Genomic DNA, 54,300 nt, shown 5'->3' on the forward strand with positions numbered 1-54,300 from the left:
TTTTTGTGTGGATGTCTCATCCACTCCAAAACAATAAACTCAAATAAACTTGGAATTTCTCTTAGAATGGTATGCTCTGTATTACAGTTTAAGTGATGTTGAAAAAGAAAAAAGAAGAAGAATGAAAATAAATGAATTGAATTGAAATGAATATCCTGGTATCTCGCAAAAATTTAAAAGCCCACATCTCATCTTCACCAGTACTATACCATCGCTTTAAAGTAGGTTATCAAACCCAGAAATTGGGCCACCTGAAATCTTTCTCAAGATTCTTCTTCTGATTTTGATCTGCTATCATGAATATATTTAAGCAGTTCGTCTATCTTGTTCTCTATGCGATCAAATCGATCCTTTATGCCAGACAACTCATTGGCCTGCTTTGCAAGCTCGTAGGACTGTTTTGCCAGTTCGCCGGACTGCTTCGCCAGCTCATCGGATTGCTTTGTTAGTTCGTCAGACTGCTTCGCCAGTTCGTTGGACTGCTTTGTCAGTTCGTCGGAATGCTTTCCAAGTTCGTCGGACTGCTTTGTCAGTTCGTCAGACTGCTTCGCCAGCTCATCGGAATGCTTTGTTAGTTCGTCGGACTGCTTCGTCAGTTCGTTGGACTGCTTTGTTAGTTCGTCGGAATGCTTTCCAAGTTCGTTGGACTGCTTTGTCAGTACGTCGGACTGCTTCGCCAGTTCGTTGGACTGCTTTGTCAGTTCGTCGAAATGCTTTCCAAGTTCGTTGGACTGCTTTGTCAGTTCGTCAGACTGCTTCGCCAGCTCATCGGAGTGCTTTGTCAGTTCGTCGGACTGCTTCGTCAGTTCGTTTGACTGCTTTGTCAGTTCGTCGGAATGCTTTCCAAGTTCGTTGGACTGCTTTGTCAGTACGTCGGACTGCTTCGCCAGTTCGTTGGACTGCTTTGTCAGTTCGTCAGACTGTTTTTCCTGCTTGTCGGCTTGCTTGGCGAGTTCGTCAGCCTGTTTCACCAGCTCATCGTTCACAGTACCGCCAATGGTTTCTACTTTGCTATCGATCTGCTTCAGACGATATTTCATGTCGGGGAGGAGCTGATCGGTCGTAGCTGTAGCTCTAGGTCGTAGCTCGCCCTAGGATACAAATGTCAACGCAAAAAAAAAATGGCTTTATTCAATTCAATTCAATCTTATTTTCATTTCCATTAAATAAACAGGGGAAATTTTGATATATACAATGCATGAAGAGAACATATTTGTAATAATTTCAAAAACGTACATTAATTAAATACATGTGATCATGAGTCACAACATAATATTGCATTTATAAGGTATATACATATGCATAGTACATACAAGGATAGGAATGGAAATGGAGAGTCCTACCAAAAAACCAAGCTTGTACGATATGGGACCCTCGGAAATACATAAGAAAACGAATAATGACTTCATGAAACTATTTTGGATTATGTCAACTTTTTCTTTTCTTTTCTTTGTGATGATGGAAATAAATAAACTATTGAATTGAATAAACTACAAACAAATATATTAAACAAAATCAAAGGAACCAATGTCAATTTACATAAAATGAAATAACAGGAAGGAACGAAAAAAAAAGGAAAAAAGAAAAAAAATTAAACTGTAACACACTCCATGTACAGTCGCCGCAACACAATTCACACCTCTTTCCAATACTCCATGTTCATCTGGCATATGTTTTAATCTTAACAATTATCTTGATAACAATATTGAGTGAAAAAAAGGGTCAGGTACAGAATGTTTATTTCTTATTTCATATGTTGCTGTTTTTGTTGTTGTTGTTGCTGCTGCTGCTGCTGCTGTTGTTGTTGGCAAATGCAACCAGCATAACATTTTTCAAGCAATATGATATGTGTTTCTGTTTCCTAATTTTCGATGGATTAAAAAACAAAATCAGATTCATGTTAGTGTTATAAACAGCCGTAAAATTTTGTAGTTGGGCTCATATGAGTTAGCTTTAAAGTATGGAGTACGATGGATTGAACTACCTAACAATACAAGAAGTCCATTTGAAATTTAGGAAAAAACTTGTGGGAGTTCTTGAAAGTTAGAGTTGGACTTGAAGTCTCATGACGGTGATATCCTTCGCAAGCCAATGTTCAAATGGTATGAGGTACTACATGTATGTAATAATGTCAACTTAGCAAAGACTCAATGAAACTTGCGCAAGATTTTTTTTTTCCTGAATTGTTTTCCTTAATACAATGCATATTTATGCATAAGTATTACTAAGAACAACGTTTGCCTCTTTCACATGAACGTGCTCCATAACTGTAATAATTTAGCAATATTGGCTTTGCAAACTGGGATTTTTGGTTGGTAAATCCAATGATACAACGACTTTTGCAATGTTTGAACGTAGTCCACAGACCAATGACAGTTTTAGCTCGACTCACTCGTGCTTGGTCATGTTGGTTCTTAATGCAGATCTTGGAAGCCCGACACAATACATTTTTGTCACCGGTGAGGGCGCGGTACCACTTCTGCAAAAAGAAACGTTTGCGCCGTCTGACGGCAGACCGCCAAAAAACTAACGGAAGAGTCTCCAGGATTTCCATCACAAATTCCACCTGTTGACGGCACCAGCGAAGTTATAAATGAATATGTTGTGATTTCCCACCTCCCTGGATCTAGGGCACTTTCGTGCACGTGGAATGTCTCCTGTAAGGTGTACCTACTCGCAGTGAAAACACTTTTTTTTCTTTAAAATAATGTTTATTCATATTTCAAACAACAGAGATAACATAAAAAATTGCATTTACATGCATAAATTAGAGAGAAATTCAAACATAATCAAATAAATCATTTGGAAGATTAAACAAAGGTTTGCACAACGTGTTTTGTTTACTTCAAGTCTTTTTCGTAATTTTGACCGAAACATAATTATATCGCAATCTACGTTCTCTATTATCAACCCCTTTGTAATTACATAGTACTATCAATTTGTGAATACACCAAAAAGCTATATTCATAAAATCATCTACATCCTCTTCTTCATTGCTCATTAACAAAAATGCAATATTAATGCCAACAGAAACATGAGAAACTTGCTGAATTAACCAAGAAGTATCATTCCAGAATCTTCTGTTCAGTTAACATGTAATAAAAGCATGTGTTATATCCTCAGCTAACTGACAAACATCACACTTATGAATTATTGCTTATTTCCATTTGAGGAAATTCGTCTTCACTGGTAATAAATTATAGAACACTTTAAAATTAAATTCTTTCAACTTATTGCTGCTGCTCTCAACAAAAAGGCATGTCGAATACGCTGGTTCATCACCACTTCGATGTCCGACGTTTATTTATTCTTGCCACTCGACCTCTTCTTCAAATGTGACGGAGGTAAACCAGCTGGGTAGGATCATCACACTCTTTACAAAACAATTAGTAATACATCTGCTAGAGCGGATGGAAGTCTCTTGAGTCTTTACATAGATCATTAATTGACCAACCAGTGCTACCATGCAGCCCTGTATAACATTAGTACAAATGTCTGTGCCCAGCTCAAGTATTGTTTGAAACCCCCAATCATGCCATCTGAGTTATCAGTGATCAACGAACACAGTATAGATGAGAAGAGTGAGTTCATACCTGCATCTCAAGACGTGTAAACTCGGCCTTCTCCTGAATGGCTTGAATATCACCTACCGCCAGACCGATCTGAAAGACCATTGTATCTGAAGCTATTAGCAGTGTTTATTATCATGACAGATCCAACGGTTACAATAGTAACCGTCATGTTACTTTGAAACTGCCTATGTAAACATGTCTGAAATTCAGTGCCAGGTTCGGATTTTTTTTTTCAAAGCGTTTCGAGTATATCATGTATCGAACTACCTGTACGTCTATGATTATGTCTATATATCCGTCTATCTGGGAGACAAAGAATAATCATGAATTTGAAGCCAGATTTCTTTTGCTCAAATCCTCGATTACATCAGTCATCAATTTATCAGTCTGTCTACCTATCGGAGAGAGAGACAGACAGATCAACTGAAATCTTTGAAGGCTTACATGGAGTGGTAAAATAAAGGCTTAATGGTGCACCTCGTTGTATGTTGCCCTGACTGCCTGAAATGCGACTACCCACTCCCGACTTTTCGGCACGCATGTTTTGTCATTTTAAGAGAATGTCATATCAATATATCAGTGTAAAGCTGATATAAGGCTCTCCAGCCTTGTAATTGTGTTTTAATCGTAAGGGCAGGATCCTTCAAGTGAACAGTGCTATCACTGAAGAGAAAAAATTCAACATTAATATGGTTATGGCAGTCGTACCAATCCCATAGGTTTACATGTTCATAACTTCAGAGGTTGATGGGTCAATGGGTCAATGCCTTTTCCATCCAACAATCTATTTTTTTTTCCAGAACTTACCAGAAGATTCATGATGAGGATTGGCATGACAACGAGGAAGAGTGCAAAAATGACGTAGGTGATGCTCTGGTAGAAGACAGAAGACAAGAAATACTCTTCCTCGCCATCCGTTAGAGTGTTTTCCGTGTTTAGGTAGTTCTGACTGTGGAAGATGTCACCGAAATCCAGCTCGCCGATCATCATAACAAAGGTCTTGGCCAGAGAATATTCAATACGGTGGAATGGTTCCTACAGCATGAGAAAATAAAAAGCGAAATAAATATATTGCAAGTTCAGAAGCTCGCGCTCTGTGGGAAGATATTTCGTATATAGGGCCTATATGCAAAACAATGTATGTGAAAACGAACGTCAGATAATGTTTTATGAAAGAAACTATGTAATGTTAACGCATGTTAACTTGTGTTGATTGAAATAACCTGAACATCACTTGTGTGGGGAAAGGAATATCTAAATGCGTTGATTGACAGATGTTCAGTTACAAGCACAGTCTTTTGTTTGGAAGGCTGTGTGTGGGCGTAGCTAATTAACTAAATAAAACCAGTAGAACAAAAGCAAGTAAAATAGTATGGGACGAATTTACAAAATGATGCATTTGCACTACAGTCCTACAGCAAGATAAGTGTATATAGTCCTGGAAACATGCGACCTTTTAGATAATACTAAGAAAACGGGGTTTGTATTCATTAGCAATTGAACGCTATTTTGAGTACTTTTGTTAAGGCGTCCCATACCTTTTTTTTTACGTCTCCGTTAGTTGATCATTGTTGATTTGTCGTTCTGTATCCCATCAATTTTCCTTAAAAGTTACCATTTTATTCATCCACGAGCATTATTGGAAATAGGAGATATTTAGGACTACGATTCTAATTTCAGCTTTCAGGCTTCACTCTCAATCTCAACAAACCTGGCTCATTGTTTCCTTTTTTCAAGCACGAGATGGTTATTTCAAATATTTGAAAAAGCTTAATCTTTTAACCCGTCTATTTAATTCTGTGAAATACACACCAAAATTCTGATAATACACTCTTTTTTTACAGCAGTTAGTTCAATCATATTTTGCCGTTGTTAGTGGCTACATTCTGGAATCGTTCAAAATCGAGTCAAAGTCTGAATCAGGAGCGCCCTGAACTTTCTCTTTTACTCATTCCAGTGTGCTGTACCAACAAGTTTGACCCAGCTCTCGCAGTACCTGGTTCATCAGAAGGGTGTAAAAAGCGAGGGCGAAAGCCACAAGGACGAGAACTAGTATCAGGACGAACTGCATGAAGGTGCGAAGAATTTCTGAAAGGAAGAACATAATCGTCTGCCATTAACAATTAAGAAAAACGTGCAGATTCACTTGACATTACGGTATGCTGAAAAATAAAACGTAGAACTAGTAGGAGGCGATTACTCTGGGCAATGTTATCCTGGTTTTTAACTCCCCTTCTATTCATTTTAGTCTTTTCGGACGTGTGTAGGCAATATATTTTGGACAATAAGGTATCCTCAATAAATCTGCCTATATATTTCACTGTATATATCATTGAGGATAAAGGTATTGTTAACATTTGAAGTATGTTCGAGTTATCACATTGTTGATGCATATGTGGAGGTCAGATGTATCACAAAACATCCTACATAACAATTTTGCAATAAAGCCTAAAATATAAGGAGATATCACGATTTTTTCTCAAGAAACCATACCTGTAGGTGGCTTATTCTAGAAGCAAATCTATTATAACTATTATTCACATTTTCTATATTTAACAATACTTAACATTGATTATACTGATTAACATTTCAACATTGGTTGTTCTTATCCCTAACTCACATTTTAGAACTATTAACCGGACGGCCAAACCCCAAAAAGTCGCTTACTTAACGAGTGAGTTGCACTCTCTCTACAAACTAAGTAGACCATGCTTATTTTCAAGTTTTTATTGTAACAAACAACATTCCACTGGTCTACCTAAAAAAAAAATTGTTGCGAAAGCCTCCAAATCCAAGATGGCGTCCAAGATGGCCGCCATATTTACTGAATTTGTTATTTGAAAGATAGAATTTGATTGAAACATCAGATTTCAACAAATTTGATGTCATATGAAAGAAAATAAAATTTTCTACAAGTTGATACCATTTTTGTGGGTTATTGTGATAACTGGATTGAGATTTTAAGGAAAAAACACTCATTTTTTGATATTTTTCTGAAAAAAGGAAAATCATGAAAATGCTTGATTCATCATAAATCAAAGAAACACTGAAGGATTATCTTGAAACATCTCAAGAATTTTGTTTGACATATAACTGATACTTGGAGAAAATTAGGGGTCAGTACCGTTTTTGGTTCAGGAGTTATTATGTCTCAAACTTGAAAACTCACTATGTAAAAATGGCCACTTTAGTTGTGACAAGACTTCGTTGGTCGTAAAAAAAGCCTGCGCGCGCCAAGACTACTACACGCACCACTGGCACTGGCGCTTGTAGCAGTGCCAGTGGTGCGTGTAGTAGTCTTGGCAAATGCAGACTTTTTCTTTGACAAACAAGGGTTTGTGCCTGCAAACTAACTTTTCATACCAAGTGGTAGCTCAGGTGACGCTGGTTGCTATTATTTCAAAGTAGATTGTTCTGAAGCAGATGAGATGAAGCAAAAAATATCTTTCAAATAGAGGTAGAAACTTGAAATAACCTTGCTATAGAAAGTTTAAAACAAAATTTGATTGCAGGTCATCAAAGCTGACATAGTGTATTGCGCCAAAGTAAATGTATCATTTCGATTTTTATACAATTTTGTCTGTTTTGGTGTCTATTTATATGGCTTTTGGTCAATAGCACAATCAGGGTATGCAATTGTGTAACAGGGCAAAAATGAAAAAACTTGGTGAAAATGCTTTTTTTGTTGTTTGTTGTAGCTGAGTGTTCAAATTTTCATTTCATGTAAAGAAAGAGTCAAAATTTTGCATTAAACTGCGCATAAATTAGCATTTAAATTAGGGGTGTCGAATTACATTGAAATGACTAATATATTGGAAAAATTCATTTAAAAAAAGGAGAATTTTTTTCATCTGATATTGCTGTTAGATATTCCTGATAAATATCCCTTTCATTCACCACCAGCACATAGCCATGACATATCACAAAATATGAATGAATTTCATATTTTCACTTCTCGAAATGGATGATCAATTTTGTAGGCATTATTTTGAATTCAAATAAAACCACTTTTACATATTTTATCATATTTCACTTTTGCCAAAGAGTGAAGAGGCGAAACTTTCAGGAATAGGTAACAGACATATAGTGGTCATTATTACAAATTTTTATGAAATTAGGGCTGGTACTTTGGAAGATATGATATTTTTCATCAAAAAATTATCTGTACAGTTTGACCTTGAATGTGCGCACAGTGTTTGGATCAATTCTCATATTTGTAAACACAGATAGAAGAATGAATGTGAGATTTATGATGACTTGAGTTGATATCCAAGCTGTGACACTCAAGCAATGACATATTAAGCCAAAATACTATGTTTTTGCTTATGATATCTTTAGAAATTGAACAAGCATTGAAATATGAACACTGAACACTTATCATATGACCTTCATGCAGTATAACATGGGCGTGTATCGAACTTTTTTATGCTCAGCAATTTCTAAAAATATAAAAAAATAAGTTCCTATTGCTCAAATTTGCTAAAATTTTCACACAATAGATTTCTACATATGTACAATTCATGGTTAAGAAAACAAGGATATTCAATAAGGGGAAAAGATTCTTTAAAGTAGTCAAATTAGGATATACCTCACTGAAAATACTGAAAAACGGCTGCACTTATTTTACTCAGCATTTGAAAATGGCTCAAAACTCAAAACTGGCTGAACATTTATTGGCAAACAGCGCACCATATTGTAGTGTGTCTTCAGTACTTTCAGGAAAAGCAGAAAAATAAGCTGTTTCTCCATGTATAGCTGTACAGCATGGGTTAAAAGGTCACAATGTCACAAAAATAAGCCAGCATTACACTCCTACCAGGATGGGATTTCAGACCTTATAACTTTCTCCTGCTGAAAGAACCACTGTTTTTTATTGCATGCAAGCAATGCCAGGAAAAAATCCATTAATTTGGTACTAAACACATAGGGGTAGACTTAAAATATGGACCTGAAATATTGATTTTACGTAAGTTGTAAAACGCTTTTTTTGACGCATTACGTGGGTTTTGGGGGACTTTTTGGTAATTAATCTTTAGTAATTAACAGTAAATGAGAAGAAATTAGCTATTGTCTTACCACATGTGATTACTGATGTCTTAGCATGCTGCATGTGAATTTTTAAGTCAGTTGGTGCATTCTTTTAGAAGTTACAATTTTTTAAAGTGAGAAAGTCATGATTGCATACCCTGATTGTGCTTATCACCTTTTATATATTCTGAACATTTTAATGCTATTTCAAACCATCTTAGGTTTTTATGGAGACATTTTTCAGAATGCACCATGAATATTTCTCTAAAAAGTTACAAAAGATTAAATTAAAAATGTTTATGAAAACCATGCAGAAATTAAAATCTTTCCCATATAATCAATATTTGGAGGTCAGTATTGTATTTGGTTCAGGAGTTATAATGTCTCAAACTTGAAATCCCATTTTACATAATATGTATTTGCACGCATCTGTTCCCAAAGACGTCACAGAGGGTCAAATCCAAGATCGTGCTTACTTTTCGAGTTCAACTCTCTCTATAAACAAAACCATACATAATATTAAGCATACTAAGCAATGTTCCGTAAGTACACCTCAGTAGATTTGTTGCAAAAACCTCCAAAGTACAGATGCGGTCCAATAGGGCCGCCATTTTTATTGAATTTAACATTTCAAACATAAAATTTGATAGAGACATTGGATTGCAACAAATTTGATGTCATATGAAGGAGAGCAAATCTTCCTAAAAGTTGATACCACTTTAGCTGTGTATTATGATAAATTGGGGGGGGGGGGGTGTTTGCTTCTCTCTTTTTTTTTGGGGGGGGAATCCATATTTTTATATTCTTTTGAAGAAAGGAAGAAATGTAAAAATGCATGATTTAGTATTTATCAAAGAAGAACTGAAGAATTATTTTGAAACCTGCGATTGAGATTGAGATTTACTGAGATTGAGACATAATTCATATTTCTGGAATTACAGGCAATATCATACACTGTTGACAAGTTAACATCTAAAACTTGAAAAAATTATATTCATGCATTATAAATTTTGCATACAATGTGTTTACATGGTCACATATAATACTGTAATGGTCTAGTGACTTGCAAGTACCTGCATGCAAACTAACTTTTCATGCCAAGTGGTAGGTGACGCTGGTCGCTATTACTGTAGCATTTCATTATAGTAGATTGTTCTGAGGCAGATAAGATTGAACAGAAAGTATTTTCCAAAAAGAGATATGAGCTTGGAATTTGGCACAAATTTTTCCAATGTGTAATAATTAGCGATAAAAACAGTATAAACACAAAATTCAAGATGGCGGTAGTTAATCGAGGTTGTCTTTCAAGGCATTATTTACCATTAGTGCACGTAAAACGAAAAGCCAGCTTTAATCAACTCCTCAAACTAGTTCTAAACTGTGAGTTAGGGATAGAACAACTAATGTACAAACTTAAATCAGTATATTTAATGCTAAATATTGTTAGATGTACTAAATAGATCTGATAAGAATGTTTTTTTTTATATAATTCAAATTCAAATTCAAATTCATATACTAAATTGTTAACAGTCAGTCCGCAGCGTGTGCGATAATGAGGCACGAACGACAATTTTATTCAGAATCACGTTTACGCAGTTTGTGCCCTTGAGACTGACGAGATTTCGCGATACTTTGCGAGAGTTTTTGCAGAGGTCGCAACAACAGCTTTCATAGCTTTCGCAGTGCATTGTTTGACCCAGGATGGTTAGTTAAGTTATAGAGCTGATTGTGCTCATTAATTTGATACCTAATTTCCCTATTTTTGATGTCAATATAGTAGTCCATTTTAGCATCAAAGTAAACGATTATTTTGCCAATGTTCAAGAAGCTTTTAGATCATAGTTTGATGTTTTGCTAGTTCCTGACTGGTATTGAAAATAGATCTCCGTAATTTCTTCGATTTCACACTCGTGAAACTTGAGCGAGTATGATCAATTAAAAAACGAAGAGGGGCACCATTTTTAAGGTTGTGAATTTTCCTGTTGAAAACAAGGCAAATTATGTTTTCTTACTGGAAGTGGGATAGTGAATGAACACGCGTGGAATGTGTTGTTGATACCCAGACAATGGTCGTGGACAATGGCCAGGATTGGAATGTTTCATGAGGAATTCCACTATCGCAGCTAGTCTTTGTTCATTCTGAAATGTGGTGTGTGCAAGCACATGGAAACATATGCTTACTTCTTTCATGTGCATGCATTTCACTCTGTGTCAAGAATTCAGACTAGCAGTGCTCGGGGCAATCCACATGAATAATTGATTAAAGCGACTGTACACTACTGGTTGAGGTAGGGATTCATGTTTTGAACATTCCTAAGTGAGATAATGAAAAGTCTCTTTTGAAATATGAAAGAGCATGTAATTCTAAGAAGGATTCAACGTTTATTTGATGAAAATTGGTTTTCAAATGGCTGAGATATCCAAAAAAGTGCTAATAATAAAAGGCGACATGCCCCAACTTTATTAGTATCTCTTTGTTTCACCTTGTTTTTGGATATCTCAGCCATTTCAAAACCGATTTTCATCGAATAAACTTTTGATACCCCTTAGAACTGCATGCTCTTTGACTTCTCATAGAGTGGTTTCTGAATATCTCACAAAACGTTAAAAGCTAAATCTTCACCTTGACCAGAACTGTACACACCCTTTAAGCATTCATGTGCCTTGCAGCAGAGCTCGGGACAGGTGGCAGCCAGGTCCATTGTTCAGGGTCATTGTAAGTGCACACTCACATACACATTATTGGTTCCTGTGTTAAGTTCAAGTTTTGTATCGAGAGTGAAAATTCGATCACAATCTGGAACCTAACATTTAAAACTCACAGCATTGAGTCAGCAGCCAATGGATACTACGCAATGCGACACGCCGCGTCTTGCGACAGATTTCGACCAATCACAGACCCGGAATTCCGGTGCGAATGCGAGGATAATCTTTTTAAACTCGACGCTAGACATGTCTCTGAATTTTGCTAGTTCCTGACCCGTATTGAAATGAAGATGGGAAAACGTGCCCTTATTGTGATACTATATACTTTAGCGGACATAGTCTTCACCATATCTTAGAGGGGCATGAAAGATTTCAGGTTAGTTTTTTTTGGCGTCAAACGTGAAGGAATATTTTTGAATACAATACCGAACTTCGAGAGGGATTTTGATATTCTATATTCTTCTTTTCTGTTTATTTTGATCATGAGCATATTTGCTTATGTTTTCTCTTTCAGTCGATACTAAAAGTGTCGAAAACTGACGAGAAATACTCGTTCTACACGGATTTATTCATGACCATGTATCTGCTCATTACGTATGCAAGCACCGCTCAGCCGTGCATACGACTTGAATAAATACGTGCGTTTTCGCTCGCGCTGCGGACTGACTGTTAACAGTTATCATGGTTATGGTTTCTTGAAAAGAAATGGTGATATCTCCGTATGTTTTAGGCTTTATTATGATTTTTTTACATAGTAGAATGTTTTGTAATACAACTAACCTGCACATATAAATCGAATGTGATATCTCTCCCAAGGCAAAAAAAATACCTTAAGTGTGTTGCGTCAAAGTTAAATCTCAACTTATAACTTATAATTTGATATATATTTTTAATCTTCTTATCTTTCTGTCTATTACATGTTTCTATACATCCGAACGATATTGTACTAGTGTAAACCATATTGAGGGTCTTTTTTTTTTGGGGGGGGGGGGTGGAGCTCATTCCAGTGTTTGGGTAAGGCCCAATCTTTGATAAAAAAAAAGAAATGCTTCTGTATCAAAGATACTACATGTATATGCTTTTTTTTACTTGTATGTTTACTCTGCTGTTGTAGAAAAACGTGAATGATGATAGTATATGTGTAATAATGTCTGATCCGTAGATGTCCTTGAAAGCCCTTCTGATCCGAAACCCCCCTCCCCCCCCCCCCCCAAAAAAAAAAAAAAAAAAAAAAAAAAAATCCGACATGGCGGCAATTTCTCTACTTTGCTCTTAAATGTGTTGTGCGAAATTACTTTTTCAGTATATTGTTCGAATAAAATTTTTCCAAATTGATTACTCGTGCTGTATATTCACATTTTACAAATAAGCATGCTGAAACTGTATTTTACTGTTATCAGATTTTTCTTACATTGTTTTTTTGGGCTGACTTCATGTGGGTTATAGTGTCACAATTGATCTGAACTTATGCCATTGGTAGATGCTTTTCCCATATTAGATATCAGGATCACTCGAGAGTGAAAAATATTCATTTTTCATTTATTGTAGAGTGGACCTCGGGGGATCACTGGAAGAGTGACGAGTGATCCCTATTTCAAAGGCAGGGCTCGACACTAACGTTCGTCCGGTGGGCCCCGGGGCCACCAAAAAAACGCACGTCGGGCCACCAAAAATGTCAGAAATGAAAGAATTTTGGTGGCCTGATCGGGCCACCAAAAAAAGGTCAGATATTTTGCCTTTGGGCCACCAAAAAATAAAAGTTAGTGTGGAGCCCCTGCCTAAGGTCACTCTAAAATGAGTGAAAATGAAACATTTTCACTCAAAAAGTCACTCCAATTTTCACTCTAAATTCACCGTTTTTCTGTTATTCACTCCTCACATCAAAAAGTAAAAAACTTCCACTCGATTTGTTTTTTTCTTTTTTCAGAGAGTAGAATATCACTGGTTTTTAAAAAATGTGTCCATAAAAAACCTAAGACGGTTTAAGATATCACAACAGACAAAGTTGTATCAAAATCGAAATAATACATTTAATTTGGGCGCAATACACTATGGTCAACTTTGATGGCTGTTCATCTTGATTTTTTTTTTTTTTGAGCGGTTGATCTAAATTGTGTCTTAAAACTATCTATAAACGAGATTGGTGCCCAGTTTTCAAGCTATTCCTCTATTTGAAATTTTTGTTTGCTTTCATCTCATCTGCTTCAGAATAATCTACTTTGAAATAATAGCGATCAGTATCACCTGAGCTACCACTTGATATGAAAAAGTTAGTTTTGCAGGCACAAAACCCTTGTTTTGTCAAAGAAGAAAGTCTGCATTTGCCAAGACTACTACACGCACTACTGGCGCTGCTACCAGCGCCAGTGCCAGTGGTGCGTGTAGTAGTCTTGGCGCGCGCAGACTTTTTTTATGACCAAACAAGGTCTTGGTCACAACTAAACGTGGCCATTCTTACGTAGTGAGTTTTCAAGTTTGAGGACATTATAACTCCTGAAACCAAAAAATGGTACTGACCCCTAATTTTCTCCAAGTATTAGTTATATGTCAAACAAAAATTCTTGAGATGTTTCAAGATAATCCTTTTAGTCTTTCTCTGATTTTATGCTGAATCAAGCATTTTTCATGATTTTCCTTTTTTTCAGAAAAAATATCAAAAAAATGAGTGTTTTTTTCCTTAAAAATCTCAATCCAGTTATCACAACCCCACAAAAAATGGTATCAACTTGTAGAAAAATTTTTATTCTCTTTCATATGACATCACATTTGTTGAAATTTGATGTTTTCTATCAAATTTCTATCATTTAAATAAACAAATTCAGTGAAATATGGCGGCCATCTTGGACGCCATCTTGGATTTGGAGGCTTTCGCAACAAAATTTTTTGAGGTAGACCAGTGGAATGTTGTTTGTTTACAATAAAAAACTTGAAAATAAGCATGGTCTACTTAGTTTGTAGAGAGAGTGCAACTCGACCTCTGTTTTTCAGCTTTTGGCCCCCCCGGTTATATCTTCAAGTACTAAAGATGGGTTTTTTTGTTTTCGTGTGAATGTAAAAATTTTCACATCCGACCCCCCCCCCCCCCCCCCCCCCTCCCTATCAAAAAAAAAAAAAAAAAATCGCCCGGAAGTTTTTAGAAAAATGTTTCTTGAAGCACAAAATATGTAATTGATACATGACATCCTATACGAATGATGAAACTGAATACGCCCTGTTATGATTATATGCATAGGAGTATAGCCTCCTTGAACATCTCCCCAGTGTGAGAATGGTTTACTTAGCACCAACACGACCAATATGCGTCTTTAGCTGCTGTATGTTTTGTGATCGTTGAATGGTAAGGTGTAAAACGCTGAGATATCGCACTTTTCATACCATTCCTACCATAATAGGGTATAAAAGAGAATGCCAACATCTGTCTTCAGTAGGAATCAGATTTCATGTAATTCGTTGGAGGACTATAAATGTACTTAAGTTCTACTTTCCCACCTGTGAACATAATCACGTAGATTCCGAGTACCGAGAAACCGCCGTATGTAGAGAATGAGGTTGATCCAAGCAAGGAAACACGGCTACCGCCCCCACACTGCCACTGCCCAGGCCTGCAAACGAAAACAGAAAAAATTAAAATTAAAAACCGAGACCAGGCTGAAAGTGAAATGGCGAAGTCCGTATTGAGCGAATGTTTTTCTACGCCCGCTTGATTGTAACTGAATCATTAAATCAGCTTAGTGCATGATGTTATAATTGTTTTGTTCGAAAATGCGTTCATCTAAAAATTTTCTGAGGAAGAATCACGATCCTAAACGCGTTTGAGGCATTTTCAGAGGTTAGATAAACTCAACCGTGTTTTCAAACACATTTAGGCCTATAATAGTCTTCAACCCTTGACTACGACGAGTCGCCCTTGCTCAGAAGAAAGTAATTTTTCATTTCAAAAAATACAAGATTCGACACTACAAGCAAACAGGGCCCACGAGACGGACAAATTAGTTCCGTGGTGTAGTGTCGAACTCGTCTGTCGGTTTTTCTTATTAGTGTCGAAGTCATGGGCTTTTTAATTAGATAGTGTCAAACTCGTGGGCCTTGTTTGCCTAGTGTCCCACTCACAGGCCTTATTTGCTAGTGTCAAACTCTTGGGCAGTATGACTCGTGGGTTGTATGACTTATGCGCGTACCTTAATTGAATGCGAACTCGTGTACCGTTTTGACAGAAACGCCGATTTAGGCTGCGTATAATAACTTGAGTGGGATTCACGCTTGAAATGGTGCTTGCGAACGCGGTTTGAAGCGCGATTGGGCAGCGTTTGTCTATCCATCATGCAATTGCGATTCGGGTGTGTGATCAGTGCTCAGCTCTGCATTGCGCCACTCGACCCAGGAAGTAAAGATCAACTACATACTAGGTGTTTCAAAAAACATTTCCCCCCTTTTGATCATTAATAGTTCAGAAACTATTCATCCGATAAAACTGTCATTGATATGAGTAATAGCTGAAAAGTGTACAATTTTTGCTGAGGTGATTTGAATATGAAAGCATAAATCGGTTTCATGAAATCTAAGATTGAATTTGAAGTAAAGGTTTCAGCTTTTGGTCAAATTTTAACTCTCTGTACAAAAATTGAACTTTGCACAGGAAACAATGATGTGTATGTGAGTGTATGCTGACAATGGCCCTGGACATGCCTGAACCACCTGTTGACTAGGCGTCAGTCTCGCGCTCCCAGGCACATAAATGCTTAATCAATAATTCATGTGGATTGCCCAGGGCACTGCTAGTCTGAATTCATGCACGGTAAAGGGTAAAATGCACGTACATGGAAAAAGTAAGCACATATTTCCATGTGCTTTCAAACACCACATTTCATTCCAGCTGGTAAACATTTTCAAATTTTGCTTCTCATATCACTAAATTTGGGATATAAATAAGCATAAATGATCTAAAGTTTTTCATTTTAATACAACTGTCTCCTAATAGTCTGACAAATTTGTCGCTCTTTCGGTAAAAAAGAGGTCAATTTTGGTAGAGAGTTCAGCAGCATTTCGTATTGGGGCGATTTGTTTCACAGTAGATTTATTTAAGGCTCCATAAACACAGTGTATATACTCTAATCGATTTTCTTTGCTTCCTGTCACCATGTTTACGACAGAACAGAAGGTATTCATTGTAATTTCGTTTTTCAGAAGTAGGGAGAGCACTGTCGCGACTCAACGACACTATCGGTAGGCATTTGACTTTACACAGATACTGCCAGAGGCTGAATGAAGACTAGTAGTGATAGTGGCATTTATCATGAATCAAAAAAGAAGCATGTAAACCCTGGTCATTGTTCAGGACCATTGTCAGGGTGTTAATCACAGACTCCCATACACATCCATTGACCCCTGTGCAATGTGAAAGCTTTGTACAAAGGGTTGCAAATAGAGAAAAATCTGGAACCTATAACTGTGAAATTAATCATGGATTTCATGAAACTGATTTATGCTTTCATAATCAAACCACCTCCAACAAAATTGTACACTATTTAGCTATCACTCATATCAATGGCAGTGTTATCTGATATATAGTTTTGAATTATTAAAGGACAAGTTCACCTTCATAAACATAAGGATTGAGAAAATGCAACAATATTAGTAGAACACATCAGTGAAAGTTTTGAGGAAAAATTGGACAATCGATGCAAAAGTTATGAATTTTTTTAAATTTTTTGTGTTGAGAACCGCTGGATGAGGAGACTACTACAGCTTGTGAGTCATATGCGTACAACAGTATAAAGAAAATGTAAAAGAAAATTCAACATATTTTCACTTTTTTCGCATAATTAAAAGAGCACTTGACTTGCCTCTTTCTAAAGGCAGGGGGAATAATATTACCCATAACATTTGTCAGTAACGAGTCAGGGGAATGTGTACGTGTTTCAAAAGATGGAATTTTTTAGAAATTCTCTTTATATTTTCCTTATATTGTTGTACGCATGTGACATCTAAGTTATTCATACACTGCAGTAGTCTTCTCATCCAGCGGGTACTGCACAAAAATCTTCAAAAATTCATAGCTTTTGAACGGATTGTCTGATTTTTCCTCAAACTTTCAATGGTGTGTTCTACCAATATTGCTACATTTCTCTCAATCCTTATGTTTATGAAGGTGAACTTGTCCTTTAAGAATCAAAAGTGGGAAAAATTTTTGAAAACACCTAGTACCACCAAACATGCCTCATCTTTCACGTACAAATAATGGGTAGAAAACACAACCGGAAACAGCTGGGAGTTGACCTTGAGATATGAACACGTTTCAAAAGGGCGTTACGTTTGTCTACTCGCAGAAAGGCTATTGTTGGCTGCGTTTATCCAACTTGAGAGAGAGTATCACCCGCACATGACAGTACCTAGCACGTATCTCACCCGTAGTTTGATTCCATTCCTTAGTTCCCCGTTTCCATATTTTACGTTGCCGCAATCAGATCAGCTGTAGATAGACCTATTTCACCGAAGGTTTATATTGCCAGTTTTGCTGGTTGTCAAGGTCATGCTTCATCCACTAATAACATTATTCTGTCCGTATTCAAGATGTTCACGCATACTCTGTAAACGTAGCAGCGGCTGAAATCGTGCATGTACAAAGTGTAAATGTATGTGTTTGAAAGTGAGCTTACACGAGTAACCATCTATTATGAGTAAAAAATCACATTTTCAAGGTATTTTAAGTTTGCATAATGTTTATTCAAACAGATGAGTAACTACAAAGAATAAAAGCAACAATGAAAAAGACGGTCCAGATTCATGATATTTTGTAACTGTTTGCCTTATCGTAAAGTTTTAAACGCTCTCCACGGCGGTGCTGATGCGAATTTGAATGTGTCGCACTTGTATTTTTGATTTGAATGCTTTTTTTACACCCTGTTGTGTGAGAAACTTATGAAATTGCTTGCCGATGAAATTAAATTGAATGAACTACTTACGTTTTTGAATTTCGATCCTGGTTATCATTCAAATTCACTCGAAGTTGACTGACCACATCGTGAAATCGAATGTAAATCTGATGAAATTGAGTTGGAGACCTATACTAAAAGAGGTCATTAGAGATCTGTAGAATGTGGTCTTAATATGATCATTCAAGGAAATACGCTGTTTTCTAGTTGATACAGGTATAAATCCATGAACCACACCAAGGCGTTACGCGTATGCCATATAACCAGACAGCTTGAGAAGAATTTTGTTCGTAACAAGTGTGATAACTGATAATGTCAGATGACATTGGTTTCTTTGATTTTGTGTCATATATCTGTTTAAATTTTTCATTAGATCATTATCAGTTCTCTTATGTGTTTCTGAGGGTCCCATGTTGTAAAAGCTTTGCTTTTGAGTGGGACCCTCCATTTCCATTCTCATCCATGTACTATGCCTTAATACATTTGTTGTTACTCATGACCACATGTATTTTATCAATTTCCGTTTTTGAAATTATCACAAATATGTTCTGTAAATGCATGGTATATAATTTTCCTGTTTATTTAATGAAAATGAAAATAAAGCTGAATAAAAAAAGGCCTTGGAGAAGTCCAAGAAAGTAATGAATGAGTGGGAGTGATTAAGGTATCCATTACGTGTGCCACTTTATTGCTAAGAACATTGCTAAGAACACTTTATTGCTAAGAACACTGTGACATGTTTCTGTCGAAAACCAAACCAAATTGGGTCGCAATTAACAAGGTCGTGTCGAACACGAGGAACAGTTGTGTCCTGTGATTGATGTATCTCAAGAACTTGAGCGAAAGTATGTTATTTTTATCTACCGTTTTCCCTCAAGAGCACACTTCCATAAACTACCTATTAAGATGGAACGCGAAGAGCAAACATAAGAGTAATGATTGTACTCAAGATGATGAAGTTGACGCCAGCTCGTGATATTCTTGATTACATGATTTGCAATCTTTAAAGGGATGGTACGTTTTCGGTTGATAAGGGGCTTCAGGTTTCTAAAGGTATCTTTTTGTGATTAATTTTTATAGATTATGACAACCCTCCTATGAAAAATATAATGGCATGTAATTTCTAGAGGAATTCAAAGTTTACTCGATGACAATTGGTTCTTAAATGGCTGAGATATCCTAAACAAGCAATCCTATTAAAAGGTGGGACCAAACCTTTTATGAGGATTACTTTCTTTACTTTGTTTTTGGACAATTCAGCTACTTCAAAACCGATTTTCATCAAACGAACTTTGAATTCCTCTTAGAACCGTATGCTCTTTTACATTACATTAAGTGTTTTTTAAGTATCTTGCAAAAAGTGAAAGGCTGAATCCTCTCCTCAACCATTACTAAATCATCCCTTTAACGCTATTTTAGAGAAAACCAAAATCTGAGATGATCTGAGAATCTTGGAAATTCACCTACCAGTGGTATGCGTATTCCACTGTGATATCGAATCTGGCTTAGAGGGAGAACGAGTAGAATGGCGAGAACGTAGAGGGCCCACTCTATCAGATTGCACAAACTGGCAAAGTATGACCTGCGTTGAAAGTACAACTGGAAAAGCTGTTCAAGGAAAGAGAAGACAGAAACGACTTGATTTCAGCAAAATTTTACCACAACGGGATAAGAAAATTGGAAACGCTATGGCCCGAATTCACGAAGGAAGTACAAATGAAACCATGGTTTAAACCATTGACAAAAACTCTGGAGCGCCAAGTGTCGCTTGGAATATTTCGTTAAGAATTCAGTCATTTCGTCGATGAAATGATTATTTTGTAACGAAATGACAACATTTTGTAACTAAATGAACATTTCGTCCACGACATGATAATTTCGTTAACGAAACGGTCATTTTGTCGACGAAATACGAGTAACCAATTTCGTAAGGAAATATTCCGTGATGCGACACTTGGCGCTCCTGGTTTTTGTCCATAGTTAAAACCATGGTTTCATTTGTACCACCTTCGTGAATTCGGGCCTATAAGTGTAGTCCTGCTCGGATAAATCAATACTTCAAGGATGTTTTATAATGATTTGCCAACCCCCCTCCCCGCCCGGCCAAAAAAAAAAAAAAACTAAATAAATAAATAAAAAGAAATGGGAACTACAACAACGTGTCCGGGCAACCGAAAGGGAACTCCAAACCAGTCAAAAAGTTAGTCTGAAAAGGAAAGGTAAAACTGTAACTATACACAGCCCAGTCGCTGTATAAATTGGCGTCTGGTCGGGCTAGTAAAACTATAAAGAGCACAACAGTGAAAATTTGATCAAAATCGATTAAGAAGTAAGAAAGTAAAGAAGTATGTTTTAATTCTGTTCATCTGTTTATTATTGTCCCCGCCGAACGAGTTCGAGCAGGGGACTATGAAACGGGCTCCGTACGTGTGTGTGTCCGTGTGTCCGTCCGTCCGTGTGTCCGTCCGTCCGTCCGTGTGTCCGTGTGTCCGTGTGTGCGTCCGTGTGTGATCAAAATCTTCAATTTGCTACTTCTCTGTCATTTATGAGCCAATTTTGATTCTGTTTGCTTTATATGATAGCACTACATGGGAGCTTTGAAACTTCTACACAGAATTTCAGTCGTGACCTTTGACCTTGACCTTTGACCTATATTGTACATTTTGCTACAAAATGCTACTCCTTCGCCATTTCTAACCCGATTTCGATTCCGTTTGCTTTATGTGATGGCACTAGGTGAGGGCTTCAAAACTTCTACACAGAATTTTGACCTTTGACTTCTTTGACCTTTGACCTTGATTTTTTGACCTATATTGTACATTTTGCTACAAAATGCTACTCCTTCGCCATTTCTAACCCGATTTCGATTCCGTTTGCTTTATATGATGGCACTAGTTGAGGGCTTCAAAACTTCTACACAGAATTTTGACCTTTGACTTCTTTGACCTTTGACCTTGATTTTTGACCTTTATTGTGCATTTTGCTACAGAATGCTACTCCTTCGCCATTTCTAACCCGATTTCGATTCCGTTTGCTTTATGTGATAGCACTAGGTGAGGGCTTCAAAACTTCTACACAGAATTTTGACCTTTGACTTCTTTGACCTTTGACCTTGATTTTTGACCTATATTGTACATTGGCTACAAAATGCTACTCCTTCGCCATTTCTAACCCAATTTCGATTCCATTTGCTTTATGTGATGGCACTAGGTGAGGGCTTCAAAACTTCTACACAGAATTTTGACCTTTGACTTCTTTGACCTTTGACCTTGATTTTTTACCTATATTGCACATTTTGTTACAAAATGCTACTTCCGGCGGGGACATATGTTACGCACCGCGTAATTTCTACTTTTCCTTGTTATCATTATTATTATTATTATTATTATTATTATTATTATTATTATCATTATTTGGAGGGCGATAACAGTTCTTCAACAGCAGCGAACATCCAATTTAAACACGCTGAGCTTATAGCTTCACAACTTGCCATATAGCTTGTAAATAAAGTCTCGAAATTTCCAGATTTTGTTGTTGTTGTTAAAAAGTAATCATGCCACACTCTTAAATCCTGATAATTTTTATATCAAGTTGTTTATTATTTCAAAGTTATTGAGCCAGAAATAGCATGATGATTTCGCTCTCTTGGTATACAAAAAGTTCTTTTTTTTATTTTTGTACATGATCACGGGAAAACTGTGAGGTGATGACTTCATCAGTTTATTCATTTCTAAGGTTACAATTATGTACGAACCTTTTTTGTATTTTTGGTTCAACGACCTTCTTTTTAAGGATTAACGAATCTTCGGAATAACGCCACAAAATAATGTTGGAATTAATACACCCTATTTCATTTCGGGATTGACAAACATCTAAACTATAGGTGAAGGGAATTTGTGTGTTGCGGAATTACGAACCTTCGGAATAGCGAAGTTTATTTCATTTTTGGATAAATAAACCTTTGGAAAAAAAGAATACATTCCTTTAATACTATACGGGTTTTTTTCTGCTTACAGACTTACTTCACGAATGAGATTGAAGACAGCAAGTACAAGTATGACCCAGTTGCCAATACGGCCGAAAAAGAAGAGAGTGGCCTCGGAGAATTCTCCAACCCATCGATCCTCGCCGTTTGCAAACCATGTTACGCCATCGGTGCCGTTGGCGAAGCGCACGTAGTAAGTTGGTGGAATGACGAGGACGTAGCCCGTGAGCATGACCACGAGGGGGATGCAGAAGACTAGGGAGACCACCACGAGCAATCGTCCCGCCTTGATCCATTTTAGATTGATGAGGCTGGTCACAAGGGGGTGTGTAAGGAGATTGGTCCGCTCTGCGGATACCTGTGGTGGAACATCTGAAACTTTTTAGAGACACGCCTAACCCAGATCAGTTTCATTAAAGAAAAAAGCCAAAGACAGACACGTTATCAACAATAACGAAATAATATCGAAATCCGAGCACTTTTCTTTAATTCGCAAGGATGGGAATTACGAATAACTTAGCATTTATACCTTTATTGCCATTCTGCTGGTACACTACAATAAACTGAGATAATCTGAAAAGATAGATGAGATCTTCTTTAACCTGCGTTACTACTGCGAGACCAGAGGGCCCTGTCATTTCCATTCAATTCACTTCGATTATACTCATAATCCAATCACACATTGCTATTACACTCGCCACGTAATGGCGCTGCCAGGTACCGTTTATCATGCTTATACCCCTGAGTCTACAGAGACAAGATGGGTGAAAAAAAAAATGTTCAAGGACGCAGGCACTTGCCATGATTTGATTTCGGAACTTCTTAAAGTCAAGAGTCTTATCCACTATATGCGATAGTGCTCTCCACCCAAGTTTGTTATCTTACCATGATATTGAGAGGATGGTTGCGTGCAATGTCCTTGAAATCTGTTGTGTACGGCGTCGCGTCGTCTCTCAGGTGTCCTTCGGAGTCATATTGGTCTGTCGTTGTCGGGGTCGACTCCTTGTCATCAGGCACTGAATTGGTCTTCTTGACCTCGTCATCGGTCTCTTTCGAAGTCGTTTTGCCGTTTGGTTGGTTGGTAAATGATGTCTCCCTGTGTTCGCCGTTGCCGATAGCATCATCAGCTTCTATACCGTAAGCGTCACATTGGTCGTTCTCCTCTTTTTCTTCCTCGTTCCCATCTTCACCTACAGATGGGATTGACATATCAATGACTGTCATTGTTCTCTTCACCAATGGCGTTATGACTTCGCAAACAGTCTTATATGTATAGTTTTGTGGGCGTTGCATGAACATTCTTTTCACAAATCAATATTTTGATGATGATTAGTCATTCCCAAGTACATTGTACATCTATACTGATATTTATATCAAAATCCCTGTCGAGTTTACAAGCCCTTCCGTCACTGTCCGTGTTGTATCTACCTGTGCATCTCTAGGAGTTTATCTCATGAATCCTAAAAGAAATAAAAATCATATATTAATCGCATGCTAAAAATGTATCAAAGAAATGGTTAAGGTTGGGTTGAGATGTGGCTTCATATTTTGTTTTTGTTTTGTTTTGTTTTGTTTTTTGTTTTTTGTTTTTTGTTTTGCAAGATAATGAGAAACCACTTAATATGGCATATGAAAGAGTATACAATTCTTACTGAATTTCAGTATCCAGGCATTTCATTTTATGCTCCTCTGTATTTCATATGTAGTTTCTCATCTCACACCCACAAAAAAGATCTGAAGCACCATCCCAACCGAAACTTTGCCATCCCTTAAGCAAAAAAAAAAAAAGAAAGAAACTTGAGCTCACTATACTACTACATTTTAATACCGATACCAAATGGGTAGAAGAGCTGAATCGGAGGGTCTTTGAGAGTGTCTTTGTTGAATGGAAGTCAACCGCCAAAAGACACACGTCAATTTACAAAGTAATGATAATATCTATGACGATAAATAACTTGGCAACAGACATAGTATTCACCGTCGAGATTAACTGGTTTCTCCCAGTTGGAGAATGAGTCTTCCAGGAGCTCGTAGTCGAACTCCACCCAGTAATCGGGGTGATTCGGTTCCACCTCGGGATTGTGCGTAATGCAACGGTCCATCACTTGCTTGGCTATTTCTGCAACATTGTTTTTAAGAGGGATAAAGACAAACAAACGAATTAGAAAAATGACACTCTAATCGCAAAGTCGACAAAGTTTTCTGCATCTGAAAGGAATTCAATAATCATTCAATCACATACCATCATCATAGCACTCAATCATGTAATCAATATTATATACCTCATAAGTGAGATTCGTATCACTGATTGGTCAAAAGTATATCACGTGACAAGGTGTAGTCCCGGCTATCTTGCCTTAGGGTTTTCATGTAAGTGATAGAAAGGCAAAACCCTCGTGATAGAAAGGCAAACCCCTCGTGATAGAAAGGCAAAACCCTCGTGATAGAATTCGTAAACCCTCCGCGACTTTTGTACACATAACAAGTACACTAGACTTCGCGCGCGGTGTCCTTAACCCCTCCACCGTTTACCCAAGGACGTTCACTATACGCGCATCGTATAAACACATGCAAAATCATCGCACTAGCGCACAGCAGGCATGTTTCAACGTGGCATGGTGATCGAGCGCTCCTTCGTGATTTGAAGTGAGCTGGATCAAAGATCGTACACTTTGCAATTAGAATTTCTTAGGATCCCGAAGCAGAGACAAATCTCAGCATGTCGGAAATATCGAATTAAAACACGAGCGACGGGAAACTGGATGTATACTGTAATCTTCTGCCAAGATTTTATGCAGGAGCTCGCCGAAGGCCGTGTGAGTGAGTACAATGTACCGTGCGTACTGGACAGTGTACGAAATGCACGAAAACCATGCAAGCAAGCGCAGGCTGTGGCCTGATTTTAGGGCTAACGTTTAGGCGTAACAGTTAGAATTTACTTCGTATTTGCCTAGCCCTAGATCTTGGTTAAGTCTTAAACAATGAGGTATATAAAACAAATATTAACTGCTCTGTATTCCATCCTCATGAGCAGTCAATATTTGTATAATATTGTCAAGTAACATTATCATGAGTCAACAAACAATTTCATCATTTGGCCAGTAGTTGATCAGTGGTAGTACGAAAGGTAACCGGGCAGAATCTAGAGTTGACATGATCAACCTCTTGTATGGAACGCAGAGGGATAATAACGCTGTTCGCATACCTAGCCTGCCATAACCTAGAGAACCGGTAAAGTCTGGATAGTTTAAAGGTAAGAAGAGATTACCTGGCATATGCTTGATTAGCTGCCTCATTGGCGTTTTCCTTTTCTTCTTTTCACTATCCCACGTACAGACGGACATCAGCTCCTTCCACTTGTCATGCCTCACGAAAAAGTTTGCGATGTCGCTAACCCATGGCAAGAAGAGGGTAATTAAACATAAGATTTTGACAATACTGATGATAATGGTAACTGGAAAAAGGTGCACTATATTGGGGATTATGATCACAACACTGAGGAGGGTGCTGCCATCACTGTCACGACAACAATGCCAGATATATTATACCCGGTTTTTTTTTTTCAACTTGGACGAGATGGACAGAGTAATAATCTCAATCATCCCAGGGTGGTCATAAAACTCTAATCTCTTTCAGACGCCAGCTTTGCCAAGTTTGATCGCAAGTGTAAGAGGAACTCATAACGCCATTGTGTCATCTCTCCTCTTGAGAGTGTTTATAGATTTTTTTTTATTTGTCTGAGGAAATTGTTCTACATTAAAATATCGACACCCTTTCTTTCCTTTTCAAACGATGAGAATAGTTAATCATATTGTCCCCTGCACCCGGGGATTCAACAATTCGAAGCGAACCTCCTCAATAGTCGTCGTGAGCATGCAATACTCGCTTCAGTCCCTACATACCCTCATTCGGGTACCATTTTCTATACGCGAATACACACACATACACACACACACACACACACACACACACACACTCACACGGGGCCTCGCCACCCCCTTTTTTTGCACCATACAAAGGAATACATAAGGTATCACCACTTTGGGTCCCCCTCCCACTTTTTTTTTAACCCGGAAGTGCGTAAGTGGCATTAGAAAGAAAAAGATAGAGACCGTGAATTGTGAGCGCGGTAGGGTTATATTTTTGCGCTGAAAACATTTTTTTTTGTTCGTTTGTTTGTTTTTGTTTGTTTGGTTTTTGTTTTTGTTTTGTTTTTATTTTTTGTTGCTGTTTTTTTGTTGTTGTAAACTTGTAACTGTTTGTTTGGTTATTTGCTGTGCAGAAATTAGATGTGTAAAATTATCTTTTCGTCTGCGAAAAAGGAAGCGATATATGATTTCCATTAGCACACAGGACTGAGTCATACAAGCCGCCGCTAGAAGATCACGTAATCATTTTCAATGGTTGATATTGAATTGAGTACGTACTCATGTCTGTTCTCGATGGCGTGGTCGAGGCAGTTTAGACCATCTATGTCTCGGAGAAGAATGTCGGTCTGCTCGTTGTAGACGAGGAGTTTGACCATGTCGATGTAACCGGTTTTGCACGCGAGGTGCAGAGGTGTCATCTATGATATGGAGAATATCGCATTTTTTATGACGTCAAATTATTCAAGAAAAGTTGGTACAGAACGCTGCTACACCAAAGCCCAACTAAGAAACCATCACTGGAAAGGCATATACGTTTTTAGAAGGCGAGGTCCGTCGCATTTTCGAGTAAAAGAAGTCCGTCTAAACATGGTGAATGTAAAATGAACAGCAAACCAACCATGCACCTGCATGCATAACTAAAACAGTAGTAGGGCCAAGTGAATGCTGACGATGACTTTTTACCAATGTGTTCTGATCGGGCAAGTGATATGAAAGACGTAGAATTCTATCTTTCGTTTGATAGGTTGTCGTTACTGTTTTTTGTTTTACAGCAGATTATTCAAATATGACACTGAAAATCGTTAGATTCATTTTGCATTATTATGGCAGTTATACCGACTAAAATATCAATACAAACGCTAAACTAGAAAAACGGATACACCTTTGATTATGTACGTTTGTCTATAGAACTTAGTCTGCTTTTGCTTGCCGTATCCATTCAGTGACGTCACGCATATCGTGTGTGTTCGGCGAGTTTCGGTAGGTTTTCAAAATAGAAAGAAGAATGGTATTCTTCTCGCTTTATGTTGCCCAAATATATCTATCACAAGGTTTCGTTCCATTGATCAGAAAGGATGTGCTCTTGCATTGATATCTTCTATCTGTGTTTTTAACCGTTCGCAAGCAGTTACGATGTTCCGATCAATGAATTCATGTCGTTCTCTGGTAAAGTTTTGTATGGTGTCCCTAGAGGACTGTTTCAATGTACAATCTGTATCAAATTTAAGGAACCTTGGAGTTTACTTTGACCCTTAAAGTCAATGGCGACACATACCACGTGTACCATATGTCTATCTATATTTGCAATTACGAAATATTCAAATATGAGAAAATTATTGTTACACAAAGTTGCAGCCTCTTCTATTCAGTCATACACTGATTATATCCTGTCTTGTATTGATTATCAAAATGCATTATTGATTCATTCTACCAGCTGGCCAAACTACAGCAAGCTCAAAATTCTGCTGCTCGGGCCCTCAGTGGAACGTCTCGCTTCTCCAGCATTACCCCAGTTCTTATAAAATCTTCACCTGCAAAATTCTGCTCCACGCCTTGAAAGCAGTATATTCTTCATCTCCATTGGTCTGCGAAATATTTGCAAAACCTGGCATCATAAAATGTTCCTGGCAGAAATGTCCGCTCATGTAATAGTGAACAATTAAAAGTCAAAAGATCATCTCTAGACTCGGAAAGGGCCTTTTATCATGCAGTCCCATGCTCCTTGGAATGATCTTCCACCGACGATCCGAGCAGCAGAGCAGAAGCATCTACGTAGCATCTAAAGCCGCTACATGTTCGCATCTTGTTTTGGTTGAATATTAATTTTTTTGAATAGCTTATATGTTACATATTTCTATCCTTTCCTTGTTCTTTACACTTTCATAATGTGCCACTGTACAATGTATCGATGGCACCAGGTGTTGCACTCATTATTTACTGCATTCATCATATTTGATACATGTAGTTAGTGAATCTAGTTTACTTTATACTGCAGGCAGTCAGTTTTACAAAATCCTAATTATGAAATCAATTTTCCATCCACAAGTGAGCTGAATGTTATGTTCCCCCTCCCCTATCTAATTGAGATTAGAAAGTTTACATCAAGAAATATAAATACCTGTAGCTTGTCAACAGCGTTGATATCAGCTTCTGCCTCTAGGAGCAGATTAACAGTACGGATCCAGCCGTTGGCGGCAGCATAGTGAAGAGGTGTTCGTTCGTACTCTTCTTTACCATTCCTGCAATGCAAGTTTGAATTGCACTATTTTAGGTGCTACATGTTAACAAGTTGAGCAGGGTAATTAATGGAAAAACGTTGCTTTCACCAATGCCAATGGGTCGTCAGCTGAACACCAGGGATCACCAGTGTTTCGGCTTTTTGGCCTAAGTACTGGACACCTCCCCCTGGCTGATTGGTGGTGCGTTGGGATTCCCTAGACAGCACCCCAATGGCATCTCAAAACACTCGGCATTAATAACCCCTCTTTTACTTCAAATTGGCACCAATCTCTCTACACCCCCTATTTCCACCACCCCCATGCCTTTCCAACAATCCATGCAGATCCTTTCTCCACTGCTGCACAAATCCTCTTAATCCACCTTCCCCCTCCCTACCACCTACCTCAACACTCTGACCCACCTCCTCGTCGATCGTCCAGCGAATCCCCAGCACTCCACCTCCATAGTATGCACCTCTGCTCTCCACTCCCTTCTCTCACACTACTCTCTCCACTCAGCACACATATCCAACTTTCTTTCCCTTGCCTCATCCATCCTCGTTTCCCATGGCACTGTCAGCTCCACCATTGCTGCCCTAGACCTAGCCACCCAACATTATGTTCGGCTGCAAGGCAGCCACCACCTCTTCTGATACACTGTATACGATCCCCTCGTCTACCCGCACCTCCCAATCACCCCGCTAGCATCCCTCCAACGTCATCACCTTGGCCCTTCCTTCTCGCACTGCATTTCACCCCCTCCTTCATAATACGGCTTCCCCACACCCTAGGAGGTCCATTCTTCCTTCTCGCCTCCACTGCCACTCTTGCTACTCCCGCAATCTCCTTCAACACCTGTTTGTGCCTCCATGTATAGGCCTGCAATAATCCTCCACACGCTGAAAGAAGTTGCTCTTGTAGCGAGCCCTTCGCCTTCTTCAAACCCTACATCTATCGTCCTCAAAAACGCCCCACCTCTTCAGATTTAATGGTGAATGCAACACATTACAGGTGCAACTGCTCATGAAGGGCACAGCTCCAGTGGACATTGACCTGGGGCTATTCCACGACACCTTCCTCTGTTCCACCCCTTCCCATCGAGTCAAAGTCCCCTGTACTCCCTGCTGTACAGCCTTGGCAAACCGGTACTCCTCCTCCTCCTCCTCCTCCTCCTCCTTGACCGCCTCCACCGCCAAATCCCTCCTACCCTTCCTGCCTTGCTTGCTGTATCATCTCACACCCTGATGAAAACCGGCCCCATTCCGTCCCTCCTGCACAATATCCCGCATCTCCTTCCACGTTGCCATTGCTACTGCCTCATTCGCAGCCTCCTCTGCAGCCCTCCACTTCCTCCCCATGCATATCGGTGGCCTATTTCCTGCTATGGTCTGGTCCCATGACTCCTTCATATTATCATCATTATCCTAACCTTGACAGCTTTAAACTCCTCAACCACTGACGTCATAGGCAATTGCAGCTTACGTGATCTGCAAAAGAATGCCAGATCTGTAAACATTCGAGGAACGCCTAACGACTGCCGGTAGTACGAGTTCATCTTCTGATGCATCCTCTAAACCCTGGACACTGCCATCTCGCACACCTGCAGTTGCCACATGATCCGTGGTAGCAAGCCAAACTGGCAGCACCATAGGCCCCCTACCTTGGCATTTCCATGGATGAGCTTCCTACCCATCCTAATCAGCCACTCCACCCCTCTGTCGTAGATCTGAACACCTCGATTCCTATCATTCATATTGCCCTCATAGCCTACCATCGCCTGAGGCTCTTCACCTCCGCTCAGAAACCTGAGGTATATCCTCTCTCCCCAATCTGAAACCTACTTGCTGCCACCTTTCCCTTTCGCATTGGCACTGAAAGGCATTTCTTGGCCTTGAACTTCATCCGTGTCCTGGCCACCAACTCCTCTAACCTGTGGAGACCATCTCTAACCTGGGTCTCATTGCCAGACACGATGGTGAGATCATCCATGAAAGCCCTTACCACAAGCACAACTACCTCTGCAGCCCGCGTCAACCCCTCAATTCTCGAAGCAACACACTGGGTTGATAACTCCATCCCTACAATAAACAGCAGCGGTGAGACTGGGCAACCCATGGGGATGCCAATCTCTAACGCCTGCCATTCTGTCGTGTAAGTCTGGATTGTGAACTTCACCCTAATCTGGTTCTAGTAGTTCTGCACCAACTCCTGGATCATCCTAGGAACCCGGAAAAGCTCCAGAGCAAAACTGAGGTAACTGTGAGGCACTGTTTCAAATGCCATCGCAAAGTCCAATCAGATAACATCCACATCCTCCTTCTCATGTTTGCACCTCTTAATTTACTCCCAAATCTTCTGGACTTGCTCCGGGTACCCAGGGAAACCCGGGATTCCTGCCTCCTGGACAGAGGTGTCTATAAGTGGTTCTTCATCGCAAACTCTGTGAACCCCCTCGCTATGACACTAAAAAGGATCTTAACGTCAACGTTAAGAAGCGCAAATTGGTCCATAAACTGACAAATGCCCTTGGTGTCCTTTTCCTCTTGGGATATAAACCCTTTCTGCCACACACCTGCTGGCTGGAACAATAACACCCAATAAGGATTCGCCACAACACCCTTCGGACACGAGGGCAATACTCGAACAGCTTGTAGGAAAAGCCATTCTGCCAAGCTGCACTCCCAGCTTGGGCCTTCCTAACTTCCGCTTCAACCTCCCACAACTTGAATGCACTCAAATCAAATAAGCTGATCTCTGGCTCTTATGGCCTCAATAGCCCTGCCACCCCAGCAAAAGGCTTCTCTCTCCTTCCATCATAATATGAAGCCTTCAGATGCTTCTCAAGCTCTTCCTTCAACACCTCCAAACTTCCTGATACCCCTTCCTCGAACAGTCTCTTTTTGAACTTGTGCGGATTCCTATAAAACTCCCGCCTAGCCCAGGGTATCTTTCTACTCGCACGCTTCTTACGCTGATAAAGCTCTCCTCACATCCGCATACCATACAGACTAGCTCTCTCACCTTCTGCCTGCCTCCACCTACGGCGCAAGCTATTCTCCTCCACCCTCAATTTGGGCATCAAAACGTTCTCTCCTTGACTCTCACTTTACAACACCCCCTCCACACTCCGCACACCTCCACCACCCGCAGATTTAATCTCAAACTCTTCTGCGCACGCAGAATCATGTTACTGGCAATGTTATCCGTAGGAGTCGATAGAGTGTGTTATGAGGTAACATGACATTTGTTTGGGGGGGGGGGGTTAGTGGAATGGAAACCTTGAATTGGCTTTAAAAATACCATGAAACTAAACGATCAGAGCATCAAAAATGTGCTATCGACGGGACAAAAGGCTACACCATGTCTTGACACTAGCCCAAAGTTAACTTTCACGCCGTTTTTTTTTTTCTCTCTCTCTTTCTCTCTGTCGGCACGAAGAGATATGAGAGAGAAACTATGTTTTTCCAGAAAGAAAACCGAAATTTTACCGAATGGCAAATGATGAAAACAGATTATAAGTCATAGATTCTGTTGCTAATTCTTGAAGTGACACGCACCAACTTTCAATCAAACTCATAATAGCAGATGACTGTCATGTTCAAAATTGATGAAGCCCTGTACTGACAGGTGTATTGATTCTCTTGCTAATCTTCATCATTTTAACAATATTTTTGTTTCACAATATTATAGTCGTTCACGTTGTAATAACTGTAGAAAATTACATATAGTTAAACCAGACATAGCACTGTCCGCTTTTCATTCTGTTTCGTGTGTTATTGTTTTTTAGTACACTGCCCAGGCTCCTCAATTGGATCTATGGTCACTCACGGGGTGTTGACCTCGACCTTTGCCTTAATGAGCGCATCGACGGTCTCGTCGTGCCCGGCTTTGGCGGCGTGATGGAGTGGCGTGTTGTCGTCAACGTCACAGACTTCGACCACATCCCGTTTCCAACGATAGAGAACCGACACCGTTCTGCAGGGACGGAAAGAGAGAATGAGGGAGGAAAAACATAAGTGAGAGAAAGCGAAGGAGGATGATAGATGGAGGGTTGGAGGTAGGGGAGACAGAGGGAAAGAGAGAGATGTTTGGGAGAGAGAGAGAGAAAGGAGAAGGAGAGATGGGAAGAGGTTTTGGGAAGAGCAGGGTGAGGGGAGAAAGAGAAAAAAATGGGAATATGTGAGCGAATAAAACGGCTCTCCATTAGAAAATGTACACGCACGAATATTTCGGTGAAAAAAATTTTTACACGATTATATCCCTTCCTATAAGCCGCATTTCGAGAAGGCAATTCAATTTATCTATTCTGAATGAACAAATTTACATATGTTGCTATTTTGTGAGGCAATCTTCGAGTTTCTTTCTGGTTGCTAGGCAAGATCTTTTTTTTTTCGTTAGTTCGGTTCGCACTATTATGATGTACATACGACTCACTCAGTGTGTCCATTCTTCGACGCGTGGTGGATGTATTCAGCAATACACTCGTCGCTTATACCATGTAGACTGCGGCATTGGTGGAGTATTAGCTAAGTCATGAAGGGAGAAAAACTAAAGCATTAATATACGTGATCAAAGTTTCCGCCCTTAGCTGGAAGAATCCGTGTTGATGGAACTTCATATGCTCCAGGCTGAGCCATAATCATGATAACAGTATCATTAGCTTTGCCTTTCCCGCATCTTCCGGGTTAGATGGAAATCCTTTCCCTTTTCTGTTTTTATAGAGGGAAAATTTGTTTTCACGCCTTTGATTGGTGCAGCAACAACAAACCATCAAAAAGGAGGATTTGAACTCATCAGTCGTTGCTTATGATAACATATTTATTGTACATTCAAATGGGAAAAGAAGGAAGAAGAGTCGACTTGGGGAGAAGAGGAAGAAGAAGAAGATGATGATGAAAATATGGAGGAGATTAAGAAATTGATCAAAAGATAAAATGAGGAGGAGGAAGCATGTACTATGATATTTGTGAATGAAAGCCGAATGAATAATAATAATTATAATAATAATAATAATGATAAAGAAGAAAAACAAGAAAGAAATAGAAGAACAAGAAACAAAGTAGCACAGAGAAGGAAAACAACGGAGGAAACGATTAAGACTATTAAAGCATTGTTTCAGTTTCTGTTTGTTTTTTTCACCAATTTGCACAAATAAATGCGTACATAGATCAATGAATACTTTGTTAATAATGTGAAGAAAAAAAAATCGGTGGTTACTTAACTCACAAAAGGTATGGACATACAAGTACATGAAAGAAGTAACATTGACGTGTACATATTATATATCTTGAGGTACCTATAGAGAAGATCGTCATCAATTAGCAGTGTGCTTTACTGGGATGACGATCGCTGAGTAACATAGTATAATATCAATCTCTAATTGGAACTGAAGGAACAGCTACTGACAAGAAATATCTTTATCCTCTAGTACATATACATGCACCATAAAATGTACTGCTTCGGTTTAGCATAAGACTGAACAGAGACGAATAGGTCGGACAGAATGGAAAACCTAAAATGAAGAGAAGACAGAAAAATGTGAGACGATGTCAGACATGTTAGACGTAACGTAGGAAAGTTTGAAAATAAAGGAAAAAGATGGAAAGAAGGGATGTATTAGAAAGAGTACCTTTATTAGTGAAAAAAAATTAAATAAAGAAAAGGAATGATACCGCATAACTTGCCCCAGTAGAACAAGAATGACAAACGCTATTACCTGCAAAGTATCGGCCTTGTTCTGCTCTGCAGCCCATGTGAGTAGCTTTTCGGCGGCGTTGTGGCTGTCTTGGTCAAGTGTGGTCATGTTCAGGTTGTGCAGGTAATAGAGAAGGGCGACGAGGGTGTCGAAGTTATTTGAGTTGGCCGCCGTCTGTAGAGGCGTCAGGTCCTCGTAGTCAGTGAGGCTTATGTCTGCCCCCCTGAGAAATTAACACAGTCAGCCCAGTTACTAATGTTTTCAGGTTATCATGGGCACATGTGATTCAGTAACATATTACCAAATTCTGTAGTCCAGCTGCCCTTGCAAAACATAATCGATACTCAAAATCCAGGAGCTGCCCAATGTGCAAGTTAGATTTTGCTACTTGGGGCTTTATGCAGGCAACCTTCGCTGTAACGTATATTTGAAAACGTCAAGAAACGTGTCTGTTTATTCCATGTTTCTCAATGATCCAGGGTGTCTCACAATTCATTCTTATTTTTGAGCAACTGTTCGTTTCTTTGCATATCATGTTATATCATTTTAATGCATGTTATCCTTTATCATCTGATCTCAGTGATTGTACTTTCATCGAGTCAAATCAATAAACAAATGGTGTGAAAGAAGAAAGTCAATATGCAATTCTGCATAAACTTTATTGTTTAAATAGGGAATTCATGCTTATAACAACGTGATCTCAATGATAATTCAATCACAATATAAGTATGATGTTATATACATGTGAGGTAATATATGGATTATTACCGTGAGGTAACCTTACTATCACGATAAAACAAAAAGAAAATATTCGCAAAGAGCAAGTGTTTTTCATTGATAGACTACTAATTTCGCTATATCGAATTTCCCTAACATACACGAATCGCATATAGTTTACAATAAGTGACTTCATCAACTGAGTAAATTTGTTTATTCTGTTAAGAGCTAGTTCCTTAGCAATAGCAATCGACAAAAGTGAGCAACAAATACTCACTGTATTAGGATTTCCTACAAGTTACAACATTAGAAGAACATGGGGATGCACGGCTCCATGATTCCACAGTCGGGAAGGAGGCATATGTAATGTATGTGATACACTTGTACCTCCATGAGGTCAGGCAAAAACTTTTTTCTCCCATTAAAGAGGAAATCCAGTCCAAATATAAATTAGTCCGATTAAAAAAAAAAAGAGAGAAAAATCTTACAAGTTCAACGGTAAAAATTTGACTGAAATTGGATGAAAAATAAGGAAGTTATAATGCCTTTTTGAAGTTTTGCTAATTTCTGCAAAACAGTTCATGTACAGTGGATATGAATATGCAAATGAGTGAGCCAACCATGTCATACCCTCACAATCTTCCATTGATCGTGTAAAAAAAAAATGACGAAGATTTATTGTGTCTGTCAAAGGGCGGTGAGTTGGCTCAGTCGGTAGCGCGTCTGCCTCACGATCACGCGGCCCGGGTTCGAACCCGAGTCTGGACTGAGCAATGTTGTGTGTAAACATACCGTCCCCTCTAGCAAGAGGCAAAACACTCTGTCCCTCGGATAGGACATAAAATGGAGGTCCCGTGTTTGAGAGAGTCACAGCTCATGCACGTAAAAGATCCCGCTTCATTCATTCATCGCAAAGAGCAGGGTGTCTAACCCGGTGAAGTGGTCCCACCCCACATCCAACTGGACCCCATGGAAGACCAGCTTAGTGTATAGCTGAATATGGGCTATCCAGCCATCTTCACAGATGGAAAATGAACAACAACAACAACAACAACTGACATCTGGAACATGACGTTATTCCTGGTTGAATAACTTCAGAATAGTGTCCAATTACATATACAAGGATTTGAGCCTCGATCCGGCCTCATTGCGTTTTAATGACAAACTGGAAATTTCAAAATTTTATGCACAAACTATATGGTAAGACAGTTGTGAGGGAATGGCATGCTCATTTTGCCATTTGAATATTCATAATATTGATTGTTCAAGAACTGTCCCCCCCCCCAAAAAAAAAAAAATGCGAAACTTAAAAATGTCATAATTTCCTTTTTTTCATCCCATTCTACCATATTTATACCCTTGAACTCGTAACATTTTTACTATTTCTTATCATATACTAACTTATATTTGGACTGGATTTCACCTTTAAGCGGCTCCCGATTGTTTGGTGACCCGCACTTGACGTGTATTGCTGAAGTATGATGGACACCTTTCGTCTTTTACACCACGGGGCTTGACATTCCCTCACTCACTTTCCAATCAGATAGTCGGCCACTTTTCGATGGTTGTTTGCGCACGCGAAGTGCAGTGGGGATAAACCATCCCAGTCCTGGACATTGATTCTCGCACCCTTTTCACACAGCATCTCGACCATTTCCAGACGGCCGAAACGGCAGGCTTCGTGGAGGGGAGTGACTTCGTTCTCCCCGCAGAAGTTGATTAATTTTTTGTCTATTTCATTATGCTCGTCAGTTTTCACTACAAGGAGAAAAAGAAAGGACAGTCGGTTTCCGAATCTTTGTTTCCCTGCATCTTACTTTTGCGAAACAGACGCTTAAATGAAGTCGTACAAAGACACACATACATCCCCCCACACACACACACGAATATAGTATCATATTCAAAAGCAGGCCTTGATAGTGATGATAAGAAATAATAGATTAGAAGAATTACAACGATGCTAATTTGATACGCTCTCCAACAAAAACGATAATTAAAAAGCCTAAAGGAGATAAGAAGGATAACAACAAGAATACATACAGGCATAAAGCTTATTCGTTTTGTTTTGGGTCTTTTTCATCAAATGAAATAATCACACCGACGTCATTCTGTACTCATATTTAAAAAGAACAACTGCAGTTATGGGGCAAGTATGGTGGCGTCAGTTGGCAAAATATCAGAGTCTAAATGATAGAGATTAGATATGCCTCCGCCCTAAGAGTGCCGGAGGAATCATGTTTTCAGGTTGTCCGTCCGTCCCCATTTGTCTACCCGATAACTTGAGTAATATTGAGTGGAATTTTACCAAACTTTCTTAAAGTATAAAGTATGATAGGGCAAATACTTGATTAGATTTTGGGTGAAATCGACCAGAGGTCAAAGACAGGGATGCCAAGTTCAAAACATTTTTATGAGTGAGATTTTCATGACTCGGCATCTCGGCGAGCTAATGTGCTCGCGAGCTAGGGTGTGGGATGGATTTTTCCCCCTGTGGCCTCCCACGGTAGGGAGCTTTTTTCAATTTTTAGCTCTTAATGGTGCGATCAGGTGCTATGTTTTACCTAGTTTGAAAGACAAAAGGAAAATATACCTTCAATTTCAACTATCACTTCAATCTTTTGAGCTATGCTCATTATTATAGGCCCTGGTTGCAGACTTCGCCCGATGCGTGAGAAAAATGGGTGCCATGCGTGAGATCGTGAGACGGCCCCTAAATGCTTGAGTCTCACGCAGAATGCGTGAGACTTGGTAGCTCTGCAAAGGTTGTATGTCGTATGTCATGAATTTGTATCTATTTACGCAATAACTCAAGACTGGATTACGCAAATTTCACCAAACTTTGTCCTATGATGAAGTATGTATGATGGGGCAAATACTGATCAGTTTTTTGAGTGAAATCGATCAGACGTCAAAGGTCAAGGTCATATCCTAAAATCTATCCGTTTACGCGATAACTCATTTTTTAACATGTGAAATATGAGGAATCTACATGGAAGTATTGCTTGTGGTATGACTGAATTAAGCAAACTTCACCAAACCTGGTCCAAGGATGACGGATGATGGATTATTTAGTAAACTAGTTTTTGAGTGAAGCGGTAAGAGGTCAAATATTAAAGATCAAGGTCAAATGCTCAAAATGTCACTATGTCCCCCATATCTATGCAATGCCTGAAGGTATTTTCTTGAAACTTAGTGTGTATATATGCACATCCAAATTTTACAAAAGAAAAAAAATCTCCCAAGAGAGATTCAGATCATTAGGTAATAGGTCAAATGGTCAAAGGACAGGTGAAAATGTTGACATTTCACTTTTGTCTCCGTATCTAGCAAATGGTTTAAGGTATCTTTATGGAACTTGGCACATATGCATGTAGCCTACTGGCTAGCAGGGATTATCTAGGAAATTTAGGGGTCATAGATCAAAGGTCAATGTCAGCTCCTCAAAATACCATTTTCCCGTCATATTTATGCAATGCAAGCATGATTTTTCATGAAACTTACATGTATATACTGAAATATACAGATACATGTATTACCTAATGGAGATTCTCTGGGAAATTTCATGTCAAAAGGTCAAGTGTCAAAAGATCAAAGCTCAAGTGAAAGCGCTATATTTCACTTTTTCCTCCATATCTTGACAGCGACTCAAGGTATCATGCAACTTAGTACATATTTATGTATGTTCATATACCTGACAGTGATTCTCTTGGGAATTTTAGAGTCATAGGGTCAAGAGTCAAAGGTCAGGCTAAAATGCAAACCTGATATTGAAATTGCACTTTTTCTTCATACCTTAGAAATTACTCAATGCATAAACTTATGAAAGGGTCAAAAGTCAAGTGAAAATCCTGAAATCCCCAAACCTATGGTTCAGGGAAAGTGAACATTCAACACATCTGTGACTGTCACGATGTGACTGAGAGTGCGAGTGTGGAATGTGTGAGATTCCTTTGTTCAGGCAAGCCATCAGGTGGGAAATGGGGACAGCAGGCGTAAACAGCATAGAAATTTAGAATCGGGCAAGCCAGGTGGAGAGAAGTGGTTAGGGAGAAAGGACAGTGTGGAAGAAAGAGGGAGGCTCAGTGGAGTCAGGGTAGAATGGCTAATGTAGAAAGGGAGAGTTGGTAGGAAAGAATAGGTATTTAGTTAGGGGGAGATAGTTGGGATAGATAGGTTTAAAGCCAAAAGGGGGAATTAGTTGGTAAGAAAAGGGACATGTAATAAAAAGGGGAAAGCTAGTTGGAACCAGTTTAAGCAAAGTAGAGGGTGGAGTTATATTAGAGGCGACAAGGAAAGTACATTTGGAGGGAAAAATCAGTTGGATCTGAACATCTGTCAGAGCAAGACATGCTCTTCTAACTCACTGGTGATAGGAGTAGAGACGTAGCTGATCGGCCTACAACGCAGCGCTGCATTTCAGGCAGGAGAGTCATGGCACAGCAGCCCCACGCATAAGGGCAGGGCACGCGCAAGACATACTGCAGGCACTGACAACAGCTGAAGTCTCCTCCTCACCATTACTTCAGGGTCTGAACACCAAATCAGACGTAAGTAGTTTTGTAGCTGTATTAAGTTTGTTTTTGTATTATTCTGAGTTTGTCGTTATTGTTATTTTTTTTATATAGAGATTTATATTATGTTCGCTGGTTCACTATTATGTGGATTAATTATGTTAGAGTAAAGATTGTGCTACATATCAGATTGGATATGTTATATAAGAGTGCAATAGGATTTGTTGTAGTTTGGCAGGAAGACAGACCAAGTCAGCAGGTGAATGTTACAGGTGGAATGGTTAAATTTACAGCGATAGCTGTGGATACAGTGTATTTTGGTTTTCTATGGTTGTATCAGGAAAATACAATCCAGGTTCAGTTGTTCATAATTAAAGTTCATAATTAAAGTTAGAAGTTTGTTATGGGACAAGTTACAATGTAATTTTGGTTGTTGAAGGATTTAAATGAGAAATGGATAATATGTTAAGAGAATACAGTTTTAGTTGGCTTTTGGTTGTCGGTTGTGAGATAGTTTATAGGAGATGATCTGTCATGTTTATATGTTAAGTGAGTTATGATTATATACATGGCGATGGTTTATTTCTGTAGAATGTATAAGCATATATAGGTTTGTGGTGATGGTGTTATACAGGAGCATTATCGGTTAAGTATAAGGAAGTATTGAACTGTGGTTCATGATTGATATTACCCTGTGAATATAAAATGTTATGAGAGGTGGTTATAATATCCCCATATAGATCGACACCGACGAGCTGGGCTCGACGGAATCATCGTTATCTCGACGGCATCGCTAATACGCTCGACGGCATAGCTAATACGCTCGACGGAATCATCACTACATCGACGGCATCACCGTCAGGTAACTCAACGGCATCATATTGACGGCATCACCATTACCTCCACGGCATCTCGGTTAGCGTGAGGGCAATTCCCGCTACCCGGACAGAATTCCCGTACCTTGGTAGTCCTCCGGTGCACGCGGTGGCATCTCGGTCGACACGACGACAATTCCCGCCAGCCGGACGACATCCTCGATATCGCGATTATCTTGGCAACGTCTGCATTACCGTACGGACTATTTCACCACCCGCTTCACCCCCACCTCCGTTGGATGATATAAAGTAAAACCACACCTGCGCACAGTAAAGTATTGAACCACAGGTATTTGGTTCAACCCGGGTCTAGGATGTGTTTATAAGATTAGTCTAGGAGGTGTTTATATGAGCCTAGGATTTACTAGTATCTTATTTATTTGCTCCTGAACGTTATTATTTCATTGAATTGCTTCTGAATATGTCAATATTTTTGGTGTAAATATGAACGAAATTGTATTAGGTTTTTGGGGAAAATTATTGTAAATATGTAGTTTTGGTGATTGGATTTTTGTTGGAAAAATAAATAGCATAAGAGCTGCATTTTTTGTTCAGTAAACTCACGGAGTGTTGAAAAAGAATTGTGTTGAAGTGAAAAAAGTGTTGAAAAAAATGAAAAAGAACAAGAAAAGAGTAAGAGGGTATATGGTTCTGTGCCTGGTGGACCTCACCGAGTTCCAGAGCGAGTAGGACCAGGTCCTCGTGGCCATATCTCACCGCCTCGTGAATTGGCGCAACAATGTCCTGGTTGGTTTCCGTCAGCAGCTGGGAATAAAACAGAACATAGAATGTATTCATAGTACTTCTCGCTAAGAATTGTTAGGCGATATGCTGTTTAAAGCTGACACAGAGTTCCGCATGCGTGTTTAGTGTGTCAAAAAATGTCTCCGCGGGTGAACCATGCGGTCTAAATGAAGGGTTGTCTGGGTAACGTCGGGGTTATTACCCTGGCTCACCTGGCTGGCTGTCTGATTAGAGGGCAGTGTGACAGATGGGTGTCGATCCCGGAGAGTGCGCCGAGACTTACACAGTCATAGCAATTTTTGCACTCATTTTTATCAAAAAGTTAGCAATATAATCCAAGAATCATTACATCTATATAATTTCATACGTACACTCAAACACACACACACACACACACACACACACACACACACACAAATGATGTATCATACCTGTGACAATCTCACCTTGTACAGGCAATTTTCCTGCTTTCCCTTCTCGATGATTCTGCGGGAGACCTCTTTGTTGCCCTCCCTGAAGGCAAAGTGGAGCGGCGTGTCAAAGTTTTCGTCCCACACGTTCAGTTTGGCGTCTTTGTCGATGAGCATGAGGGCGACGTCCGTCTTCCCGTCGATACAGGCAGTAAGAAGAGGCGTGATGCTGCGCTGGTCCTTAGCCTAGGACAGTATCCGCAAATCAGATCGTTGCCGCACATGTTGCAAAGTTAAAATGGGACGCTTTCAAGTAAGATTTGCTGGGCAGTTAGAGAAAATCTGCGGACGGTTTTCAAACTTTTACTTTAATTGAACAACTTTAACTTGGTTTCACCACTATACACGGGCTTCAGAGTTTCAGAATTCCATAGTGATTGGGATGAGGAATAACCACGTTTTCGAAATTTATAACAACCAAAATGGACAAGGATAATGACATGGCAGCTTCATGATCATGATTGATGGTTGTAGGAACCTGCCAGTGGGCCCTGGTGCATAAAGTTACGATCAAATGCAAGTCAAGAATATCAAACGTATAAGTCCCGAATGCTCCATCCTGCTTGGTTGAAAATCAAGTTGCGTATGGTTTTCTGACTTGCGTTTGATCATAACTTTTATGCAAGAGGGCCCTGACTAAAAAAAAGAATGCACGCATAAATTCTACATATATAATGTGAACTTCTTAAGCAAATGGTATTGAAAATAAATGAATTGAATTGTAATGATATTGCACTGTTACATTTCTGAGATAAGATTGTGAGAGTCCTGCGTCATCATCCTCAGTCAGAGCAATTTGTTTATTTTTGTATTTTTTCAAGAGTATAGGTTTCTCTGCTAGTAAGAGGTCCACAATAAATTCCATAACTCTCTAATAGAGCTGTCGATTCATGCACTACCGTGATGTAAATTATGAAAACCGGGAAGCATTTTCCTTTAATTCTTTGGAGCTTTAGTCGAGATGATGGACGTGTCAGAGGACTGGTTAAACCAATTGTCTTCTAAATCGTCATAGCAGAATTTATTAATAAATGCAGAATCAACTTCTCGTCATGAGTGGTGCATGTCATTGTTAATGAGAAGCTAAAGTAACAATAGACTAAATAAACAGTTGATTATATGTCTAGAGGAGACAGAGATATTGTGAGAGGTTGAAAGTTGATGCAGTTGTGCTGGTCAAAATAGCATTTACACAATCAACATGCTATATCACTGATCATGCAAAGGAGCTACATTCCTTTTTGAATTTGTACATTGCATCCCATTTCGATATCTACTATGTTGCAGCGGAGGACTTGGTTAGACCTAGATATACATACCTCAATATCTATATCTTCACTCTCCAGCAGACGACTTGCCGTTTCGACGTTCCCATGGAAAGCGGCTATATGAAGTGGGGTACGCCCTTTTTTGTCTTCGGCATTGATCTTTGCACCACCGTTCAGGAGAATACTTATCACGTTATCGCCCGGAGTTTTCGGCAGCCTATCCCCCTCTCCGGACTGTGAGGAGGAACAATTTCACTTGTATTACGATGAAAGTATAATGATGAAAAGCCGTTCAAATTCAAGCGATTTTGGTCATGTTGGTCACTGTTCTATTCTCATGGTTTATTTCAATTTATTGATTGTTCAATTTCATTTCATGTCCTTCCTTTTAGGTCTTATTTTATTCAAAGATTTAGAGAGAAATATTAATCTAATTTAACGACTCAAAGTTGACATTCAATTTCGCGCCAGCTGGATGGATATTCACATTCGTGCCAAATGCCAGTTTCAATTTCATTTATAGGAACATAACTCTGCACTTTGAATTTGAAATTCGATGAACATACACAACTTCTACGGGCTGTTTTCACTGTCATAATGGATGATATGATTTTATTTTCATTTTTTAATACCATTGTATGTAATTCCTTCCTGCCGACCTTTCTTTGTGACTGCGTGCCATGTCGGGACGAGAATTTTGAAATGTTCAAAATGTTGGTCACGCCGAAATTTCGCGACCGAGTAGTGAACTGTGCGCAAACTATTCGTGAACTCGTCGTGAACTCGTCGGGTCGATGCGGTAGAATGCGTGCCAGGGCGTGGCAGTGCGCGCCATGCCACGACTGTCACGAACTGCCACGAATAGTTCACGAACAGCTCACGTCGAGTTCACGAGTAGTTCACGACCATGTTCACGAATTGGTACGGGTCGCAGCGTGGCCGTGCCTTCCCACTGACACGGTCGCGTGTACTTCACGCATTGATGGCACGAACAGTTCACGACTAGTTCACACACTTCACGAACATGCAGTTTGCGCATGGCACGAGCAGTTCACGACGAGTTCACGAGCAGTTCACGAGTAGTTCACGACTACTGCGCGACAGTGGCGCTCACGTCGGTGCCGTGGTATACTAGTATATAGGGCAAGATAAGCAAGAAAGTCCCCTCACCCAACCCCTCAAAAAACGAAATCCTTCGTTTCTTGGGTTTCTTTTCCGTTTCTCTTTCTTTTCGCTTCTCTTTTCGTTTACATCCATTTCTTCGTTGCTTTTTTCTGCTTTTTTTGGGGGGGAGGGTGAGTGGGGAAGGGGACTTCTTTTCTTTTATTATTCGTTTTCATTTCTCCTTTTCTTTTTCTTTTTTCCTTTTCTTTTCCGTTTCTTTTTCTATTGTTTTTTTTTGTTGTTGTTTTGTTTCATTTTTCTGAATAAACCAAACAAACAAACAAACAAACAAACAAACAAAGCAAAATATAAAAAAATGTGGTCGGTCTTGGTAATCCCTGCATCAAAGTTACCTTGGTCTGGTCTCTTCCCTTCCTGGCTGCTGCGGCGAAGTGAAGAGGTCTTCTAGAAGCTTTGCCAATGTCATTCGCATCTTCACATCACCAGATCATTATAACAAGAAATTGACAGTCAAACAGGGTGACCATGGGGACAAGAATATTAGATTCCATGACATTTGCTTCTGCGACAATATTTGCTCCTGTGAAATATCTGCACGCCGAGCCTAACATAAATTCTATCCACAAACATGCCTTTATCAAAATCTTCACACCATAACTAAACCTAAAAACATCATAACTAAACCTAAATCCCTATCCCAACCCTTATGCTAATCCTATAGTCCTTGGAGAAAATAAGCCTGGAGTAATATTGTCGGAGGAGGAAATCTCGTTTCACAGAGTGGATACTGTTGGAGTCAGTGCATAATTTATAAGAACAGAATGTTATTGTCTCACGACTATCCCAGCTTTTCATTCACGAAATTACATGAAATATAATGTCTTACTGGCAAACCTGTGACGTGTGAGTATCATCACTTCACCTAATTTTCATAAAGGGCGGTGGCTGATGACGATAGTGATTACTGATCGTGAAAACAAGTACATGTAACACATTAACATTCTGCCATATAACTATTTTTGCTTTATGCGAATCTCTAATGAAACGTCTGCAATTGTCTTTAAATGATATTCCTCTATTTATGTGAATCAGCTTGAGCATGGGGAGATATTTTCTCTTTTTTTACCCATTGAATCTTGGGGCTGCAAATGTTACCAGCTTGAGTTGTGATTGCAAAATTGGCACCTCTTAACCAAAACGTTTATTATCATCTTCATTTTTATTTATTCATTTGTTTATTGAGCAGGATAGTCCAATTCAGTGACACAAAGGTCTGCTTTACAAGGGAGCCCTGCGTTGATAAACATTACATTACATATGCACATAATGAAATACAAGAACAAAACGAACATAGATATGGCACAGCGAAAGAACAATCGGTTCGCAAGAGCATAAAACACATAAGAAAGAACATATCTAAACGAGCGGAGAAAACATATACCTGAATAAAGGGTTCATATATGAGAGATTGATGTTGGCGTACACGGTTCTTTAAATGTTTGCAATGAGGAGGCTGTGTGAATAAAAATTGGGTAATTCATTAAATGGTTTGCTTGCAGCATTATGATGAGAGGGTGCATTTCTTATATTCAGTTGTAGGTTTGGGTATATATAATTGACAAGAAAGAACATATCGAGTGGCATAAGTAGTAGGGCGTTTGGTCACAAGTTTGACGATGTATATATGCGGTTGGGCTAAATTGTGTAACCTTTTGTACACCAGGACACAGGTAAATGGTATTGAATTCTTTGCTCAATCAACTGCCATTTGAATGCATGAGTAAGAGTTTGCGCTGACATTTAATAACCCCCATTCAATACACGCGAGCATACGTATTTTGACAACGCTGCAATCTGTTTAATTTGTCTTTGGTAGTGACCCCAATACGGCACAACAGTATCAACATATGGAAGTGTAAAAGAAAAAATAATACAACTGATTCATGATTTTACGTGTCAAACACGATTTGATTCTTCGTATACACACAATAGAACGAGAAATTTTCATGACTACTTCATCGACATGGGGAGACCAGTCAAGAGTTTGTTCAAAGATTACCCCCAATGTGTTTGAGTCTCGTGACAGTTTCTAAAGGCCTGTCATTCATTTAAAAAAATAAAATGAAAAGAATGTCTCTGTTTTCCTCGGCGAGGTCTGAATAACATGACTTTCGTGTTTTTCTAAATTAACAATCCCACCATTATCTGAAAACCCATTTACTGATGAGTAGAGTGTCTGCTTGGATTTGTTCCTGTATTTTGTAAGCGTCGCATCCTGGGTGAAATATGGCCATGTCGTCTGCTTAAAGAGATACTTTAGTCCAAGGACTAAAGTTTAAGTTAGGAACATCATTGATGAACATACAAAAGAGCAACGGCCCTAGTATTGAACCCTGTGGGACTTTGTTTGGATGGGGAGAAATTCGGATCTCTTGCCTTTAAAAGAAACGCATATCTCTCTCTCTCTCTCTCTCTCTCTCTCTCTCTCTCTCTCTCTCTATTACGAAAGATTAAAACCACTTTAGTTCAGTTTTGTCGAAGTAGGATAAGTTCAGCAAAAGCAGGTCATGGGGTATGACACCGAAGGCCTAATTTCAGTCTTAAAAGACTGCCCCAACCACATTGCCTTTGTCAAGGTTATTAGACAAAAAGATCACGAATTTCTGTTAAACACGTTGTGGTTGAGTGAATGGGTCTAAAACCCGATTGGCGTTCCGTCAACAGCTCGCCTTCATCCAAGTAACTAAGGAGTTGCCAGTGGACCGCTTTTTCGAAAATTTTTGCTACAGTGGATAACAGTGAGATAGGACGATAATTGCGTGTATCACTCTCAAACTTTAGCAAGCTTAGATGAGCGGGGGAACAATCCCGTTTTCTAATGATTGATCAAAAATATGCGCTAAGGGTGAGGCTATCAGATGAGCGATTATTTTTCAAAAGTTTAGGATGAAGTTCACACAAACGAACAGATTTTGTACAGACCAGCTTCCGTATTTATTTGTCTTTGAACAAAATCTGTACTTATTTCATCAAATGAAAAGGAAGATTGTGTACGGTTGACATAATTCAAACACCTTTGTCGTTGCTGAGTTTTATCAGTCTTGGCATTATTACTATAAAATATAATTTGCTAACATTACTGAAAATAATGGAACTCTGTCGCAATCCTATGGAAATCTTCAGTTGGTTCACCATCAATACATACATTGACAAAAATTAGATGAAACTGGTTATTATTCATTGAAGACGCGTAAAGTAGTTTTAAATATAATAAAAATTGGCAATGAAGCACGGGAACTTCAATCTTCTAAAATGTGTAGCTAACCGAAGAATCAATGATAAACGAGCAATACAATCAAAGACCCGTTAGGGTTGGACACCATTAAGTGGGAAGGCATATATTCGAGAATCCTTGCAAGGAGTTGTGTACAGCTTTATCACTGATCTCAATGTTAGTCGACAAACAGTCCAAGAATCCCGACTAGAGTCGACCCTTACCGATGAACCGGAGGCACATATTCGCTCACACATGGCTGACGAGCGCTATTCGTGATTTTAGAGTGCCCCTACAGTGGACAGCGAATTCAGTCGGACCACAAATGTTCCCCCACGCCACCGGGGCTTTAAGAGGCTTTTTAATTCTTTAACCGAAATTGAAAAAAAAAACAATGTCTCAATGTGAAGAAAATAATATAATATGTTACTGTATACTAAATGATATTGACAGCAACAAAAGGATACAGCACCAAACGACAAAGCTTTAGTTTTGGGACTTCTTGTTGTTTTTTGGTGTGTGTTTTTTTTCAACTTATCTTCCTATGTTCTTAACATTAAACGCAATGTGGACTTGGAGTAAAACTAAATTGCATAGGAAAATGGGGCATAATTACCTCCTCCCCGGTTGACCAGAAGCCTGACCATCTCCACATTATCACTCTCGGCTGCATAATGGAGGGCGCTGTAGTTTTCCCCGTCGTGTTCATTGATCTTTCTGTTGACGTCATCTTTGTCGAGTTCATCGAGTTGGGCCTTGAGTTTGACCAGTTGTCCAGCACTGGCGAGCTGTGAACAGGGCAATGATGGTAGCATTTATTCGGAGGGTTACACCAGAGTTGCTTGAAAGAATTCTAAGAGTGCAAGAATCAAACCCTATACACTACCCAACCCCTTCCCCCTCCCCCTTCCCCACCCCACCCCCAAATAAAAAAAGAGGAAAAATATATTTGAAGTTGTCGCCCTGATAACTTTAAAAATAATTTAACAATGTAAAATGCTATTTAAGGGTATGAAACTATAACTTGTTACCTACAGGGCGGTGAGTTGGCTCAGTCGGTAGCGCGCCTGCCTCACGATCCTAAGGGCCCGGGTTCGAACCCGAGTCTGGACTGACCATTGTTGTGTGTAAGCATACCGCCCCCTCTAGCAAGAGGCAAAACAGTCTGTCCCTCGGATAGGACATAAAATGGAAATTCCCGTGTATGAGAGAGCAACACCTCATGCAAGTAAAAGATCCCTCTTCATTCATTCATCTCAACGAGCAGGGTGTTTAACACGGTGAAGTGGTCCCACCTCACATCCAACTGGACTCTATGGAAGACCAGCTTAACGGAGCTGAATATGGGCTATCCAGCCATCTTCTCAGATGGAAATGAACAACAACAAAAAACAGAAAACCCCGTGAAACTACGTTGTATAATGCTCCGTGGGCGCAAGGAGCATGGGTTTAAAGAGTGGTTCTCTCTTCTTTCTCCTTCTCTACATCTCCCTGGTTGCTCTGCTAGTTGTGAGTAAAACATTTTCATTCACATACCATGTATGCCAAAAGCATTCGAGTGTCAAACTTGGAAGAAACGGATCCATAAATTGCCTGATACAAAGATCAGCATTTCCCCGTGATGACTGAACCAAATTAAATGAAGTTTTCTGCAAGATTGTATTTAGGTAAAAAGCAACATTTTCATCCCGAGAGTTATATTCTGAAATAACTTTAGATTGTTTGATTAAGTTATAAATGCGGAAAATACGATTGTATTTTTTATTTCATTTTATTATTATTATTATTTTTTCTTCTTTTTTTTGGGGGGGGGGGATACTTTCCGTCGAGTAAATGCAGCCAGGGAATGGCTAGGTCCTACCTTTCATTAGAATAAAAATAAAAATGTGGAATTCTCTTCACATTTTTCTATCGATCATTACCCTGCGATGTCGTCATGAAATTTTAGAGTATTTTTCATCTAGCGATAACATTGAAACTAGAAGAATTTATAACTTTACTTAACGGATCATCCAAGTTTCTGATCTGTTCTACCAATATTTCTGCATTCACGCAATACACATTGTACATTAATTTGAGTTTCACTTCTCTTTTAGCGAATGAACTTTGTGCAGCAATACATACAAATGATATCCAGCATAGCGTTACTGCAAGTAGTCCTCTCCGATGTTGCATGCAAATGAATGTCATGCACACATGCGCGTTCACCCGGCGGGAGTGCAGGCATTTAATTTTCCCCCGTTTTTCCGCGTGGACGCGCATTTTGAATTTCATTGAGGCCACTTTTTGGAAATCCTAGTTACGGATGGGTGACCGAGCTTCACAATAATTATGGTGTCCGGATATAAGGTATTGTCATATTACCTCCATATAACCTTCACTTCGAAACACAATGAAATGTAGGTCTAAGTCATGATAATGCACGGTATTGAAACCCTATATACGCCCACCAAATGACCGCATTCCTACACGTTTTCTATGTTCATTGTCTGGCTCCTTTCATATTGCATAATATGATGCATAGATAGAATATGAATAAAATGAGCGTGTGAACACAAACCATGAAAGGACTGATATATAGAGAAACAAAAAAGATTTGATAAAAAATGTACACTTAAATAAAACCAGATGCTTTTATGGAGAAGTAAATAGCCCGAAAGTAGATGGTAAGACAGATTAGAGAGATGCAGACACAGTACTGGATTAGAAAAAAAAACCAAGAAAGCTTGAAATGTGACAGGATAGAGATATGCAGAGAGACAGAAAAAGGTATAAATAATAATGATTATATAAAATGGAAGGGTAGATAAATTAATTATCGATAAATGAAAATAAACCAACGAAAGGCTGATGTGACGACCGGTAGATAGATTCTAATACCTGCATATAGGTAAATATAAGTAAAGTAAATCTTTACTTTACCTTTGCAATTCTCACATTATTCCCCGTCTAAACCTGTGGGCCCTATTCACGTCACAAATTTTACTGAAGCCATTTCCAGATGGCAAAGTTCTCCATACATTTTGTATATCAATAGCTTATAATAAACTTAAAAGGATGGTAAAGTATTGATTAAGTATTGATTATCTCAGCCATTTTAAAACAAATTTTCATCAAATTAACTTAAAATACCTCAAAGAATTATACATTCTCTTTTATATTTCGTAACTACTGTAGTTTCCCTCAGAGGTATCCACATGTTACAAGCTTAGTCTTTTGAGAGGGTACCTCCACTTTTTTTTTCTCCTCAGGGTGTATATAGAGTGTATGTATCTTTATTGTACTGATCATGTAGACAAGAACATGTTGTTTATAATCCTGTCTGGTTATATATATTTACAACGATTCGCATGTCAAATTTATGATATTGTTTCTTGTACATTCTGTTGAAGAAAGAACTATGTATGGTATGGTATGGAATGGTTTATTGATCAAACTTCGCAGCCGAACGGCTGAATTGTGTCTGATTTACATCGATAAAAATACAGTGAGACAAAGTAACTTACATACATTTGTATACAACACACGAACAAAATACAACCATTACGACAACAACAAAACAAATCATCGGTACATCAGTAGTGGAAGTACATTCAGTATATAAATTACTTGTATATTGGAACAAAAACAGAGTTGAGTGAAAAAAAAAAACCCGTTTTACATACATGTATCTTATATCCTCCATTAGTGACGTATCACAACCCTTTAAGCTAATAAAAAGGGTATAGAAGGATAAGGGAGGAGGCGTGGAATGAGGAATGTTGAGAGATAGAAGATCCTACATGTAGTGTGAGGCTGAGACAGGAACAGAGTGAGGGGGAGACAGGAGAACAAAGAAAACAAAGGCTAGGGGAGAAGAAAAGGGAGGCACAAAGAGAGAGCAGGAGGAATGTAAGGATAAAGGAGAAGAGGAGTGAGTAGAGGGGGAAAGGGAGGAAAGAAAGGGAAAGAAGCTGTATGCGTCTGGAAAAATATAAAAACAGACAATTCAAACAAAATGGACATACAGATGTAAGCACATATATTATATTGCACTTCAGTTGAAGGACAAATACTAACAAACATATTTCTATATAAACTTCTGCATATAAATACTTCAAATTATTCAATCTTGGTACCAGTTCTTTGATTGGCAAAATATATACAAAAATAAATACACTAAGCGAGTCTGAACATTATTATGCAACAACAGTAATGATGATAATGATTCCAACATTAAATAGTTGAGTCTTGACCTTTCACCAAATCTTTACACCATACATGCGTGTACTGAAAATTTCAGAAACATAACTTGCTTCCTTCCTATTCTCTTAACCGTTAACCTTTAGACTCTGGCCCAATGACACAAGCCCCCACCCCCCAAAAAAGTATGATATCTAATACAAGTGTGTAAACGCATTGTGCTTCATGAAAATCATGCGCTATACCATCAGACGGGAGTAAACCTGACATGAGTTGTGTAGTAAAATCACAAAACGTTACTAATTTCAAATATAAAAAAACAAAATGACATGTAAATAATATATACACAAGAAACTGCAACTATAAAACTCAGCATACAATGTGCATCAATGCACATACCTGTACATTACCATTTGTTCATTAGGTCCACTAGGAATGGTATGGGGCTTTTCTTGTACCTATTCGTTCTGCATCTGACACCAGTGAATGGGACGGCTCTCCTCAGGGAGCTAGTGTATGGGTTTTGTCTAGGAGCGGGCAGCCATTCTCGAAAATGGGGTGATTTTAACAATGATTTTGCGAACTGACTGCATAAATCCGTTCTTCTTTCATAGAGGGGTTGGAGATTGGTTATTTGCAGGGCATTGTCTCATATAAATGTCCAAGCACGACTCTGAGGGCTCTTTTTTGAATCCTTTCTAGCTGGTTTCGTTGTTTGGTAGTGAGGCCGGGATGCCAAACTGGACAGGCATACCGCAACCACTGGTCTAACGTACCCCTCGTAAACTGTGAGGAGGTCTTTCCATCTAAGTTTGAATTGTTTGAGTGACCTGAGCATGTACAATCTTCTGTTGGCCTGGGCAAGCATATTATTCACCTTCACTGCTTGAACCTCACGAAGAGTTTCTATGCCTATAGTTGTATCGTACACAAAGGCAGCTGAGTTCGGCCAAAATCAATCCTCATCACGTTGCATTTACTTAATACATTTAACTTCATATTGTTAGCCATACACCATATGTGGAGATCGTCTGTGAACCTTGGATTGTGCACTGTGCACCTCTTAGAGTTGTTTCTGCTATACTCATATCATCTACATACTTCCAGTGTTGCAGATCGGAAGAAGTCAGGGCATCATTTATCAAGACCAAAAACAGAACGGGACCAAACCGTGTTCCCTGCGGCACACCTGCCGTAAGCCATTTTTGACTGTGAAAATAAAGTTTGAATTTGACATTTGAATTTGAATTACTTTCTCGTTATCTCATAAAAAGTTGGAAACCTGAAGCCCCATCTCAACAAAAAAACTATACCATCCCTTTAACATTGCAACAAGAGCAAAACTGCGACAAGAAACAAATCAATCATATGTAATTAACGTCTTAAAACAAAGGAAATTGTCTGTTGAAATTTGAAACAGGTTTTGATCTCATCTTCTATTTTAGAACTCTTCACACAATGAACAGATGTCGGGTCGAAACTCGTAATGTTGATGTACTGCTGGCTTCTGCGCAGCGATACATACAGCTTTCTCTGTGTTGCAACCTGACATTAGCAGCTTTGTTCCAAATATCTCTGCAGAGCACAATCAGTGTAATTTCTACAATGCGTTTCTCTTCTCCGGTGAACCATCAAACGTTCGACAACGACGTTAATTGATTTTTTTTTTTACTTGTTTGATTCGAATGCCCTTTTGGTGAGGGCAGTGACAACGATACTGATGAAAACAGAAGTAAAGTCGTGGAGGTGAAGGGAGTGGAGAGGAGAGCAGGGCAACCTCATGGTATATCAGCATTAACTAACTCTCCGTGCCTGGTCTAAAACCTCCTTGATCATTGTATACCCAGTTCTGAGGATGCAAGACAAATTCGCTACCCAAGGTCAAAGGTGACTTTACGAAACTTCCAAAATAATAAAGGAACAATGTACATGTACCATACTCTCTAAAAAAAAATAGAGTGAAAATATTCACTCATGAAGGAGTGAATATAATAAAGAGTGAATTTAGAGTGAAATTGAAGTGAATTTTCTGTTTTGGAATGACCTCAGGGATCACTCGAAGATTTCGCAGTGATCCCTGAGATCACTCTAAAAAGAGTGAAAATGAACATTTTCACTCAAAATTCACCCCAATTTCACTCTAAATTCACTCTTTATTGTATTCACTCCTTCAAGAGTGAATATTTTCACTCTATTTTTCAGAGAGTAGTCTGTGAAAGTAGATCCGACTTCAAAATTCAGAATAATGGCAAGAAACTCGCATCAAATCCTTTATGAACAGATATTTCGAGTTTCGCCATGAAAATCTACACCAAAAAAAAAAGACATGTAATCATTAAAAAGTATAAGATGTGCGAAGATCTATTCATTGCGCTCTACAAGGATATACCTGAACAATTGATTTTCGTGCTTTCTCCTTCTTTTTCTTGTTTGGTGACGACGATCTCGCCTGACCTGGTGGACTGTCTCCTTCCAAACCATCAAGCCACACAGACTGATCGATGTTGGAAAGACCACTGTGCAACCAGCTTTCGTTCCAGTTATCCTCTGCTCCCAGCGGCTGCTCCCGAGCAGCCATGGCGCAATCTCGATCTTAACCGATACCGGAAGGCGTCGAAAAGCAAAGTATACATATACAAGGTAGTAGCACTCTGTCACCCTTGGCAGTACAGGTCCTAAATGCAACGGGTACACAGGTGTCTACCAGTATAATCAAGCTGCGTTTACTGTCCTTGTAAACAGGATTTGATACAGGATTTGAGCTATAAACCTATAATAGTCGGGTGAATTCAACTGTGACACGCTTCCTACGTCGACTTTTCGACATGCAGTGCACCAACAACAACAAA

General features: G+C 39.1%; 1 pseudogene; it reads right to left on the bottom strand.

The window, feature by feature from the left end:
* Positions 1-263: 263 nt before the first annotated feature.
* LOC139719724 (transient receptor potential cation channel subfamily A member 1-like) lies at positions 264-54,029 on the bottom strand (annotated as a pseudogene).
* Between the last annotated feature and the right edge of the window lie 271 nt (positions 54,030-54,300).

The sequence above is a fragment of the Diadema antillarum genome, unplaced genomic scaffold (genome assembly GCF_040938485.1).
Source record: "Diadema antillarum isolate AM-2024a unplaced genomic scaffold, OU_Dant_1.0 scf00000114, whole genome shotgun sequence".
Taxonomy (NCBI): domain Eukaryota; kingdom Metazoa; phylum Echinodermata; class Echinoidea; order Diadematoida; family Diadematidae; genus Diadema; species Diadema antillarum.